The 65,896-nt window shown below is 40.8% G+C and overlaps 1 protein-coding gene across 4 annotated transcripts; it reads left to right on the top strand.

Moving 5' to 3' along the window:
• Positions 1 to 22,502: 22,502 nt before the first annotated feature.
• Positions 22,503 to 55,800, top strand: DDX6 (DEAD-box helicase 6). Of its 4 annotated transcripts, none has more exons than XM_036090767.2 (14): positions 22,503 to 22,589; positions 25,463 to 25,936; positions 29,181 to 29,244; positions 30,165 to 30,269; positions 38,532 to 38,661; positions 39,577 to 39,723; positions 41,022 to 41,116; positions 42,211 to 42,333; positions 42,825 to 42,953; positions 44,261 to 44,377; positions 46,407 to 46,470; positions 49,294 to 49,395; positions 49,815 to 50,021; positions 51,434 to 55,800. In XM_036090767.2, the coding sequence occupies exons 2-13, from the start codon at positions 25,737 to 25,739 to the stop codon at positions 49,988 to 49,990; spliced, it is 1,452 nt and encodes a 483-aa protein (XP_035946660.1). In that variant the 5' UTR covers positions 22,503 to 22,589; positions 25,463 to 25,736; the 3' UTR covers positions 49,991 to 50,021; positions 51,434 to 55,800. The 4 variants fall into 4 exon arrangements, with proteins under 4 accessions (XP_035946660.1, XP_035946657.1, XP_035946656.1 ...); XM_036090764.2 differs by having other exon boundaries at positions 49,815 to 49,997; XM_036090763.2 differs by lacking the exon at positions 22,503 to 22,589 and adding an exon at positions 22,697 to 22,804 and having other exon boundaries at positions 49,815 to 49,997.
• Positions 55,801 to 65,896: the final 10,096 nt, after the last annotated feature.

Here is a 65,896-nt window from a genome sequence, read left to right on the forward strand (position 1 = left end):
AGGTGCTTTGGGTGTCCTCGTGCTTTCATTCTGGAGACGTCTCTCCAGGAGCCGCCTGTCCCACTCTGTTCTGGACTGCCAGCTCTGGCCCTGATGGACAGCGGTCTTCCCAGGACCTCCTTTCAACTTCTCGCCCAGATTCCCTCCCCCCACCTTTCTCTGTGTTGCACCCTTTCATCCTGTGTTCTCCTCCTGGGTCTACTTCTTCATCTCTGGTGAAGTATGTCCCTCAGCAGCTTCCTGACAAAGTATAGTGGAGAAAGAAATTTTTGGAGAACTTTACATGCTCGAAAATGTCTTTGCTTTCTGCTGCTGCTTCTTCTTTTTTTTTTAAGATTTCATTTTTAAGTAATCTCTACACCCGACATAGGGCTTGAACTCACACCCCAAGATCAAGAGTCCTACGCTCCACCAACTGAGCCAGCCAGGTGCCCCGAAAATGTCTTTGCTTTCATACTTCATTGACAGCTTGGCTCTATTTGGGATTCTAGGTTGTAAATAATGCTCCATCTGAATCTTAAAGGTGTCCCTCATTGTCTTGTAGCTTCCAGTGTGGCTGCTAATAGATCTGAAGTCATTTTGATTCTTAAGCCTCTCTGTGTGGCCTATTTTATTTTAAATTTATTTTATTTTATTTAAATTCAATTAATTAACATATAATGTATTAGTAGTTTCAGAGGTAGAGTTCAGTGATTCATCAGTTGTATATAACACCCAGTGCTCATTACATCACGTGCCCTCCTTAATGCCCATCACCCAGTTACCCCATCCCCCCCCCACTCCAGCAACCCTCACTTTGTTGCCTAGAGTTAAGAGTCTCTTATGGTTTGTCTCCCTCTCCAATTTTGTCTTATTTTATTTTTCCCTCCCTGCCCCTGTGCTCCTGTTTTGTTTCTTAAATTCCTATGTGGCCTATTTTAGATTAGTTTTGTTTTTTTCCTTTCCAGACCTCTTCTCTTTACAGGTTTTCTTTCTTGCTGATTCACCTTGTTGTGGGTCTGTTTTCATTCACTGTGTTGGCCCTAGATGGGATGTTTCAATCCAGAAATTCACATCCTTTCATTCTAGGTAATGTTCTTTAAGTATTCCTTTGTTGATTTCCTCCCCTCTGATTTTTCTGTTCTCCTTTTCTTGAGTACCTTTTATTTACATGCTGGATCTCCTGGTCTAATCTAATTATCTTAGGCCTTATTTTGTTTTGGTTTTTTTCCCCCTCTATTTTCTTTCTTTCTTTCTTTTTTAAGATTTTATTTATTTATTTGACAGACAGAGACACAGTGAGAGCAGGAACACAAGCCGGGGGAGTGGGAGAGGGAGAAGCAGGCTTCCCGCCAAGCAGGGAGCCCGATGCGAGGCTCGATCCCAGGATGCTGGGATCATGACCTGAGCCGAAGGCAGACACCCAACGACTGAGCCACCCAGGCGCCCCTCCCCTCTATTTTCTATCTTTGTCTTCTCTATAAGAGTTCCTCAATTTTATCTTGCAAACTTTCTCTTGGGTATTTTTTTTCAAGGTCTCCCCCGCTGGGAGAGAACCCTCCATATCCGTACTCAAGGCTCAGCCCCCCATGCCCCACAGCTTGGCCTCCTGAAGACTCCTGGTGGGGGGTGCGGGGGGCTGGAGATGTCTTCTAATCTACAGCAGCTCGCGCATCTCCAAAGGGCTTGGCCTCAGGAGCAGTTTGGGGGGTACAGGTGTCAGGAATGCCGGCTGTCCCTCTCTCGCTGGTACCTCCTCTGCTCCCACATGGCTTGTTCTAACAGCTGTAGATTCAGTCTTTCCACACAAGTCAGCCTTCACCACGGAGCCTCCGTCCTTCTGGTGCTCAAGCTCCCCAAGGACAAGGTACAGGAATTCCCCCACCCCCTAACCCCAGGCAAGATGGCTGTAGTCTCTTGAGTATTTTTTTGGAAATCCCTATCATGTTTTTTTGTTCTTAGAGAGAAAGAGAGCACGAGCAGGTGGAGGGGCAGAGAGAAAGGGAGAGAGAGAGAGGTTTTTTTTTTTTAATATTTTATTTATTTATTTGAGAGAGACAGAGATAGCGAGAGAGCACAAGTGGGAAGGAGGGGGAGAAGCAGACTCCCTGCTGAGCAAGGAGCCTGCTGCGGGGCTTGAACCCAGGACCCTGGGATCATAATCTGAGCTGAAAGCAGACGCTTAACCGACTGAGCCACCCAGGCGCCGAGAAGAGAGACAGAGACAGAGAGAGACAGAGAGAGAGAGAGTCTTAAGCAGACTTCACGTTGAGCGAGGACCCCATCTCGGGGCTTGATCCCCAGGACCCTGGGATCATGACCTGGGCCAAAGGCTGACACCCAAAAAAAAGAGTAACTTCAAAATGGAGAAACCTAGCAAGCACCACTTTAATCAAGTAATTAAAGTTAACATTCTCAATAATGAGACTACAGCCATCTTTTGCCCTTTGTAATTAGTAAGAATTATGCGGGGAGGTAATTTGAGACTATGCGTATATCCTGTTCCTCATCAAACTTTTACTCATTACTTTTAGTTTTTCGGCTGATGGTTGCCGAAGGGTGATTTTCCACTTTCATTATTCCTTCTAAATGTATTAGTTGTCTTTCTATTATAAGGAAAAATTTGTCTCTTCTCCCCATTTATTTGCTTATTCATTTATTTATATCACTATGGGCATATAAATTCCTGTTTTATTCCATGGATTATAACCATCGACTATCATTTTTTTGATGCTCAGATTTGGTTGGTGGTTAACCCGTTTCACATCCTTTTGACATGTCTCGACCATTCTTTAAGCACGTCTTTACTTTCCTGCACAGAAAGATGGTCCAGGTTTATGTTGTACTTTGCCCATATCAGCCCTGGAATCAATCATTTCTCCAAGGATCCCTGGTTTCTCTTGTGGAGAATGGAACTTAGAGACCAAGATTTGGGCACTAGGGGTGTTCGTCGCTGTTGGAGTATTGCTGTCTCCAAATCCTTTCAGTGGATAAAGCTAGGGAATATGTGTACATGTATATAGTATACACAAGTGTGCACACACACACACTTACATCTATGTTTATTTCTTTATCTACCCAACACCATGGTTTTTTCCTTTCCATGTTGGCAAATTTCTTCTTATTCAGTGAAAAACCTACCTCCCATTATCCATAACATATGCCTTTATTTGACTAACTCCCTATATATAATCAATCTCCTGCTTTTGTTGCTTCAGCCTGGCTCCAGAGTAATGACTGCCTCACTTCACTAAGTTCCAAAAACCCCATTTGTGGACATTTGCCTCCCCTCCACCTCCGTCACTTTCCTCATTCTATTTAGGCACCCACAACCTGTTTTGGGCCAGTGCCACATAGAGCTTACACACACACACACACACACACACACACACAGATGCCATCTTCCCTCCACTTGGGCTCCAACGCACCATGTTAACGGTGGGGATGACTCCTCACCCTGCTCAGACTCTGATCTCCCAGAGCTGTATGGCTGCCTCGGCCTGCTCTGCTCGAGCTCTGACATCAGGCTTGGGGCTATTACCATCCACCCCTCAATGTTCGATGTCCTCTTTGACTCATGTGGCCCCTCATACCCTGCCAGGCTGGCATCCCCATCCCCTCTGCATGTATCCTCTTTACCCCATTTGGGCTCAATACCTGTGTGGATTCCTTGGCACCCTACTTACGCTGCAACACCTCACACCTGGGTCACACCAGAGTCACCACCCCCTACTCTCATCGCACCAAAGTCCTGCTCACCCTGCTCTGATACCTGCTCCCCCATCAACCCCTACACAGATACCTACCTTGCTCATGGCTTTGGGACTAAATCAGTCAAGAGGAGGGGAAGGGAGGGGGGTGCCTGGGTGGCTCAGTCGTTAAGCGTCTGCCTTCGGCTCAGGTCATGGTCCCAGGGTCCTGGGATCGAGCCCCACATCGGGCTCCCTGCTCAGTGGGGAGTCGGCTTCTCCCTCTCCCACTCCCCCCGCTTGTGTTCCTGCTCTCGTTGTGTCTCTCTCTGTCAAATAAATAAATAAAATTTTTTTTTTTTTTTTAAAGATTTTATTTATTTATTTGACAGAGAGAGACACAGCGAGAAAGGGAACACAAGCAGGGGGAGTGGGAGAGGGAGAAGCAGGCTTCCCAATGAGCAGGGAGCCCGATGCGGGGTTCGATCCCAGGACCCTGGGATCATGACCTGAGCCGAAGGCAGACGCTTAACCACTGAGCCACCCAGGCGCCCCATAAATAAAATCTTTAAAAAAAAAAAAAAAAGAGGAGGGGAAGGGAGGAAGAAAGACAGGAACTAGGTTTTCTACCCAGTCTGTTTTCTTTAAGTAATTTTTTCCTGTTTATTTTGGTCTCTCCTTCATATAAGAGGAATTCCTCATTTACCTAATGATTCTTGGATGTTTATACGTGTGGGGGAGGGTGGGGGGTGGAGGGAAGGTGTTGGCTTATCCTTTGGGCACTTTACTGATCTGGCTAGGCTGTTTCATGGAGGAACACCCAAAGGTAGTATCTTCAGGTCTCGCCTGTTTTACCTGCTTTCTGCTTCTAGCTTTCTGCTGGGATGAGGGACAAGGGATGAGCAGGTCTGGAGAGCAGGTCTGGGTACCTAGCTGCATGTTAAGAGATTGAACCAATCTCTTATATGTAGTCCCTTTGCCCCACCACTGTGGGGTTCCTGTGCCCTCAGCTCCTGAGCCTTTGGGAGTTCTGTGGTGAAAATCGAGTTGCTTCTTGGTTTTTTTCTCTGATAGTTTGGGATACAGGTTCCCTGGTTCCGCTAACACAGTTACCATTCATCCCCTCTCCTGTTCTCTTTGTCCTTTTTCTGTCATTTCAGTGAAGTTCTGAAAGGGTGGGGAATTTTTAAATGAGTGCTTAATCTGGCATCTTACTGGAAACTCCAAGGTGAACTTTCAGGCTTCTAATGGCCTCCATGACTTGGCATCCAGGGTCAAAGACTCAAATGCCATTCTTTTGAGTCACATATTCTTTTAATTCCTCATCCTTTCACTTCTTTGTGGTTCCTTCCATTTGGCTCTTCTTACCATTGACCTCTGTGTCATCTCTTTCACTTGTGACCTATAGAATCCTCATTGCAATAACAGCAATAACAATCATAATAAGGAAATCTAGGCTTCTCCTTTAGCCTCACATCAAATTTATGCCCAAGGCCTATTGATTCTTCCTCTTGAACATCTCTAGAATCTGCCATTTCTTTCAGTCCACATTGATCCTAGCTCACACCTTCACTTCTCATCTGGATCACCTTCTGGTCTTCCTGCTTCTAATCTAGCTCCATTCCATGCACACCAGTTTCTTTTTCTAAAATACAAATGTGATCGGGATGCCTGGGTGGCTCAGTCAGTTAAGCGTCTGCCTTCAGCTCAGGTCATGATCCCAGGATCCTGGGATTGAACCATATCAGGCTCCCTGCTCATCGGGGAGCCTGCTTCTCCCTCTCCTGCTGTTCCCCCTGCTTGTGCTTGCTCTCTCTCTGACAAATAAATAAATAAAGTCTTTTTTAAAAAAATAATAAAATAGGGGCGCCTGGGTGGCTCAGTCGTGAAGTGTCTGCCTTTGGCTCAGGTCATGATCCCAGGGTCTTGGATCGAGCTCCACATCGGGCTCCTGGGTCAGCAGGGAGCCTGCTTCTCCCCTTGCTCATGCTCTCTTTCTCTGTATCTGTCTCGAATGAATAAAAATAATAATAATAATAACAAAATAAAATACAAATATGATCATGACACTCTACTGCATAAAATCCTTTCCTAAGTTCGCAGGTTTTAAAATTTGGACTGAATGCTTTCAGGTGAGCTTGTACTCTTGAAGTCTTTGCAGGCCCCATTACACCTTCCTGTGTCACAATCATTTAGGTCACCTGCCTTTCCCTGAAGGCATCTGAGCTTTTGACCCCTGTTTTCATGACTTCCCACTGCTCTGGGGTAAAGTACAAACTCTTTAGTCGGCCTAGAGGACCCTTCATGATCTGGCCCCTGCTCACCTCTCTCCATCCTCTATTCTCCAGCCAACCTGAACTACTTTTACTTCAAATTTGCCAAACTCCACCTTGCCTCAGGGGTTTTTGTACATTGTGATCATTCTCTCCCTTCCATTCATCTGGCTAATTCTTTTCTTTTTTTTTTTAAGATTTTATTTATTTATTTGAGAGAGAGAGACACAGCGAGAGAGGGAACACAAGCAGGGGGAGTGGGAGAGGGAGAAGCAGGCTTCCCGCTGAGCAGGGAGCCTGACGTGGGGCTCGATCCCAGGACCCCGAGATCATGAGCTGAGCTGAAGGCAGATGCTTAACGACTGAGCCACCCAGGTGCCCCTCATCTGACTAATTCTGACTACGGTCTCAATTTAGGCATAATTGCCTTTGGGAAGCCATGTCAGTTATGTGCCCCTCCTGCTGGCTCTCCTTGGGTACTCTATCTACTTCCTCTGTAATAGCACTTATCACACAATATTATCATTACCTAGTTATTGTTTTATTATTGTATCCCCAGAATGTATCTCAGTATTTGACACATACAGACCTTCAATAAAATATTTTTGAATTAATAAATGCATTTATTAGGTAGCTTAGGATGGGTCAGGCCCTGGGGTAAGTTGTTTTTGTTTTTTTTTTTTAAGACTTGTTTATTCATTTGAAATTAGGGGAGGAGCAGAGGGAAAGGGAAAGAGAGTCTCAAGCAGGCTTTGCGCTGAGCACGGAGCCCAACGTGGGGCTCGATCTCACGACCCTGAGATCATGACCTGAGTCAAAACTAAGAGTCAGACGCTTAACTGACTGCACCACCAAGGTGCCCCTCGGGTAAGTTTTTGTATATATATAATCTCTTTTTGTCTTCACAATAACTTTAGACATGGGTACTATTATTCTAATACTAATTTTCTGTGTGAGGAATCAAGTCTCAGAAATATAAAGCAGGGGCACCTGGCTGGCTCAGTCGATAGAGCATGCAACTCTTGATCTCAGGGTCGTGAGTTCGAATCCCACATTGAGCATGGAGCCTACATAAAAAGAATAAATAAATCAAAAAAAATTTTTTTAAAGAAATATAAAGCAACTTGCCCCAAGTCATATAGCTATTAAATGATCCAGGTCAAAAACAGGTCTGTCTGACCCTAAAACCTGTGCTCCCAACTAGTTAGGTTACTACTACTTTAATCTAGTTCAGAGAGCAACCATCCTGTCCTTCTGGACTGATACCTGGCCTGCCCCAGGCACTTGCTCTCTTATGGCGCCCATGCAAGACCATTCATTCTTTTTTTTTTTTTTTTTAATTTTAAGTAGGCTCCATGCCCACATGGGGCTTGACCTCATGAACCCAAGATTAAGAGTTGCATGCTCTACCAACTGAGCCAGACAGGTGTCTCCAAGACCATTCATTTTTTCATGCCCAGTTGTGCACAAGGTCCAGAGGCTGGGCAGCATTGTTGGGGAACCCCACAGCTTCTCCCAGGTAAGATTGTCAGATTTAGCAAATAAAAATACAGGAGGCCAGTTAAATTTGAATTTCAGGTAAACAACAAATTATTTTTTTGTACAAATATGTCTCAATGCAATATTTGAGACATGTTTTTACTAAAAAACTATTCTTGGGGCACCTGGGTGGCTCAGTCAGTTGAGCATCCGACTCTTGGTTTTGGCTTGGGTTGTGATCTCGGGGTCCTGGGATCAAGCCCTGTGTCTGGCTCTGTGCTGGGCATGGAACCTGCTTGGGATTCTCTCTCTCCTTCTCCCTCTGCCCCTCTCCACCCTGCTTGCATGTGCGTAGTCTCTCTCTCAAATGAATAAATAAATAAATAAATAAATAAATAAATAAAATCTAAAAAAATTATTCTTTGTTTATCTGAAATCCTAATTTAACTGTGCATCCTGTATTTTATCTGGCAACGCTGCACCATGGCCATTCCACTTCCCCTGAAAGCCCCTCTACTTGCAAACCATCCTACTCACTGTCATCTGTTGATCCATTCATTCAACACACATTGAAGAGCCTGGTACTAAGTATGTGGTGCAGTACAACACATTCCCTACAGGAAAGGCAGAGAGATGGCTTCCTTATGAGTTGTTAGTCGTCTTACTATTTTTTTTTAAAGATTTTATTTATTTATTTGACAGAGAGACACACAGTGAGAGAGGGAACACAAGCAGGGGGAGCCGGAGAGGGAGAAGCAGAGAGGGAACACAAGCAGGGGGAGTGGGAGAGGGAGAAGCAGAGAGGGAACACACGCAGGAGGAGTGGGAGAGGGAGAAGCAGGTTTCCTGCCAAGCAGGGAGCCCGATGCGGGGCTCGATCCCAGCACCCTGGGATCATGAGCTGAGCCGAAGGCAGAGGCTTAACGACTGAGCCACCCAGGCACCTCCCTCTTACTATTTTTTAATACATGCTCTGAGCACATAAGCACACTCTAGCTTTCCATGCCTTTAAAGTAATTGTCAACCCTGCTCTCCGTTCTCCAAATCACCCTATTTTTCTCCTCTTCTCAGCCAAGATTCTTAAAAGAGTATGTCTCCAGTCCCTCATTTTCCATTCATTTGAAAGATAGGATAAAAAATAGTGATTAAGAGTATAGATTTTGTTGTCAGAATACTTGGGTTTACAAACCTACTCTTGCCATTAGTAACCCAAAGTGTTTCCTTTCTTTAAGCATCAATTTCCTTGCCTGTGAAAAGAGATAACTGCCTGCCTCACTTCAGAGGGTTGCTGTGAGCAGTAAATTAGCTCATTCACATAAAACATTTAGCACATGCCTGGCACATAAAAAGCATTCAATAAACATTAGTATTATGCCACTAAAATCTATATTCTGCCCAGTGCACTACCAAAAATGCTCTGGCCAAGGTGAGCAATGGTCTTGAAGTTGCCGCACGCAAGGGTAGTATTCAGTCCTCCTCTTACTGGACTCTTCTGACACTACTTCTTCCTTGGAGTTCCCTCTCTCCTTGGCTGCTGGATCCCCACTTTCTCCTTGCTGTCCTCAACCTGTCTCTTCTAGGCCTTCTTTGCCACATCATCTTCCTCTGCCTGACCCCCCCCCCCACCAATGTGCTCTTCCTTGAGTTTATCCTTTCTCCTCCCGCCTCAGTTCCATTCACCTTTCCTGGGATGTCCACTCCTGTCATTTAACTGTCATCCTTGTGGAGAATACATCTTTCCTATCTCACTTTTGACCTCTCCCCTGACCTCCAGTTCCATATCTCCAGGTGGATGCCTACAATATACTGAATGTTTGTGTCTCCCCAAAAGTATATGTTGAAACTCTACTCCCAGTGTGATGGTATTTGGAGGTGGAGTCTTTGGGAAGTCATTAGGTTATGAGGGTAGAGCCTCATGAATAGGATTAGTGCCCTAAAGATGTCAGGGAGCTAGCTAGCTTTCTTTCCCGCCATGTGAGGATACAATGAGAAGTGAACTGTTCTCACAGCCTGGAGGAGAGCTGTCACCAGAACCTGACTATGCTGGCACCCTGATCTCAGACTTCCGGTCTCTAGACTTGTGAGAAATAAATGTCTATTGTTGATGAGTCACGCGGTCTATGGCATTTTGTATGATAGCAGCCTGAACTGATTAAGACAATGCCCAAGGGGCATCTCAAACTCAGCACTGAATTTACCGTCTCTCAAAGTATTACTTACCATCTCCACCTTGAAAACTGATCTGCCTTTTAGATTCTAACGGTGGGTGTTGCCTCCAACCTCATCAAGTCCAAAGACCTAGAAACCTAGACATCATTCTTTCTCCCTTCTTCACCCTTCTTTCCCAAATCCAACCCATCTCCATGTTTTGTCATTTAACTTACTATTGATCTTTCAAATCTGTTTTCTCTTCCTCAGCACTCATGCTGGGTAGAGGATGGATCAGAGGGATCAAGGATATTGAGGTATTTTCAATAGTCTAAGTGAGAGATGATGAGAGCCCTCCTAACTGATCTCCTTGGCCCCTCTAAAATCCATCTCTATTCAGCTGCCAGATAATAGCCTAATCTCCCATTAAGTCACCCCCATCTTTAAAATCTTCAGTGGTTCCCCTTCACCTATAGGATAATGTGCAAACTTTAATGCCCAACATATGGGTTGCTTATAAAGGGACTCCTGACTGGCTCTCCAGCCTCAGCTATTGCCACTTGTCTCTCCAACACACGTGTACCCACCTAAGCTACTTGGGGGGCCCCACTCCCCATCCTAGTCCACTTGTTATTGACTGTGCCAGTGACACTCTTCCATCTCGGCCCCTCTGATCAATCCCTACTCAACCTTCAAAATCCTGCCCAGAATTTCATCTTGAAACCTTCCCTGAAACACCACACTCCTGCCCACTCGCAGAATTAATTATTCCATCCTCAGTAATCCTTCCAGCCTTAGTACGTTCCTTCTCCTCCTCCTCCTCCTTCTTCTCAGAAGCTTAGTACATATTTTCATTAGGATGCATCATTATGTTATTTTGTTCATATGTCTATCTTTGCTACTACTAGAGTGTGAACTCCTTGAGGTCAGCTATCTGCTTTCATTCATATTCACTGCCCAGAATCAGGTATATCTCCTGGCACATGGTGGATGTCCAGCTAATGTTTATTAAACTGAGCTGCAGTTCAGCACAGGCCAGGCACGAAGGAGGAGGAAGAGAGAATATTGAGAGAAGGAAGGTGGGAGCTAAGTTTGGAGAGGTTGGGAGAAGAAGGTACCTTGTATGCCAATCTATGAAGTTCGGATTTCGCCCTATGGAAAACTGGAAGTAGTAGGGTCTTCAAGCTCTAGAGTGATTTGGACTAATTTGTCTTAAGAAGCGAGTTCTGGGGCACATGGGTGGCTCAGTCAGTTGGGTGTCCGACTCTTTATTTTGGCTCAGGTCATGATCTCAGGGTTGTGGGATTAAGCCCCATGTAGGGCTCCATGCTCAGCACGGAGTCTGCTTGTCCCTCTCCCTCTGCTTCTCTCCTGCTTATGTGTTCACTCACTGTCTCTCTCTCTCTCTTTCACAAATAAATAAATAAATAAAACTTAAATAAAGAAGAAGCCAGTTCTAAGAGCAGGATTTGGATGGGGAAAAGACTGGGTATGAGAGGACATTCTGAGGACTGTTGCAGTAATGTAGGCAATAGATAATAAATGTGTACATCAAGATAATGGCAGTGGATATAGACCAAGGAGCTAAGTTGTAAACAGTATTTCTTTTTTTTTTTTTTAAGATTCTATTTATTTGAGAGAGAGAGAGAGAATGAGGGAGAGCAGCAGAGGGAGAAAAAGACTTCCTGCTGAGCAGGGAGCCCAACTTGGGGCTCGATCCCAGGACCTGGGATCATGACCTGAGCTGAAGGCAGACGCTTAACCCACTGAGCGATCCAGGTGCCCAACAGTATTTCTGAAATAAATATGATCGATTTAATTCAGAGGAGTAAGATCATGGGAAGAGTGAAGGATAAGACCTCTAAGTTTCTGGCTTAGATGGCTGGTGATACCATTAAACAAGATACACAAGACAACAGGGGCAGGACGGTTGCGGCGTTCAGACACAGTCAGAATGAAGAGCTGGTGAGACAGTCAGAATAGTACAAAATCACTAGACAGGGACACAAGGCTGGGGGCTATGCATCTGAGTGCTTGTCCACACACTAATGCCTGGTGACCTCATGATTATGGGTGAGATCATGCTTAAAAGGAAGAAAGAGAACGAGGAAAAGTAGAGTCCTGCGAGCCAAGAAAGGAAAATATGGAGAAGTAGTGTATAACAATATCCAATGCTGGAGAGCAACATGTGCTAATGTGTGTTTTATAAAATCCTTCAGGAGGTCTGGTGGTATTCTGCGGGGAGTGAGAGAACAAAGAGAGCTATGGGCAATCCAGCTTGAAAAATCCTGTGCTAAACAAATTTGAACACATTTCTTTCATTCACGATTTTACATTTAATATATTAATCGACATTGTAAATTTCCCAAAGGGAAACATATTCATTCATTCATTTCGGTAAAAATTAAACATCTTTTTTGTGCTGGAATTATGGGGCTAATGCAGTAACAGAACAGACAGGATTCCTGTCCTCAAGAACTTACATTCCTCAGGAAAGTCAGACATTAAAGAATTAAACAAATTAATTAACTGCCATTGTTCTAAATGCTACAGACTAAGTACAGGGTAGTACAAAAGTGTATAATAGGAGGACCATGAGACACTTTTTCACCAGAGCAGTTCAAGGGACTAGTGTTCTGTGGAACAAAATTGAGGAAATGTGGCTGTGGAAAGGTCAAGTAGGCTGGGAACTAGAGCATATGTCCTTGGATTTAACGATAAAGGAGTCATTGATGATACTAGTGAGAGCCATTTCATCGAGTGGGAGTTGATGAAGGCTAGACAGACAATCTACTCTTTGGCAGCCTAAGAGAAGAAACAGGGCAGCAGCTGCAGGGGGAAGACGAAGTCTAGGGTAGGCTGTCTTTAGTCCGGGGACTCTTACACTAATTTGCAAGTTGAAAGAAAGGAATCGGAAAAACTAGACAGTTTGCAATTAAAGATAATGAGGGTACTCATTTGTGGATTCCCTTGCAAATTTTGTTTGTTGTATTCTCTGCTCTAGGGACTGTACTAGGCACTTGGGGTACAATGGGGAACAAAATATTACATGGTCCCTGTGCTCCTGAAGCTTATATTCTAACAGGGAAGAAGACCAGTAAACAAGTCAGCCCATGAAGAAATAATAATCAGAGCTATGATAAGGATTGTGAAGAAAAGAAATCAGGTCCTGTGATGGAGGGTGGGGTGTGTGTAAGGGGGCGGAGGTCTTTAAGGAATGACATTTACTTGGAGATAGGAAGAATAAGAAGGAGCCAACTGTGTGAGGAGGTGGGGGGAGAGCTTTAGATAGAGAAAATGGTAGGTACAAACGTCTTGAGGTAGGAAAGAGGTTTAGGTGATCCAAGAACTCCCAAGGGCCACCGTGGCTGCAGCAGGATGGGATGAAGTAGGAGGGGTAGGCGGGATTCAGATCACGTAGGTTCTTGCCAACCAGGGCTGGGAATGTGGAGCACACTCTCAGCTCATTGGGAAGCTATTGAAAGTTGATGATAGGGATGCTCTCATTTATATGAAAAAATATATCTGTGTGGAAAACAGATTAGGGTAAGGCAAGAGGGGGTCAAGACGGGGCCCAGGCTAGGCACGGCAACAGTCAACGGGCCAATGAGAGGCAACCCTGAAGATGAGGATGGAGGCACTGGGGTGATAAGGAGGAGACTGATGCAGGAAACGTTTTAGAGGTTGAACCCAGAGGCCTTGGTGAGGGATTGGAAATGGGAGATGAAGGGAAGATCTCGGAGGAAGAAGCAGAGATTGAGATAATACATCGGCCTTTTGGCAGGATTATTTTTGAGGAGACAAAAAAGGAAGGTGCCGTTGACTCAAGAGCCCATTTAATAACCATTTACTGAGCGCCTCCCAAATGCCAGGCCGTGTGCTAGGTGTTGGGCATACAGAGGAGAATAAGGCACAGGTATATACAGTCCCTGTGAAAGGCAAACCTACAATGAAATTAATTCATATATCGACTGATTTGCGCAGTAATAGAAATCTGCACAGTGGTGGCACAGAGGTGGGAAAGCTTCACACCGTCTGGGGTACTGGAGGGAAGAGATATCAGGGTAGAAAGGAAGGCTAGGTTCTGTGGATGATGACTCTAGAGGTGGGAAAGGGAAACTGAGGAACACTGAGCTCTATGACCTTGATTTTTTTCCATGAAGAATGAGGCAATCATTGGCTGTGTATAGGTAGCAGAGGACTTGAAGGAATGCTATATATTCTTGATGTCCTGCCTCTAGTCACAGGACATTTTATCATCCAGAGATATCATCCAGGGCCTGGGCATATCCCTGCCTACCAAATCATTTTAAATTATATTTTATTTATTTATTTGAAAGAGAGTGAGAATGTATGAGTGAGAGGGAGAGGGAATCTGAAGTGGACTCCGCACTAAGCATAGATCCTGCTGTGGGGCTTGATCCTACAACCATGAGATCATGACCTGAGCCAAAATCAAGAGTCGGGGGCGCCTGGGTGGCTCAGTTGGTTAAGCGACTGCCTTCGGCTCAGGTCATGATCCTGGAGTCCCGGGATCGAGTCCCGCATCGGGCTCCCTGCTCAGCAGGGAGTCTGCTTCTCCCTCTGACTCTCCTCCCTCTCGTGCTCTCTCTCATTCTCTCTCTCGCAAATAAAAAAAAAAAAAAAATCAAGAGTCGGATGCTTAACTGACTAAGCCACCCAGGCACCCCTCCACCCCCCAAATCATAATTTCCCCCAAGTTACTTATTATTACTCTATTGTTCATTAAACAGCATTTAATAAGCATTTACTGTGTACCTGGCATAGAATAAATGAATGAATAATGAGTAAATGGACAAAATAATAAATGGTTGAATGAATAGACAAGAATTATAGTTTGTCATTGACATTAGAAACAAGGTTTAACTGAAAATTTGATGACAGTTATACTTTTAGCCACCCTACCTTTAGCATCAAAACAGACTAGACTGTGCACTATAAAAATAAATAGCATTTGCAATGAGTCAGCCCCTATGCTAAGCATTCTACGTATGTTTCTTCTTTACTCTTCTTACAATCACCCCAGAGGCAGATGTATCATCCTGATTTTACAGATGAGAAAACAGGTTCCGGGAGGCTAAATGCCTTAGGAATTCAAACCCAGGTCTAATTATTCCAAAGTCAGATCTCAACACTATGTATAGTTTTCATTCTTCCCCACTTCCAAAGTCAGATCTCAACACTATGTATAGTTTTCATTCTTCCCCACTTCCAAAATCTTCCCCACTATGCTTTTGCATAAACATTACTTGATCCTTTAAACCTGTGCCCTTTTAATTACTGAAGATGTTAGGAATGGAGGAATCTGGAGCTCCTACTTTTGCTGGCTGGAAGACGAGGCAAGCATCTACAAGTAGGGACAGTGATCTTTGATTCCAGGCCCACCGACTGTGGACACCCAACCTGATAGTTTCTTCCATTGTTACCATTTCACTCTTTCCTGCAGATTAACACACTGATAAGTACTGAGCATGTCAATATCAAGCAATTTTACAGAAGAACTAGTTCTGCTATAAGACATGATACTTGTCTTCAAAGAGCTTCCAATCTAGCAGAAAGAAATAAGACCTCAAAAAAATCAAGGCAAACTAGCCAGGGTGTGCTTGGGGACTAAATTGCATGGCACAGTCTATAAACAAAGAGGTTGGAAGACATGACATTTGGCGTCCTCTGGGGTAAGGAAAATAAGATCAATTGATTGAATCCCTTTTCTAACCTAACACACTATGTATTAGATATTGTGCTAGACTCTTCACATACATGATCTCATTTTAAGGTATCGTCCAATCCGATTCAACAAACACTTCTGTGCTTCTACTATATTTACACAAAATGCCTTAGTGGGTGTTATTGGTGAAAGAAATATGAACATGACTTTGTTCCTGTCCTCAATGAGTTTAGAAATTAGACACGTATACAAATGGCTATGATTCAGGGCTATAAATATAGTGGTTATATGACTTATTGTCCACATTGTGATACTTCTGAGAATCAACAAGAGCACCACTAATAATTACTGAGGACAAACCCAGGCATAAACCCAAACTGTTCTGAACAAACCAGGTCGTATCACCTTAGCAGTGAAAGAGCTTGAAGTGGTGGGAACACAAAGGAACAGTTGGGATGAATCAGGCAAACCCCGGGGTCGAAGTGGATTTGAGTTGGGCTTGCTGCAAGGGAGAGCACAGGCAATAAGCATGTAAACAAAATAATTTCAGGTAGCTTAATGGGGTAAAGAGTGAAGGGGGGTGGGGGGCTACTTTAAAAAAGCATGGTCAGTGGAAGGCATCTCAAAGGAAGTAACATTGCGCCAAAACTGGAGTGATAAGAAGGACATAGAAATTCAAAGACAAAAGAAAAAAAAATCACAAGAATAGTCTTACCCCAGCAGTGATCTGAAGGTCAGTAGGGCCAACCTCCCACTCATGGGGTTTGGGTTGAAGTAATAGCGGAGAAGCAGAAATGGAAGCAATACCCCAGAGCAAGAATGGATGCCACCTAGCAAAATGCCCGTCTTGAGGTGGCCCTCAGTGAATGCTAGCTAATTCCTCCCTCTTCTCCCACTCAGCAGGTAATCGGAGTGAGTGGAGATTGTTTTTGTTTGTTGTTTAGAATGGAGAAAAAGTTGGGCATGAATCCAGGTTAAGGGGAAGAACCAGCCGAGAGGGAGATATTAAAATGTAAGGGAAAAGTGGTAACCGATGGAATATTTTATTTAAAAAGGGATAGATGTAGGGCCAGGTTAACTTGAGATAGGAGGTGTGGTACTTCATCCTCTAAGATGGGAATAATCAGAAGTCTGCACGAGGGAGGTGGAAAGTTAACGAAGCTTCTTTGGTAAGGCTTTGATTTGAAGGTGGGCCATGGATAGAAGAGATCTGGAATGCTGCTGTGGGGAAAACATGTCCTTTAAGAACAGTGGTTCTCATCCTTGGCTGCACATTAGGATCTTTTGGGGAGCCTTAAAATAAAAAATGATGCTCAATCCCCCGCCCCAAGGATTCTGATTTAATTCCTCTGGGATGGGGCCCCAGCACCAGTGTTTTCTAAAGTGCCTGTGTAGACGCTAATGAGCAGCCAGGATTGGGAACCACCAGTAAGAGGCTTGCAGAGCTGCAGAAAGGGCTCAGCTGAGGTGTGGGAACATGAATTTGTTGTGGAGCCAATCAGCTTGGTAACACGCCTCTCTCCAGCACCAACATTCCTGGAGAAGAAGCTGTGAAATTAGAGCATGGCACTTGTTTATCTGAGATGGGTAAGGCCCTAAGCTGAAGAAGTAAGTGAGAATAGAGGCTGGGGAAAAAGAATTGAACTGGCCTACCAGAGGCTCTAGTCTGATAGACTAAGAATAGATTCAGACAAAATCTAATAAAATAATGATAGCAATACCAAGTAATTTTTTAAGTGCTATCTCTACCAACTACTAAAATAAGGGATTTATACAAATTCTCATTTACTCTTACATAGCTCTGGGTCCTATTATCCCCATCTTATAAATGGGGAAGATGAAGCTTAGAAGTTCAGAAAAGTTTTCCGGGGAACCTGGCTGGCTCAGTCAGAAGAGCATGCGATTCTTGATCTGGGGGTTGTGAGTTGAAGCCCCATGTTGGGTGTAGAGATTACTTAAATAAATAAATAAATAAATATTTTTTAAAAAGGTTCCCAAGTTTATGGAGTTAATAAGTGACAGAACTGGGATTTGAACCCATATCTGACTGACTCTGGAACCTGAGCTCTGGTTGGGCAGGAGCAAGGGAGTGGGAAGGTTGGAAGGGTAAGAGCTTGTGGCAATCTACTGGGTTTTGAATGGGATTTAGATAGGCCCAGAGGAAAGAAAATGAGAGGGTTTCTCAAGGGAAACAATGGAAGGTGAGGGGATGGGTCTCCTATCAAGAGACCAGAGCCCCAAATGTATTGGCGGAAGAGTGGGAAATCAAATTGGGTGGGCACATTGGCAGTCGCAATCTGTCAATGGAGTACAGACTCCAGGTGGAAAAAGAAACTAGGAGACATTAAAGGGTTATGTAGGGGGTGCTTGACATGATAAAGAGTAATGTTTAAACTTCATCAAGCAGATAAAGGGCTAGAAGTTCACTGGGGAGATCGCCACACTGAAATACTGTTTTCTCCCCATGTTCCCTGTCTTGTCCTGGTAGCCACAGATGGTACTTAATCCAATGTTGGCACTCAGGACTGAAGAGACTGTCCACTCTTTAGCTATAAGGTACCTTCCCAGAGCTCATACTGGAGATCACAGTCTATTTTCAAAGACCAATAAAAAGTCCTGCAAATTGACTAGTGGCAGGAAATCAGGGCGGGACAGTTGTCATGATTGTTGCTACCCCTGCAAGAGAAGGTTATTCAGGGGCGCCTGAGTGGTGCAGTCAGTTGGGCATCTGGCTCAGTTCATGATCTCATAGGTCATGGAATCGAGCCCGTATTGGGCTCTGCGCTCAGCAGGGAGTCGGCTTGAGGATTCTGTCCCTCTGCCCCTCGCCCCCCACACGTGCAAGCTCTAACTCTAAAATAAATAGACAAATTTAAAAGAGAGAGAGAGAAGGTTATTCAGAAACAATTTTGTTACAAGGTCCTGGGTACCAAGGAGACATGGTACACATACCAATACCACGACAAGTCCACAAGTTTGCCATGGACCCCCATCAATATTACCTGTCAGCAACCAGCCCTGAACTAATTCAGAAAGCACCCAAGGGGACCAAGGCATCATAGATGGAATGATGGAAGTTCTTTCTTGATCAGAGTAGACCAAATTAAATTTATACCTAAAGAACTGGTCTTCAGATTTCAGTGTCTTCCTAGCCACACATTATTTTCAAATTAATGAGTAAGTTAAAATTGTTGGTGCACCGTAATTTTAGGAGAACTGAAGAGGCAAAATGAATAGCTAAGATTCTCTGGGTGATGACCAGAACAATGCTGGAACCTAATGAGACCAAAAGAAACCTGGAGAGCTGAGCTAGCTAGCTGGTGGTGGTACCCTAGGAATGAGAGATTTTTTTCTGTCAAAGGGAATGTAAATTCTGCAGCTAAAGCTGGCAGTTTGGGGAAAATGTGTTTAGCCCACCCACTTCCCTCTCTGTTTATAATACTGCTTTCCTACTTTTCAACTTAAGTTTATTCTGGAACTGGAACATTTATTCCAACAAAATGTGCCTGGTGTGGTCTCTCAGTGATTAAAGACATCTGCTTAGTATGCATTAACTTCTGGGTAGTACTTGTACCTCTCTGAGGATCGCTTTGCTAAGCCCTCAGTAGGCTGATGCTGCTTCATTTTCTTCAGGTGTATAAATTAAAGCAGCAATTTTTACCTGCAATGGGTCCAAAGAAAATGGTACTTAGCATCTTGGGCTCATTAGCCTTTAGTCTGGGTTAGCAACTACCAGATGTTGCTTTGAGCATATTTGGAGAAGAACTTTATCTGTTGAACCTTCTTTTGGAAAATCAAAATATTATCCTGCAAACCATGAAAGAGAGAAATGCTGTACTATAAAGCTTAGGCAGGTGTGATATAATCATGTTATTGAGGATATGGTATGGGCAAATCTTTTTTATTCTAAGTAATGAAGTAGTTTGAATTTTAAAAAACCAAACTATCATGTTTCCTTAAAAAAAAAAAACTCATAGAAAGCTAAAAGTGTGAAATCCATTTTAGCATGTTGAAAACATTTGGGGTTTTTAAGATAGTATCACAGATGTATATATTCCAGGTTGAAATTACTTGGAATTCTAGATTCTAAATATTTTAAATTGAAGTTTAAATGAAATCAAGTATAAATTAACCTGTGATTTTTTTCCTTCTAGTTATTTTTAGGTAAGTAAATGAGGATAGGACATGAGACTGGCAAACAATATTTGCTGGGAGGACCCATTATTGTGATCAAATTCCAAGTAGCATTTTCTAGTTGCAGGTCATGACTTACAAAAAAAAAAAAATTCTGTTGTATTTTATTAATTTTTTTTTAAATGAACACTCTCCCACAGGAGAGTAAGCAGAGTCTATTTTTTTTTTTTTTGAAGATTTTATTTACTTATTTGTCAGAGAGCGAGCCCAAGTGGGGGGAAACTGCAGGCAGAGGGAGAAGCGGACTCCCTGCTGAGCAGCAGGGAGCCCGATGCGGGACTCAATCCCAGGACCCTGGGATCATGACCTGGGCCAAAGGCAGACGCTTAACTGACTGAGCCACCCAGGCATCCCAAGAATTCTGTTGTATTTTAAACAGAGATAGTGAAAACCTCAATTCTATGTATGACTCTTTTTTCTTTTTAAAAATATCTTTCCTACAGACCAGTTCTCTAGGAGCCAGCCAGCAATGCAGGCCTAACACGTTAGCTAACAGCTTCATAGTTCAAAACCCAGTAAGTAGGGTATCAGGGAAGAGCCGGTGACAAAAACAAAATGGAAATGACCAATATATCTTGGGAAGCACTTTACTACAATCAATAGGTGGCCTCACTGGGGACAACACAGCCTCCAGAAGCCGTATTTACCACAGATCACCCAAACTATTATATTCAATATTAGCTAAAAAGCCAAAGGATTGGAATCGTGTCATTTTTTTTTTTTTTTTTTTAGAGGGAGGCGCAGAGCAGGCGGTGGGGGGGGGCAGAGGGAGAGGGAGAATCCTAAGCAGGCTCCACACCCAGCACAGAGCCCAATGCAGGGCTCCATCTCACAACCCTGAGATCATGACCTAAGCCAAAATCAAGAGTCGGCGCCCCTGTGTGATATTTTTAAATATAATTCATAAAGATACTGTGTACATTATCAAATAATTCATCTGTATTCCTAAAGTGTCATATTTTCTATGCTTCTCATTAATCTGCTTGAACTAAAGAAAAAACATGTATTGAGATACTGGGATTGGACCTACCAACCATTGAAATTGAACCCAGAAGAAAGATCCGATGATTCATAGCTTAATTCTGCACCATCTATGCTTCTCACCAGAAACTGCAAAGGGCTAAGTTGTAAGGATATCTGAGTGTCTTGCAAGAACATTATGCAGGATCATTAAAGGTTTTGGCCCTGGCAGGATTCCTAGGTGAGAATGGGGACCTCTATTTCATAATCCCTCCTCACTTTCGCTTTTGGTCATGACTCAACCAGGCCCCTTTTGAAGGTATTCACTTATTTGTGAACGCAAACCCCTTTCCTCTGCCTAGTCTCATTTCTTGAGTGGCCTAGGCAAAGAAACCCACCACCGGGCAGTGGCCCATTTTAAATCCTTAGGCTCCTCTCCCTCCCACTTACTTCCTACCCTCCTTCCCCTCACATTCCTGCTACTTGGAAAGACAGTGTGGCAAACAAGGCCTCACATTTTAACATTATATTAACAACTTACCCATCCTCTCTCTAGGAGGGGCACAAGGTGCAGGGTTAGTCCCTTACATGAGTGGTGGTGTAAAAAAATCTGGGAGATGACATGCTACAAATTTAGAATTTAAAAAATTGTAAGGGGAACCTTCTTCATAATCTCAAGAACAGGCTTTTCACACTTCTCTACCACCTTTCCATGGGCTGTGTGAAAATAAACAAAGACGACCAAACGAGAACAGCTATTTATCCAGAACTTGCTGAGCATGGGAGCCGGCCCCCTTCACTTAGTTTGGTGGAGACTCCAAGGCAGGCAGTGAAAACAGGGAAGTCTCGAGGCACGCTTTGATTGGAGGTTGTGGGCATGAGGAAGCAGGAGGCAGGCTAACTAGAAGCGGGGCGTGTGATGGGATTGGTTTGGGGAACATATTTGGCTTTCTCTGATTGGCCCCGAGTTAGAAGCAGGGGCAAAAATTGGGGAAGCTGGCAGTCAATGACCAGAGGACCGCTCATTCTGGGCCGACCCCTGCGGAGGCCGGTGGTCTGGCTGCCCCGGGCCGGTTGCTGCAGAGATTGGGGGTCGGAGTTGTGTTGTCACACACGGTCTGGCCATTGTCCTGTGCCGCCCATCTCCCAGCTGGGTGAGACCCAGGTTTTTCTTTTCCCTTGACCTGGCCAGCTTCCTGGCTTCACATTTTTTGTTTTACTTGGGACCAAACAGCGCTCCCGATATTTCTGTTAAGGATAAGCGGAGACATTAGGACATGACAAGTACTTATGGGGACAGATACAGATACACAGAAGTAGCTTTCTAGTGAGAGGCCGAAGAAAGAATCGCTCTCGGCCGCCTTCTGGTTCCTATTTCCAGGAGAAGTGACTCCTCAGCAGCTTTCCCTTCCTGTCTGGGAGGCTGGCCCTCCGGGGCCGGGAAGGTCGCAGTCCCGGGCCCCCGCACCCCCGTCCCGGGCCGTCGCCCCCCTTCCGGCCCCCAGTCCCGGGCGCGCGCCGGCGCCCCCCGACCACTGGTTCGGCGCGTTCCTGGACGGAGGCGCACCCGGAGGGGCTCGGCCGCGCCACCCCCCGGCCCGGTCCTGCGGCAGCCTCCGCGGCCCGCGGGGGATGTCAGGTCAGCTCTCTCGTCCCCGAGCCGCGACTCGGACGCCTCGTTCCCGGAACGCGTCCTTGCTCGGGAACAAGCAGCTCCTCCTCTGGTCACAACCCCCGCTTTCCACTTGCGGGGGGCGAAGGCAGGGCGGACTCTTCCCGGCCACCATTCCCCACTCATTTCTCCTCAGCTGTGAAAAAGCTAGCTCTCCTTCCCACTCAGAAAGGAACCCGTATTTCCCCTTCGAGTCTCCGTCCCCGGGGCCCCCCGTCGGTGTGAGAGCACGGCAGTCCATTTTCTCCTCAGGGAGGCTCCCCGGCCCACATTGCTCCGGCCGCGAAGCCGGGGAGGCCGTGACGCCGCGGCGGCGGCAACGGCAGCGGCGGAGCTCCCGCCATCTTGCGTGGAGGAGGAGCCGCGGCCGCCGCCATGCGGACAGGCAGGGGGAGGGGGAGAGGAGGGGGAGGGGCGGCGGGCGAGCGGGGGAGGGGCAGAGCAGCCGAGTTAGCTCAGCCCGGGCGGCGACTCCGGCGGCGCCATGAGAGCGGGCAGCGGCGGAGGTAGGGTCGGGCGGCCGGGAGAGCCGGCGGGCGCGGGCGGCCCTGCGGAGCGGCCCCCGGGGCGGGGGCGGGGGCGGGGGCGGGAGGAGGAGGCAGAAGCGAGGGACCGGGTGGGGGCGGGCGGAGGTTTCCGAGGAGGAAGGAGCCGCCGCCATTTTGGGAGCTTCGAGTCAACAATAAAGGACCGAGGGTGCCGAGCGGGAGTGGCCTCGGTGGTAGGACTCGGGCCCCAGCCGCGGGGAGTGGGGTGAGGTGGTGGGGTCGAGGTCAGCGGTGCGGTCGGGGCCGCGGGAAGCCCCTCGGCCAGCGAGGGGGGGGGCGCTCTGAGGCGGAGGCCTGAGGCCTGGCCGGGCCCCGGGGAGGAAGGCGGGCGGCGGGCGGCAGCCGTGTGGGGTGGGGGCGCCTGAGAAGAGTCGAATCTGGGAATGTCGTGCGCGGAGGGGTCCGGAGAAGGAGCGGGCGAAGTACTCAGAGGAGCTTTGTGGAAGACGAGGGGATGTGGGACCACAGAGGCGGCAAGGACTTAGGGGGATGGTGGAGGTTATAGGGTACGAGGCGGCCCTATAGGGGGCGGCAGGGATATGCAGCGTCGGAGGGCTCGTTTTGGAAGAGGACCCGCTGCTGCTTGCTTGGAATAAGGCCTCGTAGGTCGGTAACAAGAGGGTGATTATGGAGCCCCCGAGTCGTGAAGGGAAAGGAGGGGCTTTCTGACTTAAGGGTTTCTCTTTGGGGCTTTATAGGGGGAGTCCCTATTGTTTCCTGCCCGCGGAGTTGGTTCCCTGCCTGCGGAGTTGGTTCCCTGCTCTTGTGGCGCAGCTGCGATTATAGGGCACCAACCCTTTTGTTTATGGTCACAGGGGGCTGACTAGAAGTGTGTGGTTTGGGGGGGGGGCGTATTGGGGGAGCAAGAAATTATTGCCCCAGAGTTACGGGGCTCAAATCATTGGCTTCTTTCCCTCATCACTCACTCCCTTTTCTCTACCACAGTCCTTTTCCCTTCAGAATAAAAACAGTCCCTCCAACTTGCAGACCAAGCTTAGAGAAACTGCGCTGCATTTGCAAACAAAAGCTCTTGTCTGAGATGACGATAGTGTTTTGGGTGTGAAACTGTCAATTGCTAACTACAATCTGGGAAGTGCTGTAATTAACTCCGCAAGGGGCTCCTCCCAACTAGTCTACGTTTCGTTAGTATTTTTGAAAATGTAGAATGTAACTTGCAAGTCTAAATTGGGAAAGGGTAGGAGGAATATTTCCTTCTCTGAGACATAAAGCTGCAGTGCAGGTTTCGGTTCAAGTAAGAAGGGAGTAATAGTCACATTTTGGATCTAGGGAGATAGGAAGTCTTATGTTAAGAGCTCAAGGGACAATAATGGTATCTTTTAAACTTTAGAGGTTACCCTCTTCATCCTTAGTGCTTGGCAACAAACAAGTCTTGTGTGAACTCCGTGATATTGTTGATCATAATATAAACCTGTCAATACAGGAAACCATTTACCACCTTGAACTGAAATTAGGTGGCTGTTAACCACGGTCTGCGTAAGGCATCAGATTCTAAGAGACTTAGAAATAATACAGCTTTGTGTATGTGATAATCAGGATTTGCTTCTGAGCAACTTTATTTTCAGTTTTTAAAAAAGACATAACCAGTTGTCTTTTAGAAAAGATTTATTGCTTTGGAATCCTTGGTGTTTGGCAAAAAAAAAAAAAAAAAAAAAAATCACCATTAATAGACTAGTGTATTTTTTGGTAAGAAATATAAAGGAGTTAAAAAAGAACAAACCCAGCAGAGGAAGAGTAGTCCCTTATTTTCTGGCGTTTGTAAATTGTTTTTATTTACTACATTTCAAAATAAGAATTTGATTTTGGGAATAATTAAAAATGGCGGAGATTGGCCAGTTCTTTTTTAAAACAACTATTAATTAGTACTCTGGATTTCTTGGAAAGTTTGGTTAAAGTTACTAGTGTGTTTTAGTCTTTCACAGATTTTTAAACACAGGCAATTTCCTTTTTGTGTTTTTATAGATATTTTTAATAACAGCAACTATTTTAAGTTAGGATACACTTTTTGAAAAGTGTTATTGAAATGTATGTAGCTAATAGTTTTTTAATATTCAAATTTTATTAAGGGAGCTAAAGATTTTCTTGGCTGTTTCTCAAGCGAAAGATTTTGACATGTAGACATGTGTTATCTCTTAACTGCTTCAGTTGTTTTAAGGGGCAAAATTTAAGAGAGAAAATAATTTATTTTTGTTCATAAAATTGAACCTCTATGGTTGAAATTCATAAAGGCACAAATGTGTTTTTTTTCCTGAAAGCATAAAGTTAAGTCAAAAGCTCACTTAATTTCAAGAATTCTCAGTTGCTGTCAGAAATAGGAAAAAAAAAAAAAAAAGAATTGTCTTGCCTTGTTCCAAGATATGTAGATTTACGTTAATAAAATTGTGTGATACTTCACTGAGTTGTAATGCAATTAAGTGTAATGAATCATTGACTTTTAGAGGTGGCAGGGACTTTTAGAGAATTCATCAGGGAGGAAACTGAAAGGAGGAGATTGCCATTTGACAGCTAATGCTAATTTAATCACAGTATCTTTCTACCTCATCTTCTCTGGGTTACTTTGAACTGACAATTTAAAATGTTTGAGATTGGTCTCAGTTGGCTTGGGTTTTTTTGTTTTGTTCTTTTTTTTTTTTTTTTTTTTTTGAAGCAGTTCATTTTTGTGTGTCTCTTCCTAGCCTGTCTAGGGTTTTGGTCTAAGTACATCTGTATTCTTATTTCTTAAATAGAGTGATTTCCTCTAAAGGGGTTCTTTTAAAAGGGAAAGTTTTTTTAACTTTCCTGTGTTTGCTAATTAAGCTTTCTCTTTGTTTCAGATTGAAGTGAGTGAATTCAGATATATAACTCAACCTTGTTAGAGGGCTTTTTAAAAAATAAAAAGTTGATTCGGTGCATGAGAGCAAGTTACTGCTGCTTACCGTTCAGAGACTTACAGGTGCTTGCCTGCATTGCAATAAAGGACTCATATATTGAGCAAGACTTATATTTATCTCTTCGTTTTGGAGAGTCTAATAAACTGTTATTACAGTTTCTCTACTGACTTTCAAAAGTTTTGAAGTTTGAAAGAGACATCTTTACAATTAATACAGCATGAGCACGGCCAGAACAGAGAACCCTGTTATAATGGGTCTATCCAGTCAAAATGGTCAGCTGAGGGGCCCTGTGAAGCCCAGTGGTGGCCCCGGAGGAGGGGGCACACAGACACAGCAACAGATGAACCAGCTGAAAAATACCAACACAATCAATAATGGCACTCAGCAGCAAGCACAGAGTATGACCACCACTATTAAGTAAGTGTTAGAATAAATAATAAACACTTGGGAGACCAAGGAGGTATCTTTTTGCTACTTTGTTGTTGACTACTTTAAACCTTATTTTAACCATTTTGTTTGCAAAGAAAAGACAGATGACTTTGTTTTATGGCGGGTGGGTATTTGCAATTGAATAATGTATTTTTGTCATAATTCAGGTTCATTAACAAACATAGATACAGATGATATATATTATCTTTGTATACATTACTTTTTGAAACATTTCTGGCTTTCATAATTAGCTCAGATTCATCCTGTTTTTGCCAGTATGGCTTTTTCCCTAGTGTTGTAACTGTACCTTACCCTAGTTTAAGTGGCAGTTAAAGCCAGTTTCAAGTTTTTGAATTTAAAGACTGGCCCAGCCTTCTGAATCCAAACATACTCACTGATAAAAAATTTATCCATGACTTTTTTTTATATTTAAGATTATGGAACTTAGTTTTCTACTTAAAAAAAAAAAGAGCTTTCTCCTTTTACACACACACAGAATTATAAGCCGTTATATATCATAGGGTTTTCAAGATTTTGAACTCCTGGAAATGCATGGAACTGAATAGTCCTAAGTCCCTTTGACTCTCAAAATTTAAGAGCCTCATCTTACTACAGAATATTTTTTCTTGTAAATATGCTGTTTGTCATCTAAGTGTACACTTTAAATTATTACTGATAACTATCACTCTAAAGATTCAGTTAATAGAAAATTAACATTGAAGATTTTTGACCCCATTTCACATTTAACTTTATTGTTAAAATCTAGGCATAGGGCGCCTGGGTGGCTCAGTTGTTAAGCGTCTGCCTTCGGCTCAGGTCATGGTCCCAGGGTCCTGGGATCTAGCCCCACATCGGGCTCCCTGCTCAGCGGGAAGCCTGCTTCTCCCTCTCCCACTCCGCCTGCTTGTGTTCCCTCTCTCCTGTCTCTCTCTCTCTCTCTGTCAAATAAATAAATAAAATCTTAAAAAAAAAAAATCTAGGCATAGAGATTGATTTATTCTCTTGAAATCTTCATGTGAAATCTCTCAATAGAATAGTGATGCTAAGAATTCCCATTCTCTCTGGGTCACTGAACTAAAGTGTGTGTTATATTAAACCTAGATCTTTTCCATGCCTCAGAAGCACTTCCTAAAGAAAAGTAGCACTTAAAAGCTACCGGAATATCATATAGATGGTTACTTGAATGTGGTTTACTAGTGACCTCTAAGAATTAATTCCTGTTGGAATTGGTTTGGTCATTGTGAGAATTGGTATTAATGCATATTCTGTTATTTTTTTTGCATATTTTTAAGCTTTAATTAGTATAGAATTCTCTAAATTGTAGTTTGTCTTGACAAAATATGAGTAGGCTAGCAAAATTCAGGCTATTTTTAAACATAAACATGTGTTATTTCATTATTTTCTACTTAAATTCTGATTTCAGGCAATAGGATTTTGCTTTTTCTTTTTTGGTCTGCCTGGGATTAATGGGTTCTTTTTCATTCTGTGGGTTCTTTAAATCTCAGTTGTTGTTTTTTTTTTTTAATCTGTCATCTCTTCCATGAAGGCTTCTAGATTGCATCACTGTCTTCAGAACTCTTCTAATACTTTATCACTTATTTTCTCATTTTAAATAGTTTGGGTCTTTTAACTCCTAAGGTTATAAATTCCTTGTGGTAAGATTTTCCATTGTATTTCTGTATTTTTATTCACTTTATATTGAATTTGACAATGGCAAGCTGGCGTACTAGGATGTTCAACTGACATTTTTGCTCAGGAACTTTGGTGTGTTAATTATAGGCAGAGGTGAAAGGCTTTGGTACCCATGGAATTGGTAGCAAATAGTTATCTGTGTTAGAGTATCTTAAATTATATGGGACCTAGCTTTAAGTAAAGTGAGTGCTTCTCTTTCTAAATCAAGACTCTTGAGATGTTTTGGGGGCTCTGATTATGTAAGAGTTGCTATAATGAAATCAGTGAAAACTTCTTTTAAAGATGACATTGACCATTTTTTTCCCATTAGATGATTTGAGTATTATTTGAGGTTTTTACCTGACCAAAAAGAGATTTGGTTTCAGCATTCTCAGTAAAAAAAGACTGAGAGATAGTCATTAACAGCTAATACTGCGTTTTTTTTTTTTTTTTAAGATTTTATTTACTTGAGGGGGGATGGTGGTGAGGACAGAGCCTGATGTAGGGCTCAGTCCAGGACCCTGAGACCATGACCAGAGCCAAAATCAGATGGTTGACCAGCTGAGCTACTCAGGCACCCCCTGAGTTCTTATTTTGCCAGGATCTATGCCTAGGGCTTTATGTAAATTATTTGATATAATTCTCAACCCCCTTTATGTATGAGAGAATTGAAGGCTTAGAAAAGTAACTGCTGCAAAGTCACAAAAATATTAAGTAGTTAGAGTCAGAGCTTGACCTCGGGTCTGAAACTTTAGAGCCCTTGGTTTTAATTAGTCACCAAAAGTTAGAAACTCAGATGCTTACAGGAGACTGTGCCACATGGGGAGGTACTTGCTTTATCTAAAGGAGTCTGCTGCTTGATTTAAGCTCCCAGTTATTGGGGCGCCTGGGTGGCTCATCGTTAAGCGTCTGCCTTCGGCTCAGGTCATAATCCCAGGGTCCTGGGATCGAGCCCCGCATCGGGCTCCCTGCTCAGCGGGAAGCCTGCTTCTCCCTCTCCCACTGCCCCTGCTTGTGTTCCTGCTCTCGCTATCTCTCCCTGTCAAATAAATAAATTAAAATCTTAAAAAAAAAAGCTCCCAGTTATTAACCTCTGTCAAACTGTTGATATGCAGAAGTTTGGAACTAGTGTTGCTAAAGCTTCCTTTTTTTTTTTATTTCCAAGAAAAGCCAGAATCTGGACTTTTATATGAAATCTCCTCGTTTTTAACTGTTGGCAACTAATTTAAATTAAAACACACTAATGTCAAACAAAACACAGGGGTTACCAGTTTGGACAACAGTTGCACTGTATACTACACTGCTTCTCTTAAGAGGATGGATGCGTTACTCCCTTCTATTCTTGATTTTTTTTTTAATCCTCTCTAGATTGTTCTTTTCTAAGAAGAACAGTTTTTCTAATGCTGTTTATTTCTGTTAACTATATTCCAAAGTAAATGGCAATATATTAAATTTACTGTGCTTTTTAGAACTTAATTGTAATTGTGGTGAATCATCTTTGTATTATTAGAATAGTGATGCTAAGAATTCTCATGCTTCAATTTTACTATATTCTCTGTAGACCTGGTGATGACTGGAAAAAGACTTTAAAACTCCCTCCAAAGGATCTAAGAATCAAAACTTCGGTAAGTTGATTGTAAAATTCAAGTGGAAAAATGGTGTGGAAACTCTAAAAGTGAAGTAGTTACTAAATAACAACAGGCACTGTGTGTTTACTCTTCCGTTGAAGTGGTTGACATTGTATGGATCATATATGATGAATTGCCAAAAATTTTCATTGTTTAGAGTATTATATTAATACAGTAATGTGTGTCTGTATATTAAATACTGTATTTATACATCTGTATATTTTATTTAACTTTGATGGAGTATTTTCATTGTTTGCAAGGCATTTTCTCAAAATTCTCTTGTGCTCCCAGCAATTACAGTAAGATTCAGGTTAGGTGTTATCCTTATTTTGTGGATGAGGACAAGGAAGTTGAGAAATTCGTTCTCTTAGCCCAGTGTTCCCAACTAGGGGTGATTTTTGTCCCTTAGTGGGCATTTAGCAGTAGCTAGAGACATTTTTGATTATCACAGCTTGTTAAACTCAATGAGGGGGATGCTACAGGATGGCCCCTTATAACAGAGAATTTTCTGGCCCAATGTTAATAGTGCTAAGTCTGAGAAATCAAAATTATTTACAGTAGGATATTTGCAGGCAATGAGTGGTGGAGCTACAGTTTGACTTCACATATTGTGATTTGTAATTCACAGCATGATGCTTTACATAGAAATAACAGTATTCAACCAGTCTTCAGAAGAATATGACCACAGGGTGGCCTTTCCCCAAAACAATTTTTAAGTGGGCCTGTGTGTGTTAAAGAGTGGTTATTCCTTAGGAATACTTGAAATACAGACCAAGACAGAGAACTCATTTGCATATATTTATATTTTAAATGGGGTAGAGGAAGAATAAGTCTCAAACTTTCTTAAGCATAGTAACTACCAAAGGAACACAGTTGTACTTTATTATTTTGTTGTTTCATTTGTTTTGTTTGACTAGGATGTGACCTCCACAAAAGGAAATGAGTTTGAAGATTATTGTTTGAAACGGGAGTTACTGATGGGAATTTTTGAAATGGGCTGGGAAAAGCCATCTCCTATTCAGGTATGTTTTCCCTTTTCATCCACATGTGATGTTATGAGTTAAGCATTCCATACTTTTTGATCTGTGTGAATGATAAAATTAGCATTTTTCTCATGTGTATACATGTGCACATACACACTTTGTCTGAACCATTTAAAGATAAGTCACAAAATCATGGCCCATTACCTCTAAATATTTCAGTGCGTATTTCCTAAGAAATAGGACTTTTTCTTTTTGAGTAAGCTCTATGCCCAACGTGGGGCTTGAACTCATGGCTGAGATCAAGAGTTGTATGCTGTACCAACTGAGTCAGCCAGGCGCCCCTGGGGATGTTTTATTGTGTAACCATAGTACAGTTATCTTTGGTCAATTTAACATTAATACAGTATTTTTATCTTGTCATTTGTATTCTAATTTATAAGTGACCCTAAAATGTCCTTTAGAGCATTATTTTTTTCTTTTCTGTACAGGATGCCTCCTTAGATCAGGTATTGCATTTTAGTTAGGTCTCTAACCTCTTTTAGTTGTGAGCATTTCCCTAGTCTTTTTTGGTCTTTTATGACATTGACATTAAAAATACAGCCCTTTTTTTCTAATAGAATATTCCTCATTTTGGGTTTGTGTCATGTCTCCATGTGATTAGCCTCAAGTTATGCATTCTTAGCCAAACTGCTGTAGAAGTTACATTATGGCCTTCTCAAGCCACCACATTTGGAGGTATACACAGTGTCCATCTATTTCTCATTGGTGAATTTAATTTTGATTATCGTCTCAAGGTGGTGTCTGATTTTTCTACTGTATAATTGCTTTTCTCCCCCTGCCCTTGAAACTAATAAGCAGTTTGTGGGAAGCACTTTAAGACCATGCAGGTATCTTACTCTTCCATCAAAATTTCTCCCTAGTCTTTTTTTTTTTTTTTTTAAGATTTTATTTATTTATTTGACAGCCAGACACAGCGAGAGAGGGAACACAAGCAGGGGGAGTGGGAGAGGGAGAAGCAGGCTTCCCACTGAGCAGGGAGCCCGATGCGGGGCTCGATCCCAGGACCCTGGGATCATGACCTGAGCTGAAGGTAGACGTTTAACGACTGAGCCACCCAGGTGCCCCAAAATTTCTCCCTAGTCTTAGCATCCATTGGTGATTCTTGCATGATTTGATCTTTACTCTGATAGATTATGCTGTGTTTCCAATGCTAGCACTCCTTCCACATTTGGCCTTGTAAAGAAGAGCCTTGCCTGGCTCTCAAATAAATAAATAAAATCTTAAATAAAAAAAAAAAAGCCTTCCCTATCTCTTCATGTATTTGTATATTATCAGTGTGGACTCACAAATTCCCCCCCCATGGTATTTTTATGGTCACATTGTCCCATTTTTGGCCATTGTGAGCTCCTTCAAGCTGGTCCCTGTGTTTTTTTTTTTTGTTTTTTTTATTTGACAGAGACATAGTGAGAGAGGGAACACAAGCAGGGGGAGTGGGAGAGGGAGAAGCAGGCTCCCCGCAGAGCAGGGAGCCCGACGCGGGACTCGATCCCAGGACCCCGGGATCACGACCCGAGCCAAAGGCAGTCGCCCAACCAACTGAGCCACCCAGGCGCCCTGGTCCCTGTGTTTTTATAATGTACACACACCTGCTTTTTTTCTGATAGACTATTTTTTTAGAGCAATGTGAAGTTCACAGCAGTTGTAGAGATTTCCCAGAAACCCTGGTCCCCACTCATGGATAACCTCCATTATCAACATCCTTCACAAGAATGGTGCATTTATTACAACTAAGGAACCTCTATTAACATCATCCAAAGTTCATTATATATATTAAGGCCCACTCTTGGTGTTGTACATTCTGTGGGTTTGAACAAATGTGTGATGACATGTACTCATTGTAGTATAGACAGAGTAGTTTTACTGCCCTAAAAACCCTCTGTGCTCTGCCTATTCACTCCTCACCTCCCCCACCCCCTTCATTTTTCTTGAGTACTTCCTTTTTGGTATATCATGATGCTGAGCTTATCTATACCTATCTTGTCCCAGCCTTGGAATCAGCCGTTTCTCCAAGGAGCCCTGCTTAGTGGGATAGTAGTATTAGAGACTTAAATCTGCATAGTGCGTACACTCTTTGCTCTTTGGCCCTTTCGGTGAAAAGAACAAGGAAATATATGTATTATATACATAATGTATATATGTATGTATACATATGTATATGTATCTACATATATGTAGATATAAACACACGTGTTAATTAAAACTGTTAAACCGAAGCTGTAATAAGAACAAACCCTGTGACATCATTATTTTTTCATTGAGCAAACATGTACTGAGTAACCTAGAAAATGTTAGAGACTAGAGATGTTTTTATGAACAAGACAGGGTTCCTGCCCTCACAGTCAGGTGGATAAGACAGCTAATCGTACAGATAATTTCAATGTGCCCCTTTGTAGTTGAAATTGCATATATATGTAGCCATTAGAGGAAGTGATCCATATTCCAAGCAGAGAACACTGGGATAGTGGTTGCCTAGGGGTTTTCACCTTTGTTTGCCTTTGTGGACAAACTAAAGAAGTTTATTATGGCTGAGAAAGTATCGAGATAAGGTTATACATCACCAGATAGGCAATTTGAGTGCATATATTGAAAATATTTTGAAATTTACTTTTCTATAATGTAGTTCATGTTAATCCATTTTTTTTACAGGGATGAAAAGTTTTATGAGAGTCTTCTACTGTAGGGACTATGTCATTCAACTTTATATCTCCAGTACTTAGCAAGGTGGATGGCAGGAAATGGGCCCTCAGATATTCAGTGGTATTTAGAATGCTTTGATGAAATTATGGTTGACATGTCCGCAGGTTAACTTGGTCTATAGAACTATTGAACTAGTCTTGCAGTCAGACTGCCCACGTTGAATCCCAACTCCACTCCTTTATAAGTTGATTATTTGAATTATCTCTCTAAGCCTCAGTTTCCTGGCCTATAAAATTGATATAATAGTATATATCATAGAGGAGTTGTGAGATTAAGTGAGGTAATTCATTTTAGTATGCTTGGTATAGTGCCTAGTAGATGATATATGCTCTATAATAGTTATGAGTTATTATTCCATATGGTAGTTTTATCAAAAAAGGCAATGGGGAGGCAGGAAGGAATAAATGCCCCTGCTTTCCTCAAAAAAAGAAAAGAAGAAAAAGATTGGTTTGCTTAGCAAACTTAATTCATTTTCCTTTTTTAAGATTTTATTTGGCAGGGGTGGGGGGCAGAGGGAGAAAGAGAAACCCAAGCAGACTCTGCACTGAGCACAGAGCCCAACGTGGGGCTTGATCCCGTGACCCCAAGATCACGACCCGAGCCGAAACCAAGTCGGACGCTCAACCGACTGTGCCACCCAGGTGCCCCTAGCTGACTTAATTCTTAATGGACCCTTGCTGGCTCCTGTTTCTCACCTTTGTATTAAAATTTTAAAATGGATTTTGTTATTTGCACTTTCAGTATTAGTATAACATATAGACAGTTATCTTTCCAGCCACTTAACCAGTCTCACATTTAGCTTTTTCAGTAAAGTAGAAATAATAAGTAATCTCCCTCACAGGGTTTTTGTGAGGATTAAATGTAATGTGTAAACAAAATGTTTCAAAATAGCAAAGCAGTGTGTGAACATAAAGTATTATTTTAGGTATCTAAGACCACCATTCACATTGTCTTTTTCTTCCTTTTGTTTTGCCCAAAATCTGTGAAAAACACAAGATGTTCCTTAGAATTATTCAGTGTAATAAACTGTAAATATTAGGATTTTAGAACCAAAAAGAAATGAAATCCTGTAGTAAAATCTAACCTCATGACTGGCTGCCTTCTATTCATTGTGTTCTTACCTACTTTCCTTGTTTTCCTGTTGTTTTTAAGGTATTATCTTCCATAGTACTTAGTTTACAGTTTTACCCAGGCATTTTTTTTCCCAAACACAGAAGCCTTCTTGATCAGATGGGTGTCCTCTGCATTTGAATCTTTTTTAAGAGATGGTGAAATTTTATTGGCTGTAAGATTATTGGACAATGAGGCACTTAAAATTATATCCTCCAAAAAGAATATTTTACACTGACAGGTTGGAACCAGATATACTACAGCTTGCCCCCACACATCTTTCTTTGGTGTAGCCATCTGTGACTCTAGTTCTGGTTCTGAATGCTGTGCTCCGTAGCTAGCATAACGACACCACTCTAAAGGCATAGCCTTACAGGAGCGCAGACTTCTTTGGAAGGCCTAAGAACCTACTGTTTTATTCTGCTTAACATTACGAAACCTTACAGAGTTGACCCTTGAACAGCAAGGGTTTGAACTGCAGGTGTTTTCTATGGTACTGTAAATGTATCTTCCTTACAATGTTCTTAATATTTTTTTCTCTAATTTCATTTATTTACATATAACATACAAAATGTTATTTTGTATGTTAATTTACATTAATGTAAATATATGACTATTTACGTTATCAGTAAGGCTTCCAGTCAGCAGTAGGCTATTAGTAGTTAAGTTTTAGAGGAGTCAAAAGTTCTATATGGATTCTCGATTGTGTGGGGTGTCAGTGCCCCAACCCCCACGTTCAGGGGTCAACTGTATTAACTTTGCGGTGATTGAAAATGACAACTCTTACTGCTTCAGACCATAGGCGCAACTTTTGAAGACTTTGTAGATAAGATAATGATGAAATGGCAGGTAGTCCATTATTGAGGGAAACATGGGAGTTCCTTATTGTTGGCAACAAAATTTCACATCAGGGTCAAGAATCTCAACTATTTTGAGAAATTATTTTGTCAACCAGGTTTAATAAGAATTAATAGTTTATTGTTGATAGGAATTACAGCATTCTTAATCCTTTGTAAATCATTTCTCTGGCTAATGTGGATTTCTTATTATAGGAATTGTTTTCCTAAGTTTGCAAAAAAAAAAAGTCTTTAAATGCATTTCCTCATTAGTTACTGTGGTAAAATTGGGGTGTGTTTCTTAAGTTAGAGATATTTTTGAAATTATTATCTTCCATATCCTTTTTTCTGGGCAGCAATAGATAGATACCTGTGACAACCATTGCTATCTCCTCCACCATACTCATACTATTTTTTCCCCCTGAAATTAAGATTTGTAAGGTCAGCTGGCCCTAGGAGGTAAAAAGAAACCACTACTCTAAAATCAGCTAATGGGGGCCCCTGGGTGGCTCAGTCGTTAAGCATCTGCTTTCAGCTCAGGTCATGGTCCCAGGGTCTTAGGATTGAGCCCTGCACTGGGCTCCCTGCTCCATGGAAAGCCTGCTTCTCCCTCTCCCACTCCCCCTGCTTGTGTTCCCTCTCTCGCTGTGTCTCTCTCTCTGTCAAATAAATAAAATCTTAAAAAAAAAAAAAAACAGCTAATGGGGCAATTTTCAGCTTTTTTAGGTACCACACTTCTGTCAGCTGCTTCTCAGTACTAGGAAATTGGAAGGTATACTGTGCTTTGGTTGTAGGCAACAAACCAACTTGGGCTAACTTTAGCAAAGGGAAATTTATTGAAAGAATGTCAGGAGTTCACAAGAGTGAGAAAAGTCACACTTGGAATTGACCAAGGACTGAGGCAGCTCTGAAGGGCTTAGGAAGCTACAAATTGTTACGGGATGTACTATAACACTTTAAATTCTTAGAAGGGAGCATGGAGCTGGCCTGGCTTCAGTTGATGTCTCCCATTTAGCTGGGGAGGTTGCCTATACTATCCAGTGGGGTGAGGGACATGCACTTCCTCAGAAGAAAGGGTGCTATTAGGAAAGGGAAAATGGATCCTAGGGTAGCCAAAACACAACAAATACTTAGTGGGTCATTTCCACCTTACAGTGGAACATGGCCTTGGAGAGGTAAGGTGGTAGAATCAGACCTCAGGTTGTTGTGGGGTTGTCATGGGTTTGGTAACTTGACTAAGATAAAAATCACATATCACACAATTTACACATTTAAAGTATACAATTCAGTGGTTTTTAGTATATTCACAGTTGTGCGAATCAATTTTAGAACACTTTCACTAAAAAGAAACTGCTTTAGCAGTCTCCCCTCATTTTCCCCTAGCCCTAACCAACCACTAATCTACTTTCTGTCTCTGTGGATTTGCCTGTTCTGGACATTTCATATAAATGGAGTCATATATGGTTTTTTGTGAGTGACTTCTTTGACTTAGCATTTTTTAGGGTTCATCCATGTTGTAGCATGTATTAGTACTTCTTGTCTTTGTGTTGCTGAATAATAATTCCATTGTATGGCTATACTACATTTGGTTTATCTGTCAATTGATAGGGTTGTTTCTACTGCTAGCTGTTGTGAATACTGCTGTGAACATTCACATACAAGTTTTTGTGTGCGAATGTTTTTATTATAAAACAAAAATACCTAACTTGAAAGGATATAAATAACAAAGTATCTGAATCAGCACACAGTTTTTAAAGTTTTTAGCTTCCTTCCTTCTTTCTTTTCTCCCTGGTAGCTCCCATGATTTCCTCTTGGGTTTCACAGTTGTCTGAGCCTGACTTGAATTCTCTTTCATCATATTACATAATCTTCCTAGCAAACAGTGGTAAGAGACAGTGTGGATGTGTTGAATTCCCTGACTGCTCACCATATGGGGCAAAATATCAGTGTATCTTAACTTAGAGACTAGCTTACTTACTTTAAAAAAAAAAAAAAAAAGTCTTTATCTTTAAACAGTTTCTGTAGAGCATAAACCCTATCAGAGAGTGCAAGGGAATAGAAGTTAGTGGCCTTAATCTAAGTTAGAAGGTGAACCCAAAATGGGAATTAGGATACCCTTAAGCTAGTTCTAACCTGCCTCACTTCATTCAAAAGTTTTATGCTTTTAAAGAACCTGACTTGAGAAGTCATTGGGAGGCCCTTGGAGACCACCTAGCCTTTTATTTTGCTATAGATCTGAGTAGTGTGCAAGTAGCCTATTTAAAAACCATGGAAGAAAATGAACCCGTGGGGGTAATAAGCCCCCAGAGCAACTGTAGATTAACAGAGTTGACTCAAAGTAGGAAGGAAGAGATTAAGACCCAAAGGGGCAAAGCCAAGGATTTTTTTCTTTGACCTGCTTTATTATAATCAGACTGTTTAATGCTGGTTATAGGAACAGAGGGTAACAAGAGTATTGTCACTGGACCATTTTTACAATTCTGGGAGCTGTATTTCTTTTTCTGATCATATGGAACCCGTCTGACCCCTGTGATGGGTTCTAGGTAGGATGAGTATTATGGTGGGAAATGCAAGTCACGATGGTTATTAGATGTTTGTGTAATAGCGATTTTAACGTGTTAGAGATAGTTCTTTTGGTCATTAGCTTAAGTACAGAAATGATTGTTACAGTGATTATGAATCTCTTTCCTAATTTACTTTCATAATTTTTTGGTTTTAGAAATTAAAATTAAAAATTTTAGTTTTAGAAATGGAAATGTTCTTATTCCTCCCATTTATACCTCTTCTGCCTGTATATGTGTATGTGTATATGTGTATTTAATTTTCAGTAATTTGGGGGAGTCCTTTGCTATTGTTTAGGTAATTTGTCCTAGTAGGAAATGTTATCTTCGCAAAACACACATGACAAAGTAAGCTAAATGTGAAAATGAAACGTCACACTCTGATATGACCATGGATTAAGATAACTGGAATAGAATTGAGCCTCCAATTGAGCACATTTCAGGACAGAGAAGTTGGATGTGAGCCATGGACATTGTGAGCTTATATGATACAATAAATCAAATAGGACCGGAAGTTAAACTTTTCCAGTTGATTCCTATTTTTTGCAAGGATGAGTTGTCAAAGCTACAATTTTTCGTTGTGCTTAAATTGGCTTACTTGTCTAAAAACGTACAATTTTCCTTTGTATGGTTCGTGCCATTTTTTTCTCCCACTTTTTCATTATGAAATGTCCTTCACCCTTTTTTCTGTTTATTCAAGTCTTATTTGTGTTAGCCCATGTTCCTCTTCTTTGTTTTCTTTGTTGTAGATGCCCAGCTTCCTTAGATCTACACATTCTCACACATACAAATCCATATAGTTTTTATTACATTGGGATATAGTTTAATAATACACTATGAGCAGTTTCATAAATACTGGTTGATAATGATGGCGATGCTGACTGATGATTTACTTGGTCTCTGCCTATTCTTGTAAAATGCAAATGTGGGACACTTGAAAGCTGTACCAAAGAGGTATACCTCCAGTATATTTTAGAGAATAATTTGCTTATGTACTGTTTTTATTCACAAGTAATTTGCATTTTCTTGTCTCTTAGGAGGAGAGCATTCCCATTGCTTTATCTGGTAGGGATATCTTAGCTAGAGCAAAAAATGGAACAGGCAAGAGCGGTGCCTACCTCATTCCCTTACTTGAACGGCTAGACCTGAAGAAGGACAATATACAAGGTTAGTTTGTTTAAACTCAAAAATGGTTGTTTTAGTTTGGAGCTATGTGGAAGATATTATCATCTCTTCTTATAATTTACATAACCTGGGGTTAGTATTTACCTTTTCTTTTCACAGCTTGTGGCCCAACTGTCTTATAAAATACCCAGCTTTTTAAAAAGATACCTAGTTTTCAGAGGAGTTTTACATATTATACAGTTTTGATAGTATTCCAGTGAAATAGGCAAAATAAGTATTGCCTTGTAGATAGAAAGCAAAGATCATGAAGTTGTCCGACTTTGCTATATAAGCTGTGGAACTGCTGAATTGTTTCTTGGGGCGCCTGCATGTCTGCAAGAGCTCATGAACATTTTCCTCTATAAAGCCTTGTGGTTCTGGAATTTTTAAGAGCTTAGTAAGTAGGGAAGAAATAAGTTTCCATAGTTGTATGCAAAGTAAGCTAATAGTTAAATTCTGACCTCTAAAGCTTTTTCTGAAATTTTCATAAATTGATCTTGATCTGTAATGAACATTTCTTCCATCTTCCGTTTACGTACATTCACGTGATGTAAATGGAACCTGGGCAGCAGGAGTTCCCTATTCAGGTGTTTAGTGAATCCCTTACTGAAATATTAAATTAATAGACCTTGAGCTAATGGTTGCCAAGTCAAAGAACCCTTTAAAGGTTTGTAACTAAGGAGTACCAGGTTTATAAAGCAGTGTTGCTGAGGAAAAGTCTAAAGCTAGAACACTGTAATGGGTTCTTTTTCTTTTTCTTTTTTTTTTTTTTGCAAAGGAGATTTACTTACTTAACTTTTCAGAATTAGGCTTATTATGATTCAACTTTTTAATGTCCTGAGCATCTAGATTGCAAGGGGCAGTATTTCTGTAGCTTATTACACTCTTAAAATATGTCTCTTTTTTTCTATTTTCCAGCAATGGTGATTGTTCCCACTAGAGAACTTGCTCTACAGGTCAGTCAAATTTGCATCCAGGTCAGCAAGCACATGGGAGGGGCCAAAGTGATGGCAACCACAGGAGGAACCAATTTACGGGATGACATAATGAGGCTTGATGACACAGGTAGGAAATGATTATATAATGTGGCCTAGCTCTCCAAGTGTAATTACAGACACGGGTGTTTCCTGAACTTACTAAAAATTGTTTTTAAGAATTAAGGACCAGGGGCGGCTGGGTGGCTCAGTCGGTTAAGCATCTGCCTTTGGCTTAGGTCATGATCCCAGGGTCCTGGGATCCAGCCCTGCGTCGGGCTCCCTGCTCAGCAGGAGCCTGCTTCTCCCTCTCCCTCTGCCTGCCGCTCTGCCTGCTTGTGCTCTCTCTCTGTCAAATATATAAATAAAATCTTAAAAAAAAAAAAAAGAATTAAAGACCAGAAACACTGCTGTAGAAAAATGAATAAAGGAAATGACCATTTCATTCAAAAAAAAAAAAGACAAATTGATAATAATTGAAAGGATATTCAACCTTGTTGGTAATTTTTTTAATGTAAATAAAAATAGATTGATATTGTATCTGTCGGATTGGCAAGGCTAAAAAAATATTAGTAACCAATAATAACTTTGAGAAGAAATAGGCTGTCTTGCAGCGTGGGGGTATAAATTGATACGATCTTTATGGTGGGCAGTTTGGCATTGTGTTTTGAAATTATAAATGTGTATTTTCAATAATCTTTTCCTGAAGAAATACTAGGCAAATACAGGGTTACTGCAGTGTGGTTTGTAGTACTGAAAAATTGGAATATCCTAAATGTCAGAGGGCTAAATACATTGGGGTATAGTCTGAGTCGAATTCCACGAAGCTATTAAACAGTGAAGCTGATCTGTATTTTCATTGAGTTCTCCATGATACATCATTGAGTGAAAAAAGATAACACAAGCATGAAATCCCCTTATGTAAAATTAGACATAAAGTTTGAGTTAGAATTTTATATATGGTTGTCATTTGGTAAATTACTGTATGCTTCATATTGCACAGTTATTTAAAATGATTATCTCATTTCATCTTACAACAGTCTTCTAAAGACCATTGCTCTAGTTTAGAGGCAAGCAACTGTATGAGATGCCTGGTGTATCTTTGTTATTCATTGGGGATAGTTTTAAGACAAGTATTCCTCCTCATTTGGAGCAGGTGATTTGGGAAGCTATTAGCCTGCCCCATGTAGGAGTGCAACAAGTATTCTCTGACCAACCTAAGATGAAATGAAAATCCATATCTTAAAACACATATTTGCCTGTTTGTATTATTCCTGCCTCTACAAGTTTCTGATAAAATATGTACGATAAACCTTTACTGTATCCTCTTTGCCCAAGCTAAAATGAATGAGAATATATACATATATATATTTTTTTAATCTTGTGTAGTGCACGTGGTGATAGCTACCCCTGGAAGAATCCTGGATCTTATCAAGAAAGGAGTAGCAAAAGTTGATCATGTCCAGATGATAGTATTGGATGAGGTAATGTCTCTTCATTTCTTTGTTTATAACTGCCAGTGAATAAAGCAAAAGCTCTTTGTGTTTGTGAACCTCTAGTAAATGCATGACTCTTGTCAATTCAAACTAATTCGCTTATGAAACATGTTTTGCCCATTAAAGGCAATAGATGGTAGGCATTTTTAGGAATAGTTCAGCCTAGTTGTCTTTTTCTTAGGGATGCCAGATTGTAAGTTTTGTTTTTTTTCAAGAAAAGGAGTTGTTGAATATCTCAAAGTCAAGTTCATTCTAAGTCTCTTTCCAATCAGTGATACATCTTAAAAAGCATCTAATGTCTCTAATCCCTCATTTAGTATATCCTGCTTTGTATTGTTTGTTTTTTTGTCTCTGGTATATTTGTTACCTCATCAGGTTCTAAGTGCCTTTTAAAAACTTATTGGACTCTACATTTTTGGGATCTGGCAGTGTTTTTATACATACACTGTATCAGTGTTAATGTTTTGAAATAAAGTTATTTACCTCTTTGGTTTGTTTTTTAGATAACTAGATCAGGTCGATCATAGTCTAATTCAGACAGGTTTTTTATCTTTGAGTAAGAAGAGGTAATGTTTATTAGTCACTGTGTACTAGCACATGTTTTTTCATTTGCTTTTCACAACAACCCTGTAAGGTAGGTATCCTATAAAGCAGTTACTACTGCTAATTTTAAAGTTGTGGAAACTGAAGTATTGGGTGGTTAAATAACTGAAGTGTATTGGGTGGTTAAATAATGTGCTAACATAGTTAATAAGTGAAGGAGGCAGGATTTCAACCCAGGTAGTTTGACTCTGCAGATTGTACTCTCAACCACGTACTGCCTCTAATGGAAATCACATTAAGATTTTGTTAGGGGAACAAGGACTATTATCTGTCTAGGGTTTTCTCTTTCCTCTAGAATATGGTATTACAGATTTTCCCCCTTCTGAATCACTGCAAATTTGTTTTGGTGCCTTTGGAGTAAGGAGTGTCATAGAATACGGTTTACAGCCAGGAGTATTCCCTGAATGCCCCTGTGGGATAATGCCTTATTAACCTTGAACACTGATTGTTTCTGAAATTGTCTTTCCTTTGTACTGCAGGCAGATAAGTTGCTGTCACAGGATTTTGTGCAGATAATGGAGGATATTATTCTCACGCTACCTAAAAACAGACAGATTTTATTATATTCCGCTACTTTCCCTCTTAGTGTACAGAAGTTCATGGTGAGTATAAATCTGTACTTGGAAGCAGTGCTATTCATTCTGTTGCCCACGAGTATACCTTTATTCATAATTACATCTTGTTATCAGTTTATGCTGATTATTTCAAGTTTTTGGCTTTCCTGCCAGCTGATCATTTAAGGTTTCTTGTGCATAATTTAACTGATTTTTTTTTTTAAACAGTAATTTGATCAAATTCTTTATTCACTTAGCCTTTGGTGTCAGGCTGACATACAGCCATTGGATATACTGGATAAATTGATTACAGTGTAATCCTGTATACAAAGTACAAAATAGGAATTTAGCTACATACATATCTGAATGTTAGGTTTTCTGTTATATGGTAACTTATTTCTTCTGTCGTAGGTTATTTATACTCTGAAGAAAACTGCATGCCTTTTAAGCAAGAGTTGATCAGAAATGTATGGGGGATATATTTCAAGTTTAAGAGATATGCTCTGCTTTTTTAATTATATGACTTTTCTTTTTTTCAGAATTCCCATTTGCAGAAACCCTATGAGATTAACCTGATGGAGGAACTAACTTTGAAGGGAGTAACCCAGTACTACGCCTATGTAACTGAGCGCCAAAAAGTACACTGCCTCAACACACTTTTCTCCAGGGTAAGTAATAGGCTTCAGTTGCTGTATTACCCATTACTTAACCCCCCAAAAACAGTTGTGTCTGTTTTCCCACCATTTTCGATGTAAAGATAGTCCATATCTTTTCTTAAAAGGTAGTTTTGGTTGTTGATCTGAAGTTGATACTGTATGATTGACATCAAAGACATTTTTAATTAAATTATAAAATAATTTGACCTTAATTATAGTCGATCCTCATTATTTGCATATTATGTATTTGCAAATTCGGCTACACGCCAAAATTTGTAACCCTACAATCAATACTCAAGTGCTTTTGAAGTCATATGTGGATACTAGTAACACAATAGAAAATACCAGCTGTTGTTCATATTCCCAGCTGAGATTGAACAAAGTGACACATTGCCTTCTTGTTTCAGCTCTCATAAACAAATGTCTTTTTCACAGTCTGTGCCACATCATTGCCACATTTTTTGCATTTTTGTGCTTTTTTGTTGTTTATTTCATGGTTTAAAATGGCTTCAAAGCTTAGCGCTAAAGTGCTGTTCATTTCTTCTAAGCACAAGAAGACTGATGTGCTTTGCAGAGAAAATGTATTTTATTTTATTTTATTTTTTTTTTTTTTTTTTTTTTTTTAAAGATTTTATTTATTTGACAGAGAGACACAGCGAGAGAGGGAACACAAGCAGGGGGAGTGGGAGAGGGAGAAGCAGGCTTCCCGCCGAGCAGGGAGCCCGATGTGGGGCTCGATCCCAGGACCCTGGGATCATGACCTGAGCCGAAGGCAGACGCTTAACGACTGAGCCACCCAGGCACCCCGAGAAAATGTATTTTAGATAAACTTTGTACAGACAGGAATTACAGTGTTGTTGGCCATGAGTAAATAAGGTGTCTTTAAACAGTAACACACATAAAGCAAGGTTATCTGTTGATTAATTGCTGAGAAGCTGTGACTTAGAGGGTCTCAGGAACCTTCCCCTGTATCTCCCTACAAAGCAGTGGTTCTATGTTCATGTTTTCAGTGTTTGTAGCAACTTTATAGAACAGAATTATTGCAAATAATGAGAATTGAATGTGTTTCAATCATTGTTGGCAATTATGTGGCTCTTATTAAGCATACTCTCCTACAATAAAATTTATAACTTATCTGCAACTATTAAGTAAATGACTAGTATTTACAATATTTACAGTTTTGCATCTCTTGTATCATGAGATTCTAAGTCTTAGATCATGTTCTTTAGCATTTGTTTGTCAGTATTTTCAAGATTTGGCAAAGGAAATGAATGTTTTTTTTTTCTTTCTCATATATTCCCTCCCCCCACCCTGCTCAGCTTCAGATAAACCAGTCGATCATTTTCTGTAACTCCTCTCAGCGAGTTGAATTGCTAGCCAAGAAGATTTCTCAACTGGGTTATTCTTGCTTCTATATCCATGCTAAAATGAGGCAGGTGAGTATAAAACTAGAACTCGTGTGTGGATTTTAAAAATCTTTTTCTTAAGTATTTCTTGGATTTTTGTTTTGTTTCAATGCTTCTCCATATGCCCTAAGTTTAAGAATAAATTATTCCTTAGTAGGCAAAGGACCTTTCATTTTAACTGCTGGGGTTCAGTTTTCTAACTATAAAATACTAACTATAAAATATATACTCTTAAGCTCACAAGGTTGTTAGGAAGATTGAGATAATGTATAAAATGAGTACTTTGTCAAGCATGATACAAATACGAGATTTTATTCCCTTCTTTCCCAAGTAATGTAGATTTGCACTGTTTAATACAGTAACCACTGGTCTCATGTGGCAATTTAAGTGAGTTAAAATTAAATAAAATTTAAAATTTAGTTCCTCTGTTACACTAACCACATTTCAAGTGCCATGTTACATGTGACTAGCAGCTACAGTTTTGGAAAGTACAGATATAGAACATTTCTATCATTGCAGAAGGTTCTATTGGACAACACTCCTCTAGATTTTTAATTTATGTACCTCTTCAGCCCATATGTTTTTTTCTTTATTTGCCTTTAGGATGCAGTCTCTCTAAATTTCAGAACTTGATTTAACAGTTTAAATAATTAAAAAAAAAAACAGTTTAAATAAATTCAGAACTATAAAAACATTTGTGTTGTGTGTGGTAAACATTGAAATTTTGTGAAAACAGTTCCTGAAGACTAGCAGATTAAGAATTTGAGTTAATCAGCTCAACTTTGGTTTTCAGAGAAGTTTGATAATGGATCAGATACCACCACGTAGGCCCTAATATTAGAAATTGTCACAGGAAATTAATGTGTTAAGCTGTAGAGAGTATTTCAGAGTGGAAGAATGTTGCTTTGAAAGGAAAGACCAGTTTGCCAGATGCTAGATTTGTCACTTGTGTCAGAGTCGTTACGCATGTGTTCTCATTTTTTTTAATTGAAAAGTAAATTTTTGGGGCGCCTGGGTGGCTCAGTTAGTTAAGCATCTCTTGATTTTGGCTCAGGTCATGATGTCAGGGTGGTGAGATCGAGCCCCACGCTTGGTGGGGAGAGTCTGCTTGAGATTCTCTCCCTCTATCTGCCCTGCGTGCTCACTCACAAATTTAAAAAAAAGGAAAGTAAATTTTTGTTTTTGCGTACATTAACTAAAATATTCAATTATTTGGTCAAGCCAAATTTTTGTCATCTTCTGTTTGAAACATTTTAAAAATGGATATACAAAAACATGGTGAAAGTTGTCACTTTAATTAAAATTCACTTCAGCAAAAAGGGTAATATCCTTAACAGTTAAGATAAATGCTGAATAGGGGCGCCTGGGGGGCTCAGTCAGTTAAGTGTCTGCCTTCGGCTCAGGTCATGATCCCGGGGTCCTGGGATCGAGCCCCACATCGGGCTCCCTGCTCGGTGGGAAGCCTGCTTCTCCCTCTCCCACTCCCCCTCCTTGTGTTCCTGTTCCCGCTATCCTCTCTGTCAAATAAATAAAAGCCTTAAAAGAGAGAGAGAAATGCTAAATAAAGGTATGGGTAGGTATTTTTGTTTTGTTTTTTAAAGATCTTATTTATTTATTTGAGAGCGAGCACGAGCAGGAGGGAGAGGGAGAAGCAGGCTCCCCACTGAGCAGGTAGCCTGACATGGGGCTCGATCACAGAACCCCAGGATCATGACCTGAGCTGAAGGCAGACGCCTAACCGACTGAGGCACCCCTTGTTTGTTTTTTAGGTAGGCTCCATACCCAGCGTATAGCCCTGAGTGAGATCAAAACTCAGATGCTTAACTAACTGAACCACCCAGGCGCCCCCGTGGATGTTTTAGTTGCTTGTTAATTCCCATGGGAAACTAATTTATGATTAACTTTTTTTGTTTTTAACTTACGGGTATTGAATTCATTCATCTCTCATTTGTGTAAATTTGGGGTATACAAAACTTTGGATAGGAGAAATTAGTGATGAGAAATTTAGGGCTGTGCATATGAGTTTTTAAAGAAATCAAATGCATTGCTTTGTTCCTAGGAACATCGAAATCGTGTATTTCATGATTTCCGAAATGGCTTATGCCGCAATCTTGTTTGCACTGGTAAGTATTTCCTTTACCCGTTGTTTTTTCTCCCTGGTTCAGCTCTGCTTTTTCTGTCCATATCTCCCAACAGAATCTGTGACAAGAGTTCAGCTCACCCTAAAGCCATTTCTGGAATTTCCGAAGTTGAGAATGAGCTATAGTTAATTCCTGAAGCTAGTTTCCATATCTGAAACTGCAGAATACTTGTTACTGACACTCATACCTCATCTGTCTTTTAAACTAGTGGAATTTATGTGTTTTCTGAATAATATTAGCATACAGGAATGAGTTATATGTACCGTGTGCAAAATAAATTACATTAAGAAACTATATTTTGGAAGTTATTTATTGTGGTCTTTTAATTTTTTTGCCAGAAACAGACTAGTCTGTATTTTGGTGTATTTCAGTACATGAAGAAGAACAAATTGGGGAGGCAGGTGGACAGTCAGATCAGACAAAGCAAATGGATTGAGTATCCTCCCATTTCTACTCTGGAAATACAATCTTAGTATTGGTATGAGAGTAATCATTTAAACTAGGCTTCTGGGTAGAGAGAAGAGCCTGGATTTTTTTTTTTTTTTTTTAGTTGAGGTATACACAAAAATATAGTAATTATAAGGATATTCAGTGAATTTTTGCACATGTACACACCCATATTACTAGCACCCAGATCAAAATTTTAGAATACTATACAATTTGGATTTTTAAGAATACTGCTATAGAAATAAACTCCAAATTTATATACTAGCAGAATACTGAATTTGCTAATTTACAAGAACCAAAACAGGGCTATCCGATACCCTGAGTGTTCGCACTTTATCTTGTTTCTCTGCTTTATATCTAAAAGGACCTTTAATACAGCTGTGAATTAATACATGTATGTTTACTTTATCAGCACTTTTTTTTTTTTTTTAAGATTTTATTTATTTGATAGAGATGACAAGTAGGCAGACAGGCAGGCAGAGGAAGAGGGAGAAGCAGGTTTCCCGATGAGGGGCTTGATCCCAGGACACTGGGATCATGACCTGAGCCGAAGGCAGATGCTTAACCAGCTGAGCCACCAAGGCACCCCACTTTATCAGCACTTCTAAATTTTGTATTCAAGTACTTAAATATAAAGTAATCTGATTTGGTGGAAAGGATACTAGACTAGAATTTGAAGATTGGGGCTCAAGTCCTACCGTTTTTACTTGTAATCATCAGATCATACTTTTATGCCTTTTTTTATTTGTAAGATGGGAATGCCTTAAAGTGAATTCTGCACAAATATCTGTTGCAGTTTATTCATTCAAAAATAGTTTTTGATATTCAACATAGATTTTTTTACTCTTTGCCAGGTATTTAGCTTGGTGCCAAAAAAAAAATACATGTTACTCCTCAGTTTTATATTACGTATATTTTACCACAATTAAAAATTTTTAAATACATACACACTTCCTGCACTTAGGGAGCCTATAGAAGAGGAACTAGTTCATTGGTGAAATGTTGAGTTAAGCAAATTCAGAATGTGCAAACAGAACAGTATTTAGTATGTCATTAAATAAGTACTGAATAACATAGGTGTATAAAGTGTATAAATAAATACATGCGAAGTATCACCCTTTACTTAAAGGAGCAGTGGTTTAATCAGATAAAAAAGATAACATTAAGAGTCTAAGACAGGCCCTGCAACCTTTTTCTTTAAAGTGCCAGATAGTAGATATCATTTGGTCTCTTGTTACAAGTTTCTCAGCTCTGCCATTCCAGCTCAAAAGCACCCTTAAACAGTACATGAACAAATGGGCATGGTCCTGTGACATAAAACTGGATTTACAGAAACAGGCTTTAGGCTGGATCTACAAAGGAGTAAAAGTAATTTGCAAATGTGAGGTATGTGTAGTAAGTAATCCTAAATTTTCATAGGAAAGGAAATTAATACAGGACCTGAGAAGAGGTGGAATTGTAATTGGCTCTATAAACTAGATAAGTTTTAGACTTGCAGAAGGAGTTTTAAGTTAGGGGACTGGCATCAAATGTGATCCATAGAGGTCTTCAAGAAGATACGTTTAAGAAAGGATGAGTAGATGAATTTCGTGGAGAGGAAGGTTTGAGGAAGAGATGTGTTAGAGAACTACGTTAGGACCAAAGTATAGAGTGGAGGACCTTGTATGTCAATTTTAATTTTATCCAGAGGCAATTTAAAAGGATAAGTTATAAATTGAAAGCAGTATTTTAGAAATAGTGGTCACCGTCATGGATTATTTTGGAGTATGGAGCTGATAGAAGCCTTGAAACCTAGTTATTAGTCTATTGTAATTGTCTTTACTTGCAGTTTTCAGAGCCTAAATTAGCATAGTTACTGTGGGACTAGAAAAGAGAAGTGGTGACCTTGTACTTGCCTCAGACTTATAAATCACGTAGTAGAATGAAATGAATGAATTCAAAAAGTATAAATTAACTACGAGTGGATTACCTCTTCTTTTTGAGGTATTTTTGGTTACACAAAGTTTTTAATCTATTTTAATCTTGGATTGCATACTAAAAAATAGATGAAAAGAAAATTACTCCTGAGACTCATTTATGAGCTTATAGTTTACCAGTCATTCTGACCTCTTGCATTGGCAGTTATCTTAAACCATTTTTAAAAACTTAATGGGACTAGGAAAGGTAACTTGCTAGCGGAAAGTTATTTATGATGTGCATGAAAGGTAATGCTAGTAATTTGCAAGTGCATTTGAATTACTGAATGAAGTGACTAAAACTTAGGTTGCACTAGAAATACATGTTAAAAGAGTATTATGGTACCAAGAAACATGCTTAAATTGAAAGATAATGATGGAGATTCTTTCTTTCTCTTTGAAGATTTGTTTACCCGAGGTATTGATATACAAGCTGTGAATGTGGTAATTAACTTTGACTTCCCAAAGCTGGCAGAGACCTATCTCCATCGTATTGGAAGATCAGGTGAGGAAAAGGAAGATGTTCTTTTAAGACTGATTTCTAATTCTTGTAGAGCATTTAAGAAAAGTTAAAATAACTTTACTGTATGCTTAAATTGAGATAAAATTCACAAATGCGGTCCTTAGTTTTCTCATTAGGTGGTTCAGTCTGTAACTACTGTTTAGTGTATGTATTTTGGCAACTTTTGACACAAATGAGTATCTGTTTTGTCATTTGAAAAAGGTAAAATAGGGTACTACTTTGGGCTGTGAAACCTGAAGTTGTGTGTTTGAGGAGACCATAAGAGGTGGTTTTAAAAACTCGGAATGGCACTGAACAAAAACATGACGCATGTATGGTTTTGCCACTAATAGACTTGTACGTGCACATCAGTTCTATTTAACTTAAATTTTTATTAATGAAAAAATGTTTTTCATTTTTAGGTCGCTTTGGTCATCTTGGCTTAGCCATCAACTTGATCACATATGATGATCGCTTCAACCTGAAAAGTATTGAGGAGCAGCTGGGAACAGAAATTAAACCGATCCCAAGCAACATTGACAAGAGCCTGTATGTGGCAGAATACCACAGCGAGCCTGTAGAAGACGAGAAACCTTAACAAGCATGTGCGTACCTGACAGAACCACTAAGTGAGCATAGTATTTAAATCAAGATCCTCTTTCCTGGAGGAAATTTGCTGTTGCACTGCATGTAATAGCAGTGATAGGGTAGAACGCCTGTTGGCATAAATGACAGTAAACTGGATGTATTGCTTGGGTGAAGTTGTGGTCCCATTAGAAAATCCATAAATGCTGCTCTTGAATGAAGTTTTCTTGTATAATGTGATACATGAGCAGTACTTAAGCCAAATCCAGACTTCCAAAATAATGAAAGCAAAGAATCTTTTTCAACAATTTGAATATGAAAATATTTTTTTTTTGTCTTTTCCTTTATCACTCAGTCATTTCTCTCTTAATCACTCTTAATTTCTACTGGGCATCTTAATAAATCAGGTTAATTACCTGCAGTGCCTCATTGCCAAATGTGTAATCAGGTTGAGAGGATAACTGTCTTTTTTTAAATGCCCAGTCTTGTTTCCTGCACCACCGTCTTCTTTCATTGTTTGGTGACTATTGGATTCTGGTAGTAATGCTCAAAAGAAGGCTCAACATAAAGAATACAGGCTTGTTTTGCAACTTTTTCTAAGGAAAATGAAAATCTGTTTTATTTGAAAGATGGTAGCTTCCAAATTAGCAATGAGCATTTTACCTGTTACTCTTTTTTTTTTTTTAAGATTTTATTTATTTGAGAGAGCACAAGCAGGGGGACGGGCAGAGGGGAGAGGGACAGGCAGACTCTCCGCCAAGTCAGGGACCCTAGGATCCTAGGAGCTTAACCTGAGCCTAAGTCAGGTGATGAACCAACTGAGCCACCCAGGCACCCCATTTACCTGTTACTCCCTGTTACAACTTAGAAACACAAGTTTCTAAGTTGCTCTTTTCACTTTAGTTTCTTTCTTTCTCCCCCCGCCCCCCAAAATGTCAAACAAAACCCTCAGACAAACATAAAAGTAGCCAATGTTTGTTGGTATCCTGGCAGGCTGTCAAGTTTATGGAAGTTTAGAAAAAAATTTTGGGGCGCCTGGGTGGCTCAGTCGTTAAGCGTCTGCCTTCGGCTCAGGTCATGATCCAGGATCCTGGGATCGAGCCCTGCATCGGGCTCCCTGCTCGGCGGGAAGCCTGCTTCTCCCTCTCCCCCCGCTTGTGTTCCCTCTCTCACTGTCTCTCTCTCTGTCGAATAAATAAAATCTTTAAAAAAAAATTTTTTTTTTTAATTTGTTTTTCTTGATTTAATTGTTTTGGATATCAGAACTTTCAGGCTCTTGTTCTGTCTCTGGAATGCCTAGCAGAAATTCCTTAATCCTAAATGGATTCTACGGCAGGCAAAAGCTTAGTAGAAGCCACTACAGAGAGAGCATTTGGTTGGATTGTGAAAACCTAGGTATCCTGGTTCATATTGTTTTCACAAAAGTTAATTTTAGGTTTCTTCCTTCTTTCTTTAGGCTTTGACAAACTACAGAAGGCTCGTTTGGATCTGTGACACATCGTTTGGGGGGGATGCTCTTCTCTTTGTGGGTTTTTCATCTTTTTATTTTGGAACTATGAAGACTTAAAAGAGCTCAGACATTTTTTCTTTTTTTAACTGGTGAAGAGAAAAAGCTGAAAAGAAGGAATTTACCTTTTTTGTTCCACTTGTTTGCACTGTGTGCTGACTGAACATTAGTTGCACTAACTGCTGGTTTTTAAAAAATGTTTTCTGGGGAAGGGGGACAAGGAAGGAGGAGAAAGAAGAGAAGGGAGAAACCCTAAAAAGAGAAGAATCTTGATGAACACACAAGCTTGTCTACAATTTCAAAATTCTCCAACAGCTGACTCTTGAGTGCATTTCAACTTCTCCCTTATTACTCATCCGTTTTTTAAGCCTGAAGAGCTTATTACTTATTTGTGCGAAGTGCCTTATGCTATGAGACCATTCAGAATATCATCTTTTAGACACAGCCCAAGGAATCAACAATAGTAAATCTTTCTTTTTTTTCTTTTTTTTTTTTTCCTATCTTTTTAAATTTTTTGTCTTTTCATTTTGGTTTCAAGTTGAAGTCTCTCTCTTCCCTTTTTACCCGATACTCAAGCCCAGGGCTGGAAGATGACACATATTAGTAATGTTAAACATCATTCTATTTTACTTTATGTGGAGGAGTTGATATGCAACTGCAGTTCATCCGCACTGTAAATACATGTATTTAAAAAAAAAAAAAACAATCCCAAGTAAAAATTTCTTCTGGGCTGAGTAGATTACAACATCATCGCTCCCAAAGGAAAGAGCAGTCTATCATTGCAGGAGCCATATGACAAGCCTTTGTGCTCTATAGCAGAACACTAAAGACTGGTTTACATACGCTTCCATTAGCAGTTATGGCACTTGATGTGTAGACATGTCAGAGCCTTGACCCTCTTTCCTCTGTGGCAAAGCGTGTCCCATAGAAAATTGGGTGTGTATACTTGTATAAACTTTGTAAATAAGTTTTTTTCTGGGTTCATATATATATATACATATATATATATTTTTTTTTGGATGAAGGTTGCTGGGATTAAGGGGATTAGAGTGATTATGGGAGCAGCTAAAGATGAGAGGGGCTCAGTTTTCCGCAACACTAAATTCTAAAAAGTACTTTGGCCTCTTAGTGTAGAGAGCAGGCCTCTTTGGTGACCCTGTGTTGGAAGAGGAACCCAGAAGTCTGGGATTCACTGTTTGCTGCCACACTGTATCATCTAATACCTTTGGAGAACACCTGCCAGAGAGAGCGAGGAAACTTCAAAAACCTATGACTCAAGATGTTATTTTTGAGAAGCTCTCTCTGATTTTGCTTCTTCCCCCCTTTTAAAAAAAGTCTGAGGAACTTTTCAAGCTCAGCAAAAGGGGACAAAGATTAATCTCCCTTGCAGTGTGGGAATTCAGTCGAGTGGCAGTGTCTGAGCAGTATATGTACAAAGCATGGATTTTGCATTTCAGAATATTAGCCAGTACCAGCTTTGGTAATGTTAGCAGTTCTGGAGCTTGCTTTCTGTGGATCACTTCCTGTACTGTGTAAGTGTGTTGCCCTCTGCCCACCTTGAGACATAAACTTGCAGGAATGGGCAACTCCTGAGAGCTGTTAACTTTCATGCTACAGAAAGCTGCTTGCCATCCTTTTGCTTTGTGACAAGAATTATCTGTCATTTTGCATTGTAAATTGCTGGCAAATGCTTTACAGTCAATAGTGTTGCTTTAAATTGTGCCCCTCCCAACATGCTTGATGTTTGGCCTGATCTCCAGGCAAAAGGAGTGAGATGAATCAAAACCAGTGAACTTTTTTTTTAAATGTTTTTAATTCCCTTTTAACCCAGTGTACTAGGTCAATCAGGAGGCATCCAGGGTTTAAAAAAAAAACAAAAAATAAAATTAAAAAAATTTGATTTCCATATTCCATTTTTTCAAAACCCTAAAATTACAAGATAAGTCCTGCATATGCTTTCATGCTTAACTCACCTGGATAAAGAAATCAATTATTCAAAGTTGCTTTTTTTTGACTCTTGGCTAGTTCGAAGCAAAACTATTTGTGACTCACCCAAAACTCCTTAGGATTAAAATCCTGCAGATGCCTCCTGATCAGACATGGCCCTAACTCCTTAAAAAACTGTAGCAAGAGCTGCACAGTACAAACCCAAAAAAGAATAAGCTCATTTATTTGGTATCCAAGCTATGTTCTATCTGGCCAATTGGTTACTAAATACAAGCCCTAATTAAGGAATAACTTTTTTCCAGGGAGGGGTGGGGGGAGGGAATTTAGAAGGCATCAACTTTTGACCAAAAGAATCTTGCCCTTGTACTGATGCAGCTCTCTCTTTTTCCCCCACCTCTGGCGAGATAAGAGGGATCATTCATTATAGAAGAAAAGCAAAGGCTTGTGGATGCAATTGGGTATCTCGCTAGAGAGTGTGTGGGTGACAAGACAAACCGCGCAGTCGTCTTTGCCATTCTCAGACTGTGCCTGGTGCCACATGACTGTGGGTCCCTCTTAAAGCACAGACTTAATTGAAAGTATTACTGAAGTATAGCCTCTGATGAGGAGTGGCACTTAAATGATCTGGAACACCACTATTGGACACAGTCCTGTAGAGGCAGCTGTCCAGTTTTGGTGCTTGACTCTTGAATAGGAATTGCTAAATGGAAAGATGCTCTAAGGACTAGGTCAAAGCCTAGTCTCTCTTTTTTTTTTTTTTTTTTTAATCCCCCTCACTGTAAGGAGCACTGTTACTGGAAATTGTTTTTGTGTTCTTTCCACTATTGGGTGTCTGTTTTAAGTAATGGTAATATTTTTTCCAGTGGTTCGTTTGGATGAAACTGTTCCCTATTTTTAATATTTAAATTATGTCCAACTCATGGTTTTGCCTATGGTTGTAGTTGTGTAATGGGTTATGGACTGTTACACACCTTGCTGCCTCTGGGCCTGTTTTGTTTTTCTCTTCCCATACATTCCAATGGAGAAACTTTCTTGGCTTTCCCTTGGGAATAGCATAAACTTATTCAAAAATGATCTTCCATGGGAAGAAGTAAGGGAGAAGCAAATCTAAATCTCTCTCTCAGTTATTTTCCAGTTGGTCCCAGCATCATAATATGGGTGGGTCCCAATGGCTGGGGGGAGGGGGGAGGCAATTGGTTATCAGTATCTGTTTTCAGAATGAGATGGGAGCATCTTTCCTTTGCTGTGTGCTTTGTGTTTGATACCATCATGCTTGGGTTAGAACCAGATAACTCAGCACAAAGCCTTGAGTGTAAATTTGTTGGAATCAAAACATCTCATTCTGATCACTTGGTTTAGGTTTTTTTTTTTTCTTTTTCTTTTTTTTTTTTTAATAGGGGTGGGAGGGAGGTTACTATGCCCCAAAAGGGAGGGTGTCTGCACTAAGGATTTAGAAACACTTTGAAAGTTCATAACCTCATCAGAAATGGCCTTTAGCCACACTCCTGACCTTATAGATGAGTAACAAAAAGATGAAATAATTTTGGGGGAATTAAGCCATGTTATTTTAATTTGCTACTTTTTTCAACGTTCTGTGTATCTTAAAAATTGTTACTGTGGAATCATTTTCTGACAAAATACCTTTGTCAAGCAAAATTTTTGGCTTCATGGGAGCTGAAGTCAACTTTCTGGTGAAATGAAGTGGACTTTTGTGAGCTTGTAGTTATACTTTACATCCTTAAAGATAGTTTTCTTAAACTCCCAAAGAAAATCTCTGGTCTTAAAAACTCATCTTTGGGGTAGAGAGTTAAGTGTCCAAAGGCTGTAACAGTTCATGAGGTTAGAGGGAGCTAGCCTGGCACCTGGACTCTGCCCCTCCACAGCTGACAGATTCCAGCAGAAGTGTGTTTAAATTCTCCAGTAGACAATACTGGGCAGGGCAAGGGAGGGGGTAGGGCTGGGTTATTAAGATACAGGCTACTGTATTTTAACCAATGGTTGTCGGGGAGGGGTGCCTGGAGAAAACAAAGTCACTTCCCTTTTTTGAAACAAAACTAAAACTTGAAAAAATGTATTTTTGTTCAGTAAAAATGGGATGGAATTCCAGTGTCCCTAGCCACAAGGGACCAGTTCCACTGAGAAGTGAACAGTGGGGACTCAAAATTTTGAAAACGTGGGGAAAGGGAAAATTGGCTTTCTGTTAATTGGCAAATGTTCCAGTGGGACTCTTGTTTTTGTTGGGATATGTTACGTTGTATGTACACATATATGGACCAGAGTCTGCTGAGTTTATAAGGTTCAGAAAAAATGGTTGATAAAATCTCGGTTTTTGTTAATTTATCTCAATAAAAGCCCACTGGAACTCCAAATGTGTGTGTGGTATGTCCTTAGCAGGCTGTGCTATTTAGAAATTCTTGCATATGAGAACATTTTACTAAAGTAATTCACATGGTGAGACAGTAGGACATTCTCAGCACTACTTCTGTAAGCCCAGTTGAGTAAAATCTGAGATGGCTCATCTCAGCACCCTCATCCAGTGTAGATACTGTCCTACTGTCCTCATTTCACTTTTTCGATTTTCATTGCCTGAACAGAGAACCGAGATAATCATTTGGAGAGATGTTAGTGTGTGATATATGGAAGTGGGTTATAAGTAATGCCCTCCCAGAACTGTTCAGATGTTTCAGTAAACTGAACATGCCCACAAAGTTTACTTAGGAATGAATTTGACAATATGAACAGAATTTGTGTGCTAAAGGGATGCCTGGGTGGCTCAGTCGGTTAAGCGGCTGCCTTCGGCCCGGGTCATAATCCCAGGGTCCTGGGATCGAGTCCCACATCGGGCTCCTTGCTCAGCAAGGGAGCCTGCTTCTCCCTCTTCAAAAAAAAAAAAAAAAAATTGCTAAGAAGTACAAAATACTAATGAAAGAAATCAAAAGACCTAAGTGAGAAATTCAGACGCTTAAAGCTAAACACAGCCCCCTTTGCTCTAACCCAAAAGAAACACTTCGGTACAACTAGCAAAATGTGCACAACTTGTATACTGAAAGCTGCAAAATAACGCTGATGAGAGAAATTCAGAGGTGCCACGTTCATGGATTGCAATGCCACAACAATTTTGAAAAAATCGAAGGGCTTATTAACCTGATTGCAAGACTAAACTACAGCAAAGTTGTAAACAGTTCTTTCACTACAGTACATTGTCTGAAGAAACATGGGGAACTGGCCTCAACTTTTCGATCTAAAGAGCAGAGAAGAGATTGCAGAGACTAGTGCCTCTGACAGACTTGAAAGATGAAACATTGGTTGTTCTTACCATATCATTCAACACACGCATACTTGGTTTGTGCAGAAGACAAATGGATTATAAAGAATGATAGTGGATTATCATAAACTTAACCAGGGGATGACTTCCATTGCAACTGCTGTGTGTTTTTGCTGGAAGAAAAAATTTATCTGCCACCTGGAATGTAGCTATTGATGTAGTGAATGCTCCCCCCCTCCCCCCAACCCCAGACCTCTTAGTAATGACAAACCATTTGCTATTAGCTGTCAGAACCAACAGTACAACTTCATTGTTTTATGTCAAGGCTCTATTACCCTTCTAGCTAGTCTGGAGAGACTGATCGATCACCTCTGAATTCTACAGGATATCATGCTGGCCCACAATATTACAGACATGGTGAGCAGGATATAGCATCAACCTGGATACTTTGGTAAAACTCAAGCATGCTAGAGGATAGGAAATTGATTTCACAAAATCATGGACCTACCTCAATGAAATTCTAGGGATCCAAAGGACCAGGGCATGTTGCAGTATCCCTTTCTAGATGAAGGACAAATTGCTAAATCTGGCCTCTCCTATCACTAAGAAAGAGACATAATGCCTAGTGGGCCTCTTTGGATTTTGAAGGCAATATATACTTTGGGTGTGTCACTCTAACTCACTTGCTGAGAAATCAGAATTGTTGCCATTTTTAAGGGTGGCCCAGAACAAGAGAAGGCTCTGCAACAGGTCCAAGCTGCAGTACAGGTTGCTCGGCCACTTAGGCCTTAAGATCTAGCAGATCTAATGATCTTGAAGTTATCTATGGCAGGTAGGGATGCTTGTATAGAGCCTTTGGCAGGCTCCTTTCGGTGAATGACAGCAGAGTCCTTTAGGATTTTGAAGAAAAGCTATGCCATCCTCTGAAGAAAAAGTATTCCTCCTCTTGAGAAAGTTTCTATCTTGCTATTGGGCCTTAGGAAGGACTGAATGCTTGACCACCAGGCATTACCAAATTACCTGAATTGCCCATCATGAATTGGATGTTGCCTGACTCATCAAGTCATAAGGCAACTTTGGGTTCTGCTGGTCCAGTGGTCTTAGTTCCCAGGAAAGGAATGCCTCCTCCGGAGAACTCAGCAGAAGTTCCATTAAACTGGAAACTGAGGTTGCCACACTGGGCTTCTCATGATAATGAACTAGTGGGCTGCTTTCCGGTGACTGATCCAGATTTGAAAGGGGAAATTGGGTTGTGATCACACACACAGGGTAAGAGAGAATATGTCTGGAATGCAGCAGATTTCCTGGGCCTACTCTTAATTTTACCATATAATGTGATAAAAGCTAGTGGAAAACTACAACTCAGTGCAGACTGGACTAGTAAGATCCAAGACCCTTCAGGAAAGAAGGTTTGGGTCATTCCACCAGGCAAGCAATCAGGATTATCCAAGCCACTTGCACAGGGCAAAGGAAATACGGAATGGGTGGTGGAAGAAGGAAGAAAGAAGTTATAGATACCATTTATGACCACATGACCAATTGTAGAAATGAGTTAATAGTTATGAATATTTCTTAATATAAACCTATTAGGTATGTATCAACTAATTCTTTTTCTCTCTTCCTTCTACCATCTAAGAAGTATTAATAGAGATCAGAGGGGACTTTGACCTACTTTAGAAAAGGCTTGAACATCACCTGAAGATAATGTGAACTAAGAATTTGTATTCTCTTTGGGGGAGAGGGTTAGCATGTTCTTGATCTTTTTTTCTTTTTTTTTGTAGGCTCCATGCCCAACGTGGGGTTTGAGCTCACGACCTCGATATCGAGAGTTGCATGCTCTACCAACTTAGCCAACCAGATGCCCCTGGTTTTGATTTTTTTAATGAACCATGAATTATGTTAATCAGAAGCATGACTTTGTTGTTTATTTGGAAGTTAAATATGGTTAAAAGAGGTGTGACCAAATGTCAGGTTAACATAGGATGGAACTTTGTGGTTTTGTAATTTGTCTACAGAGCTAATCTAGACCTACATTTCCCAGAATCCTCTTCCCTGTTTGGGTAGGGATCAGAGTTGGCCCAGAGAAAATTTGCACAAAATTTGGGAGGTAGGACTAAAGCAGCTTGCATTAACAATCTGAAGGTCATTGTGGTCAGAGGTGACAGAAATGTGCCAGAAACTTCCAGTTTCCTCTTGCTCTTTTTCCTTGTGCATCTTTGTTCTTGCTCCATGCCCAGCTCTTTTTCCTTATTGTTGATCTGCTGAACAACAGCAACCCCAGACCTATGGCCAGACCACTTGGCTGTGAATTCACAGAGTGTAGCTATGAAGAGACAACAGCCTTCGATCATCTACTCCAGTCCCCTCTGTGATTCTATTCCAGCAGCTATGTGCCTCACTCCCAGATTTCCCTCAAAGCACTAACTTGTTCACCCACGGTAGTGTTTAAGAGGGCTGATTATAGTGATTTTTCCCCTGCTTTTCCAACACCCTCATTTGGACCATTACTTCCCCAGTCTCTCCTCCAGTTATGTAAAGCAGTGACTCTCAAACTTCAACATGCATCTGAATCACCTATAGGGCTTATTAACACCAGTTTACTGAATCTCACAGACTTCAGGGCTTCTGATTCAGTAGGTCTGTGTTGGGGCCTAGATACTTACATTTCTAACAAACTCTAATGTAATGCTGATAATTGATGTTGTTGGTTTAGGGACCACACTTTGAGAACCACTGAAGTAAAATCTAGTTCCTATAATAAATTCTTTGTAATGTCCATTGTAGTTCTCTTTCCTTGATTTAATTCTGGCCTATACAGAGCCCTAGAGGACATAGGAGAAGAAAATAAATTTAAAACTATAAACATGCAATTAGGAACATGCCAGTGGAGGTTGGGGAGGAGGACTACTGCCTTCCACTTCCTGCCAAGATGAAGTAACAGTGACCAGATCTACTTCCTTTCCTGAAACAACCAACGATGGACAATAAATATATGAAGCAATAGTTTTCAAGACACTGGACACCAGCCAATGAAAGGCAGTGAAACCTGAAGATGAGAAAGATGAGATGAGCCCCATGGTTATGATCACCAAGCTTACCGCCCTGAAAGAGTTTCCCAGCCATGATGCAGGAAAGGGAACCCAAGTGGAGCCCCACAAACTGAGTTGAGGAAACAGAGCTGATTCTGAGAAGATGAAGCAGATGGAGTTTGCAGGACAGAGTACCAGAGAGGAGAGCGCACGGCAAAGAAAAAGAACTCCAGAGATGTGCAGAGGGTCCCCTTGAGTATTTGGCTGAGTACTGATCGGCCCAAGCACGTGCAGAAACTACTTGAGGCAGAAGAAAGAGCCACTCAAAAGAATTAGGGGGAAGAGTGCCCAGCGCTCACATGGGTTTGGGAACAGTGGCCTCTTCCCACCAGGCCGACTGGAAAACCTCATGATTCATGGGGCATGGGATAGAGTATTCAGAAAAGTCTTGCCTCAGCAGTGGAAAATAGAGTGAGCACAGATGGTCCCATTTATCAAATCCTAAAAAGCAATACCTGAAAGAATCAAACACTTTCCAAATAATTTATCCCAGAACAAAGTTCAAGAATATTTATAAGAGTATAAAAACTGCAGCACCCAACAAGGTAAAATTCACAATATCTGGCAGCTGGTTTTTTAAAAAGCATGCAAAAAAGCAGAAAAGTATGACCCAGAATAAGGAGAATATTCTGTCAGTCAGAACTGACCCAGCTATTAGAATTACTAGACAAGGACATTAAAACAATTATAACTCTGTCCCAGATAGTCCAGAAGTTAAGTAAAGAGATAGAAGATGTTAAAACAAAAAAACCCTCAAACTTCTAGAGATGAAAACTACAGTGTCTGAGATGAAAAATATACTGGAGCAGATTGACGACAGCATATTAGACACTGCAGAAAAAAAGATGAGTAACCCTGAAGATGTAGCAATAGAAACTATCCAAAACGAAAAACATTTTTTTGTTGTTGTTTAATGAACAGAGTATCAGTGAGCTACAGAACAATTTCAAGTGGCCTAATATCTGTGTAATATGTGTCCTCAAAGGAGGGGAGGAAGAAGGGATTGAAAAAAATTTTGAAGAGATAATGGCCCAAATTTTAAAAATTTGATTAAAACTATAAACCCACAGATCCAAGAATCTCAATAAAACCTAAGCAAGCAAAAGAAATATGAAAACTATAAGATAGAATCAAATTGCTCACAACTAATGATAAAGGAAAATCTTACAAGCAGCCAGAAAACACACACACACACACAGTATGTACAGAGGAGCAAAGATAAAAATGAGAGTAGATTTCTTATCATAAAGAATTCAAGAGAGAAGTCAGTAGTGGAACATCTTTAAATACTGAAAGAAAAAACCCATTAACCTTGAATTTTATACCCATTAAAATACATTTCAAAAATGAAGACCAAATAAAAAATTTTCAGACATACAGAAGCTAAAAGAATTCATTACCACCAGACCCACACTGTAAGAACTGTTAAAGGAAAAGCCAAAATGAAATAAAATAATGTGGAAATACGGATCTACCAAAAGGAAATAAAAACCACTAAAAAGGGTAATTACATGGGTAAACATATGGCATTTTTACTATATTTTAATACCTTTAAAAGACAATTGATTGTTTAAACAAAAATAGTAAAAAATGTAGTGTGGGATTTTAAATATATGTAAAAGGATGGGGCGGCACCTGGGTGATTCAGTTGGTTAAGCATCCGACTCATGATTTCCGCTCAGGTATCGATCTCAGGGTCATGAGTTCAAGCCCACATTGGGCTCTACACTGAGTGGGAGCCTACTTAAAAATGAATTAATTAATTAGGTAATTAATTAATTAAATATGTGTAAAAGGATGGGGTGCCTGGTTGGCTCAGCTAGTAGAGCATGTGACTCTTGATCTTGGGGTTTTGAGTTTGAGCCCCACATTGGGTGTGGAGATTACTTAAAATAAAATCTTAAACAAAATATATGTAGAAGGAAAATATATGCCAATGATACAGAAAGTCATGAGGGAAGAAATGGAAATGTTCTATTGTAAGGTTCTTATTCTATATCTACACTGGGATAATATCACTTGAAAGTAGACTGTGATGAGTTACGATGCATGCTGTAAACACTAAAGCAACCACTAACCTAACAAAACCAAGAGTTATAGCTAATAAGCCAGAAAAGGAAATAAAACAGAATCATAAAAAAAAAACTTAGTTCATCCAAAAGAAGGCTAAAAATAAGAAAAAGGGGTAGAAAGAACAGATGGGACATTAGAAATGCATAACAAGCTGATAGACGTAAACCTAATCTTATCAATAATCACATTAAATGTGATACTACTATATATCCATTTGAATGACTAATATTAAAAAGACAATGTCAGGGCACCTGGGTGGCTCAGTCAGTTAAGCATCTGCCTTTGGCTCAGGTCATGATTCCAGGGTTCTGGGATCAAGTTCCGCATTGGGCTCCCTGCTCAGTGGGGAGTCTGCTTCTCCCTTTCTCTCTACCCCTCCCCCCTGCTCATCCTCTCTCTCTCTCTCTCTCTCTCTCATTCTCTCTCTCTCAAATAAATAAATAAAATCTTAAAAAAAAAGTTAAACACATACCTACCATATGATCCAGCCATTCCACTCTTATGTATTTATCCAAGAAAAACAAAAGCATATGTCCATATAAAGTCTTACATATGAATGTTCACAGCAGCTTTTTTTTAAAAAGATTTTATTTATTTATTTGACAGAGAGAGACACAGCAAGAGAGGGAACACAAGCAGTGAGAGTAGGAGAGGGAGAAGCAGGCTTCCCGCTAAGCAGGGAGCCCGATGCAGGGCTCAATCTCAGGACCGGGAGATGACGACCTGAGCCGAAGGCGGATGCTTAACGACTGAGCCATCCAGGCGCCCTGTTCACAGCAGCTTTATTTGTAATAGCTAAGAAGTAGAAACAGTCCAAATATATATCAACAGGCAAATAAACATATTGTAGTATACCCACACAATGGAATATTACTCAACAATAAAGAATGACACATATTAATACACAAAACAACATGAATGAATCTCAAAATAGCTATGATGAGTGAAAGAAGTTGGACAAAAAGTACATACTGTATGATTCCATATAAAAAATAAAATTCTGGGGGCACCTGGGTGGCTCAGTCATTGAGCATCTGCCTTTGACTCAGGTCATGATCCCAGAGTCCTGGAATCCAGCCCCGCATCGGGCTCCCTGCTCGGCGGGAAGCCTGCTTCTCCCTCTCCCGCTCCCCCTGCTTGTGTTCCCTCTCTCGCTGTGTCTCTCTCTGTCAAATAAATAAATAAAATCTTAAAAAAAAAAATTCTGGAAAATGCAAACTAACTTGCGATGACAAGAAGCAGATCAATGGGGGCGCCTGGGTGGCTCAGTTGGTTAAGCGACTGCCTTCTGCTCAGGTCATGATCCTGGAGTCCCTGGATCAAGTCCCACATCGGGCTCCCTGCTCGGCGGGGCGTCTGCTTCTCCCTCTGATCCTCTCCCTCTCATGTGCTCTCTCTCTCTCATTCTCTCTCTCTCTCAAATAAATAAATAAAATCATAGGAAAAAAAAAAAAGAAGCAGATCAGTGGTTGCCTGTGGGGGGAGAGGTGGGAGGGAGGATAGGATCATAAAGGTACATGAGGAAAATTGTGGGAGTGTACATATTTTCATTACCTTGATCATGATAATGGTTTACAGGTTTATACATACATTAAAACATTAAATTGCACACTCTCAATACCTGTAGTTTATTGTAGGTCAATTACACTTCAGTAAAGCTGTTTAAAAAAAAAAAAATAGAGCATACAGGGAGAACCAGAAGGCCTTAGGGAAGGTTTGAAGGAATCATATGTAGTCACAGGGCACATAGAGCTGAAGACCAAGACCTGGGTCTCATTGTAAGGACTATAGCATTGCAGCTCCTATCTGAACACTCAGCCCTACCAAACCTCTTATATTATAGAAGAACATGGTCTGAGATCCGGGATGAAGCTTTTAGGCATACATTGACCAGGCTAACATCCCGAACTTTCTCCACTCTTAAAGTGTGGGCTGCACATAGTGACTTCTTTCCAAAGAGGAGAGTATGGAAAGAAAGGAGGAAAAATATAACTTGACAGTGGAGAAAACTGACAAACACAACTTTGGCCAGGTGATCAAGGTCAGGATCCACAGTGAAAAGTCATGTTGATAGTATGTACTGTGATAGGAGATGCTGAGAATGGCCCTTTACCTCTTCTGGTTCTTCCTCCCTCAAACCCGTGACCCTAGTATAACTATGAGAAAAACACCAGACACCTCAAATTAAGGGACATTCTACAAAATACTTGGCCAGTATCCCTCAAAGCTGTAAAGGTCGTAAAAAAACAAGTCTGGGGCACCTGGCTGGCTCTGCCCACAGAGCGTGCTACTCTTGATCTCGGGCTCATATACTGGAGCCCCATGTTGGGAGTAGAATTTACTTAAAAAATAAATTTAATTAAAAAAAAAAAAACAAGGAAAGTCTGAGAAACTGTCACAGCCAAGAGGAGCCTAAGGAAACATGACGACTAAATACAATGTAGTATCCTGGATGGTATCGGAAGAAAAGAGGCATAAGTGAAAAACTGAGGAAATCTGAGTAAAGTGTGGACTTTAGTCACTAACCATGTTTCAATATTGGTTCATGAATGGTGACAAATATGCCATATGAATGTGAGATGTTAGTAACAGGGGACCTGGGTGTAAGGTACATAGAAAGTCTCTGTACTATCTTGGCAACTTCTCTGTAAATCTAAAACGATTCTAAAATTATTTTTTTTAATATTTATTTATTTATTTGAGAGGGGAGGGGCAGAGGATGAGGGAGAGAGAGAAACCCAAGCGGACTCTGCGCTAGTCAGCCGCCAGGCTTGATCTCATGACCCTGAGATCACGACTTGAGCTGAAACCAAGAGTCAGACACTTAATGGACTGTGCCATGCAGGTGCCCCAAGTTAAGTGTATTTTTTTTTAATTGAAAAACCTCATAAATGGCTCTCTCTAGGAATTAGGTTGGGGTGGGGACACTTTCAGATTCTAATATTACAAGGCCAGTAAAGTCAAAGTCTTTTTTTTTTTTTTTTGAAGATTTTATTTATTTATTTGAGAGAGAGAATGAGATAGAGAGAGAGAGCATGAGAGGGGGGAGGGTCAGAGCTCGGAGAAGCAGACTCCCCGCCGAGCAGGAAGCCCGATGCGGGACTCGATCCCGGGACTCCAGGATCATGACCTGAGCCGAAGGCAGTCGCTTAACCAACTGAGCCACCCAGGCGCCCCAGTAAAGTCAAAGTCTTAAACGAATTCCTGAGCCTCCCAATTCCCCTAAAAGCACCCCCCACCACGTATTTTCCCAACCTTCCTTAACCCCGCCTGCCAAGAAGTAAACTTTTCTCTACATAAAACCTTTAAACGGCCAGTTGCATAGCTAATTGTCCCACAAGCAGATAGGACTTTCCTCCGCCTCCACCTCTCACTGCCTCTAGGCCCATGATGACCGATGACCGTCAGACCCCAGCGTTAACTCATTCAGAGAGGTACAAGGTCTGGTTATACACCAAAAGAGTTACAAGGTCTTGCTAATCTGTATTAGCAACAATCTGGGGGGCTACACGTGGGAGGGATTTCTCAGCATATCAGACTAAAGGGGATGGAACATAAGACTTGATCCAGCCAGCTCACTGATACGGGTGCAGTCACCCAATGGTTTGGCTGGAGCAGCCTCGAGTAGCATTTGTGATTTGCTAAATTGGCTACTGAAAGCCTGGACTTATTAGCCTACAGCAGTGGCTCTTAAGAGCTTTGAAGTGGGGTTCCTGGACTAGCAGTACCAGCAACACCTTGGAAGTTGTTAGAAATACAGATGCACCGACCTCAACCCAGACCTCCCAAATCTGAAGCTTCGGGGAAAGGGCCCCAGCCACCTGTTACAAGTGCTCTTCAGGTGATTGTGATAGACACTGACACTGAGTTTTGCGAACCATGGGCCTACAATCAGTGAAGTCAAAGTGCCGGGTCTTCCCCAGCATAAGTTCATCAATTCTTAAGGCTCCAGGTAACGAGTATGTTGGAATGGATCTATTATATGCGACCTGCTCAGCGTCCCCTGCCTGTACGCTCTGGGAGAACTGAAAAACTCGC

Source organism: Halichoerus grypus, chromosome 11, assembly GCF_964656455.1.
Source record: "Halichoerus grypus chromosome 11, mHalGry1.hap1.1, whole genome shotgun sequence".
Classification (NCBI taxonomy): domain Eukaryota; kingdom Metazoa; phylum Chordata; class Mammalia; order Carnivora; family Phocidae; genus Halichoerus; species Halichoerus grypus.

Coding starts and splice junctions, on each gene's coding strand:
- DDX6 (XM_036090767.2), top strand. CDS start 25,737: ATGAGCACGGCCAGAACAGAGAACCCTGTTATAATGGGTCTATCCAGT. Junction 29,245..30,164: donor ATCTAAGAATCAAAACTTCG/GTAAGTTGATTG, acceptor TTGTTTGACTAG/GATGTGACCTCCACAAAAGG. Junction 38,662..39,576: donor GAAGAAGGACAATATACAAG/GTTAGTTTGTTT, acceptor TCTATTTTCCAG/CAATGGTGATTGTTCCCACT.